This window comes from Anopheles funestus, unplaced genomic scaffold (assembly GCF_943734845.2).
Source record: "Anopheles funestus unplaced genomic scaffold, idAnoFuneDA-416_04 scaffold_8_ctg1, whole genome shotgun sequence".
Classification (NCBI taxonomy): domain Eukaryota; kingdom Metazoa; phylum Arthropoda; class Insecta; order Diptera; family Culicidae; genus Anopheles; species Anopheles funestus.
This window is the reverse complement of record NW_026045349.1, coordinates 61,272-126,883: the sequence shown is the minus strand read 5'-3', so window position 1 is coordinate 126,883 and position 65,612 is coordinate 61,272. Positions and strand designations below refer to the sequence as shown.

At 47.5% G+C, this 65,612-nt stretch overlaps 2 long non-coding RNA genes across 2 annotated transcripts; both read left to right on the top strand.

The window, feature by feature from the left end:
- The first annotated feature begins 36,405 nt into the window (after positions 1-36,405).
- On the top strand, positions 36,406-51,092 carry LOC125774452 (uncharacterized). Its single transcript, XR_007420910.1, has 3 exons — positions 36,406-36,531; positions 41,544-41,599; positions 51,062-51,092. It is a non-coding gene; the product is annotated as an uncharacterized LOC125774452 (long non-coding RNA).
- Positions 51,093-54,198: 3,106 nt separating this feature from the next.
- LOC125774451 (uncharacterized) lies at positions 54,199-65,120 on the top strand. The gene is made up of 3 exons (XR_007420909.1): positions 54,199-54,233; positions 61,501-62,228; positions 64,833-65,120. It is a non-coding gene; the product is annotated as an uncharacterized LOC125774451 (long non-coding RNA).
- Positions 65,121-65,612: the final 492 nt, after the last annotated feature.

Below are 65,612 nucleotides of genomic sequence, written 5' to 3'. Positions count from 1 at the left end.
GGCTAATGTGTCTTGGCTAATGTGTCTTGGCTAAGGTGTCTTGGCTAAGGTGTCTTGGCTAAGGTGTCTTGGCTAATGTGTCTTGGCTAAGGTGTCTTGGCTAATGTGTCTCGGCAAAGGTGTCTTGGCTAAGGTGTCTTGGCTAATGTATCTTGGCTAAGGTGTCTTGGCTAAGGTGTCTTCGCTAAGGTGTCTTGACTAAGGTGTCTTGGCTAATGTGTCTTGGCTAAGGTGTCTTGGCTAATGTGTCTTGGCTAAGGTGTCTTGGCTAAGGTGTCTTGGCTAATGTGTCTCGGCTAAGGTGTCTTGGCTAAGGTGTCTTGGCTAAGGTGTCTTGGCTAATGTGTCTTGGCTAATGTGTCTCGGCTAAGGTGTCTTGGCTAAGGTGTCTTGGCTAAGGTGTCTTGGCTAAGGTGTCTTGGCTAAGGTGTCTTGGCTAAGGTGTCTTGGCTAATGTGTCTTGGCTAATGTGTCTTGGCTAATGTGTCTTGGCTAAGGTGTCTTGGCTAAGGTGTCTTGGCTAAGGTGTCTTGGCTAATGTGTCTTGGCTAAGGTGTCTTGGCTAATGTGTCTTGGCTAATGTGTCTTGGCTAAGGTGTCTTGGCTAATGTATCTTGGCTAAGGTGTCTTGGCTAAGGTGTCTTCGCTAAGGTGTCTTGACTAAGGCGTCTTGGCTAATGTGTCTTGGCTAAGGTGTCTTGGCTAATGTGTCTTGGCTAAGGTGTCTTGGCTAAGGTGTCTTGGCTAATGTGTCTCGGCTAATGTGTCTTGGCTAAGGTGTCTTGGCTAAGGTGTCTTGGCTAATGTGTCTTGGCTAATGTGTCTCGGCTAAGGTGTCTTGGCTAAGGTGTCTTGGCTAAGGTGTCTTGGCTAAGGTGTCTTGGCTAAGGTGTCTTGGCTAAGGTGTCTTGGCTAATGTGTCTTGGCTAATGTGTCTCGGCTAAGGTGTCTTGGCTACTGTGTCTTGGCTAATGTGTCTCGGCTAAGGTGTCTTGGCTAATGTGTCTCGGCAAAGGTGTCTTGGCTAATGTGTCTTGGCTAAGGTGTCTCGGCTAAAGTGTCTTGGCTAAAGTGTCTTGGCTAAGGTGTCTTGGCTAAGGTGTCTTGGCTAATGTGTCTTGGCTAATGTGTCTTGGCTAATGTGTCTTGGCTAATGTGTCTTGGCTAAGGTGTCTTGGCTAAGGTGTCTTGGCTAAGGTGTCTTGGCTAATGTGTCTTGGCTAAGGTGTCTTGGCTAATGTGTCTTGGCTAATGTGTCTTGGCTAAGGTGTCTTGGCTAATGTATCTTGGATAAAGTGTCTTGGCTAAGGTGTCTTGGCTAAAGTGTCTTGGCTAAGGTGTCTTGGCTAATGTGTCTTGGCTAATGTGTCTCGGCTAAGGTGTCTTGGCTAAAGTGTCTTGGCTAATGTGTCTCGGCTTATGTGTCTTGGCTAAGGTGTCTTGGCTAATGTGTCTTGGCTAAGGTGTCTTGGCTAATGTGTCGCGGCAAAGGTGTCTTGGCTAATGTGTCTTGGCTAAGGTGTCTTGGCTAATGTGTCTTGGCTAAGGTGTCTTGGCTAAGGTGTCTTGGCTAATGTGTCTTGGCTAAGGTGTCTTGGCTAAGGTGTCTTGGCTAAGGTGTGTTGGCTAATGTGTCTTGGCTAAGGTGTCTTGGCTAAGGTGTCTTGGCTAATGTGTCTTGGCTAATGTGTCTTGGCTAAGGTGTCTTGGCTAAGGTGTCTCGGCTAATGTGTCTTGGCTAATGTGTCTCGGCTAAGGTGTCTTGGCTAAGGTGTCTTGGCTAATGTGTCTTGGCTAAAGTGTCTTGGCTAAGGTGTCTTGGCTAAGGTGTCTTGGCTAAGGTGTCTTGGCTAAGGTGACTTGGCTAATGTGTCTCGGCTAAGGTGTCTTGGCTAAAGTGTCTTGGCTAATGTGTCTCGGCTAAGGTGTCTTGGCTAAGGTGTCTTGGCTAATGTGTATTGGCTAAGGTGTCTTGGCTAATGTGACTTGGCTAAGGTGTCTTGGCTAATGTGTCTTGGCTAAGGTGTCTTGGCTAAGGTGTCTTGGCTAAGGTGTCTTGGCTACTGTGTCTTGGCTAATGTGTCTCGGCTAAGGTGTCTTGGCTAAGGTGTCTTGGCTAAGGTGTCTTGGCTAATGTGTCTTGGCTAAGGTGTCTCGGCTAAAGTGTCTTGGCTAAAGTGTCTTGGCTAAGGTGTCTTGGCTAAGGTGTCTTGGCTAATGTGTCTTGGCTAAGGTGTCTTGGCTAATGTGTCTTGGCTAATGTGTCTTGGCTAATGTGTCTTGGCTAATGTGTCTTGGCTAAGGTGTCTTGGCTAAGGTGTCTTGGCTAAGGTGTCTTGGCTAATGTGTCTTGGCTAAGGTGTCTTGGCTAATGTGTCTCGGCAAAGGTGTCTTGGCTAAGGTGTCTTGGCTAATGTATCTTGGCTAAGGTGTCTTGGCTAAGGTGTCTTCGCTAAGGTGTCTTGACTAAGGTGTCTTGGCTAATGTGTCTTGGCTAAGGTGTCTTGGCTAATGTGTCTTGGCTAAGGTGTCTTGGCTAAGGTGTCTTGGCTAATGTGTCTCGGCTAATGTGTCTTGGCTAAGGTGTCTTGGCTAAGGTGTCTTGGCTAATGTGTCTTGGCTAAGGTGTCTTGGCTAATGTGTCTTGGCTAATGTGTCTTGGCTAAGGTGTCTTGGCTAATGTATCTTGGCTAAGGTGTCTTGGCTAAGGTGTCTTCGCTAAGGTGTCTCGGCTAAGGTGTCTTGGCTAAGGTGTCTTGGCTAAGGTGTCTTGGCTAAGGTGTCTTGGCTAAGGTGTCTTGGCTAAGGTGTCTTGGCTAATGTGTCTCGGCTAATGTGTCTTGGCTAAGGTGTCTTGGCTAAGGTGTCTTGGCTAAGGTGTCTTGGCTAATGTGTCTTGGCTAAGGTGTCTTGGCTAAGGTGTCTTGGCTAAGGTGTCTTCGCTAAGGTGTCTTGACTAAGGTGTCTTGGCTAATGTGTCTTGGCTAAGGTGTCTTGGCTAATGTGTCTTGGCTAAGGTGTCTTGGCTAAGGTGTCTTGGCTAATGTGTCTCGGCTAATGTGTCTTGGCTAAGGTGTCTTGGCTAAGGTGTCTTGGCTAATGTGTCTTGGCTAATGTGTCTCGGCTAAGGTGTCTTGGCTAAGGTGTCTTGGCTAAGGTGTCTTGGCTAAGGTGTCTTGGCTAAGGTGTCTTGGCTAAGGTGTCTTGGCTAATGTGTCTTGGCTAAGGTGTCTTGGCTAATGTGACTTGGCTAAGGTGTCTTGGCTAATGTGTCTTGGCTAATGTGTCTTGGCTAATGTGTCTTGGCTAATGTGTCTTGGCTAATGTGTCTTGGCTAATGTGTCTTGGCTAAGGTGTCTTGGCTAAGGTGTCTTGGCTAATGTGTCTTGGCTAAGGTGTCTTGGCTAATGTGTCTTGGCTAATGTGTCTTGGCTAAGGTGTCTTGGCTAATGTATCTTGGCTAAGGTGTCTTGGCTAAGGTGTCTTCGCTAAGGTGTCTTGACTAAGGTGTCTTGGCTAATGTGTCTTGGCTAAGGTGTCTTGGCTAATGTGTCTTGGCTAAGGTGTCTTGGCTAAGGTGTCTTGGCTAATGTGTCTCGGCTAATGTGTCTTGGCTAAGGTGTCTTGGCTAAGGTGTCTTGGCTAATGTGTCTTGGCTAATGTGTCTCGGCTAAGGTGTCTTGGCTAAGGTGTCTTGGCTAAGGTGTCTTGGCTAAGGTGTCTTGGCTAAGGTGTCTTGGCTAAGGTGTCTTGGCTAATGTGTCTTGGCTAATGTGTCTCGGCTAAGGTGTCTTGGCTAAGGTGTCTTGGCTAAGGTGTCTTGGCTAAGGTGTCTTGGCTAATGTGTCTTGGCTAAGGTGTCTTAGCTAAGGTGTCTTGGCTAATGTGTTTTGGCTAAGGTGTCTTGGCTAATGTGTCTCGGCTAAGGTGTCTTGGCTAAGGTGTCTTGGCTAATGTGTCTTGGCTAAGGTGTCTTGGCTAATGTGACTTGACTAAGGTGTCTTGGCTAATGTGTCTTGGCTAAGGTGTCTTGGCTAAGGTGTCTTGGCTAAAGTGTCTTGGCTAAGGTGTCTTGGCTAATGTGTCTCGGCTAAGGTGTCTTGGCTAATGTGTCTCGGCAAAGGTGTCTTGGCTAATGTGTCTTGGCTAAGGTGTCTCGGCTAAAGTGTCTTGGCTAAAGTGTCTTGACTAAGGTGTCTTGGCTAAGGTGTCTTGGCTAATGTGTCTTGGCTAATGTGTCTTGGCTAAGGTGTCTTGGCTAAGGTGTCTTGGCTAAGGTGTCTTGGCTAATGTGTCTTGGCTAAGGTGTCTTGGCTAATGTGTCTTGGCTAATGTGTCTTGGCTAAGGTGTCTTGGCTAATGTATCTTGGCTAAGGTGTCTTGGCTAAGGTGTCTTCGCTAAGGTGTCTTGACTAAGGTGTCTTGGCTAATGTGTCTTGGCTAAGGTGTCTTGGCTAATGTGTCTTGGCTAAGGTGTCTTGGCTAAGGTGTCTTGGCTAATGTGTCTCGGCTAATGTGTCTTGGCTAAGGTGTCTTGGCTAAGGTGTCTTGGCTAATGTGTCTTGGCTAATGTGTCTCGGCTAAGGTGTCTTGGCTAAGGTGTCTTGGCTAAGGTGTCTTGGCTAAGGTGTCTTGGCTAAGGTGTCTTGGCTAATGTGTCTTGGCTAATGTGTCTCGGCTAAGGTGTCTTGGCTAAGGTGTCTTGGCTAAGGTGTCTTGGCTAAGGTGTCTTGGCTAAGGTGTCTTGGCTAAGGTGTCTTGGCTAATGTGTCTTGGCTAATGTGTCTTGGCTAATGTGTCTCGGCTAAGGTGTCTTGGCTAAGGTGTCTTGGCCAAGGTGTCTTGGCTAATGTGTCTTGGCTAAAGTGTCTTGGCTAAGGTGTCTTGGCTAAGGTGTCTTGGCTAAGGTGTCTTGGCTAATGTGTCTCGGCTAAGGTGTCTTGGCTAAGGTGTCTTGGCTAATGTGTCTCGGCTAATGTGTCTTGGCTAAGGTGTCTTGGCTAATGTGTCTTGGCTAATGTATCTTGGCTAAGGTGTCTTGGCTAAGGTGTCTTGGCTAATGTGTCTTGGCTAAAGTGTCTTGGCTAATGTGTCTCGGCTAAAGTGTCTTGGCTAAGGTGTCTTGGCTAAGGTGTCTTGGCTAAGGTGTCTTGGCTAAGGTGTCTTGGCTAAGGTGTCTTGGCTAAGGTGTCTTGGCTAATGTGTCTCGGCAAAGGTGTCTTGGCTAATGTGTCTTGGCTAAGGTGTCTCGGCTAAAGTGTCTTGGCTAAGGTGTCTTGGCTAAGGTGTCTTGGCTAAGGTGTCTTGGCTAAAGTGTCTTGGCTAATGTGTCTCGGCTAAAGTGTCTATGCTAAGGTGTCTTGGCTAAGGTGTCTTGGCTAAGGTGTCTTGGCTAAGGTGTCTTGGCTAATGTGTCTTGGCTAATGTGTCTCGGCAAAGGTGTCTTGGCTAATGTGTCTTGGCTAAGGTGTCTTGGCTAATGTGTTTCGGCAAAGGTGTCTTGGCTAATGTGTCTTGGCTAAGGTGTCTTGGCTAATGTGTCTTGGCTAAAGTGTCTTGGCTAATGTGTCTCGGCAAAGGTGTCTTGACTAAGGTGTCTTGGCTAATGTGTCTTGGCTAAGGTGTCTTGGCTAATGTGACTTGGCTAAGGTGTCTTGGCTAATGTGTCTTGGCTAAGGTGTCTTGGCTAAGGTGTCTTGGCTAAGGTGTCTTGGCTAAGGTGTCTTGGCTAAGGTGTCTTGGCTAAGGTGTCTTGGCTAAAGTGTCTTGGCTAAGGTGTCTTGACTAATGTGTCTTGGCTAATGTGTCTTGGCTAAGGTGTCTTGGCTACTGTGTCTTGGCTAATGTGTCTCGGCTAAGGTGTCTTGGCTAATGTGTCTCGGCAAAGGTGTCTTGGCTAATGTGTCTTGGCTAAGGTGTCTCGGCTAAAGTGTCTTGGCTAAAGTGTCTTGGCTAAGGTGTCTTGGCTAAGGTGTCTTGGCTAAGGTGTCTTGGCTAAGGTGTCTTGGCTAATGTGTCTCGGCAAAGGTGTCTTGGCTAATGTGTCTTGGCTAAGGTGTCTCGGCTAAAGTGTCTTGGCTAAGGTGTCTTGGCTAAGGTGTCTTGGCTAAGGTGTCTTGGCTAAAGTGTCTTGGCTAAGGTGTCTTGACTAATGTGTCTTGGCTAATGTGTCTTGGCTAAGGTGTCTTGGCTACTGTGTCTTGGCTAATGTGTCTCGGCTAAGGTGTCTTGGCTAATGTGTCTCGGCAAAGGTGTCTTGGCTAATGTGTCTTGGCTAAGGTGTCTCGGCTAAAGTGTCTTGGCTAAAGTGTCTTGGCTAAAGTGTCTTGGCTAAGGTGTCTTGGCTAAAGTGTCTTGGCTAAGGTGTCTTGGCTAATGTGTCTTGGCTAATGTGTCTCGGCTAAGGTGTCTTGGCTAAAGTGTCTTGGCTAATGTGTCTCGGCTTATGTGTCTTGGCTAAGGTGTCTTGGCTAATGTGTCTTGGCTAAGGTGTCTTGGCTAATGTGTCGCGGCTAAGGTGTCTTGGCTAATGTGTCTTGGCTAAGGTGTCTTGGCTAATGTGTCTTGGCTAAGGTGTCTTGGATAAGGTGTCTTGGCTAATGTGTCTTGGCTAAGGTGTCTTGGCTAAGGTGTCTTGGCTAAGGTGTCTTGGCTAATGTGTCTTGGCTAAGGTGTCTTGGCTAAGGTGTCTTGGCTAATGTGTCTTGGCTAATGTGTCTTGGCTAAGGTGTCTTGGCTAAGGTGTCTTGGCTAATGTGTCTTGGCTAATGTGTCTCGGCTAAGGTGTCTTGGCTAAGGTGTCTTGGCTAATGTGTCTTGGCTAAAGTGTCTTGGCTAAGGTGTCTTGGCTAAGGTGTCTTGGCTAAAGTGTCTTGGCTAAGGTGTCTTGGCTAAGGTGTCTTGGCTAAGGTGTCTTGGCTAAGGTGTCTTGGCTAAGGTGTCTTGGCTAAGGTGTCTTGGCTAATGTGTCTCGGCTAAGGTGTCTTGGCTAAGGTGTCTTGGCTAATGTGTCTTGGCTAAGGTGTCTTGGCTAATGTGACTTGGCTAAGGTGTCTTGGCTAATGTGTCTTGGCTAAGGTGTCTTGGCTAAGGTGTCTTGGCTAAGGTGTCTTGGCTACTGTGTCTTGGCTAATGTGTCTCGGCTAAGGTGTCTTGGCTAATGTGTCTCGGCAAAGGTGTCTTGGCTAATGTGTCTTGGCTAAGGTGTCTCGGCTAAAGTGTCTTGGCTAAAGTGTCTTGGCTAAGGTGTCTTGGCTAAGGTGTCTTGGCTAATGTGTCTTGGCTAATGTGTCTTGGCTAATGTGTCTTGGCTAATGTGTCTTGGCTAAGGTGTCTTGGCTAAGGTGTCTTGGCTAAGATGTCTTGGCTAATGTGTCTTGGCTAAGGTGTCTTGGCTTATGTGTCTTGGCTAATGTGTCTTGGCTAAGGTGTCTTGGCTTATGTATCTTGGCTAAGGTGTCTTGGCTAATGTGACTTGGCTAAGGTGTCTTGGCTTATGTGTCTTGGCTAAGGTGTCTTGGCTAAGGTGTCTTGGCTAAGGTGTCTTGGCTACTGTGTCTTGGCTAATGTGTCTCGGCTAAGGTGTCTTGGCTAATGTGTCTCGGCAAAGGTGTCTTGGCTAATGTGTCTTGGCTAAGGTGTCTCGGCTAAAGTGTCTTGGCTAAAGTGTCTTGGCTAAGGTGTCTTGGCTAGGGTGTCTTGGCTAAAGTGTCTTGGCTAAGGTGTCTTGGCTAATGTGTCTTGGCTAATGTGTCTCGGCTAAGGTGTCTTGGCTAAAGTGTCTTGGCTAATGTGTCTCGGCTTATGTGTCTTGGCTAAGGTGTCTTAGCTAATGTGTCTCGGCTAAGGTGTCTTGGCTAATGTGTCTTGGCTAAGGTGTCTTGGCTAATGTGTCTTGGCTAATGTGTCTTGGCTAATGTGTCTTGGCTAATGTGTCTTGGCTAAGGTGTCTTGGCTAATGTGTCGCGGCAAAGGTGTCTTGGCTAATGTGTCTTGGCTAAGGTGTCTTGGCTAAGGTGTCTTGGCTAATGTGTCTTGGCTAAGGTGTCTTGGCTAAGGTGTCTTGGCTAAGGTGTCTTGGCTAATGTGTCTTGGCTAAGGTGTCTTGGCTAATGTGTCTTGGCTAAGGTGTCTTGGCTAATGTATCTTGGCTAATGTGTCTTGGCTAATGTGTCTTGGCTAAGGTGTCTTGGCTAAGGTGTCTTGGCTAATGTGTCTTGGCTAATGTGTCTTGGCTAAGGTGTCTTGGCTAAGGTGTCTTGGCTAATGTGTCTTGGCTAATGTGTCTCGGCTAAGGTGTCTTGGCTAAGGTGTCTTGGCTAATGTGTCTCGGCTAATGTGTCTTGGCTAATGTGTCTTGGCTAAGGTGTCTTGGCTAAGGTGTCTTGGCTAATGTATCTTGGCTAAGGTGTCTTGGCTAATTTGTCTTGGCTAAAGTGTCTTGGCTAATGTGTCTCGACTAAAGTGTCTTGGCAAAGGTGTCTTGGCTAAGGTGTCTTGGCTAAGGTGTCTTGGCTAAGGTGTCTTGGCTAATGTATCTTGGCTAAGGTGTCTTGGCTAAGGTGTCTTGGCTAATGTGTCTTGGCTAAAGTGTCTTGGCTAATGTGTCTCGGCTAAAGTGTCTTGGCTAAGGTGTCTTGGCTAAGGTGTCTTGGCTAAGGTGTCTTGGCTAAGGTGTCTTGGCTAATGTGTCTTGGCTAATGTGTTTCGGCAAAGGTGTCTTGGCTAATGTGTCTTGGCTAAGGTGTCTTGGCTAATGTGTCTTGGCTAAAGTGTCTTGGCGAATGTGTCTCGGCTAAGGTGTCTTGACTAAGGTGTCTTGGCTAATGTGTCTTGGCTAAGGTGTCTTGGCTAATGTGACTTGGCTAAGGTGTCTTGGCTAATGTGTCTTGGCTAAGGTGTCTTGGCTAAGGTGTCTTGGCTAAGGTGTCTTGGCTAAGGTGTCTTGGCTAAGGTGTCTTGGCTAAGGTGTCTTGGCTAAAGTGTCTTGGCTAAGGTGTCTTGACTAATGTGTCTTGGCTAATGTGTCTTGGCTAAGGTGTCTTGGCTACTGTGTCTTGGCTAATGTGTCTCGGCTAAGGTGTCTTGGCTAATGTGTCTCGGCAAAGGTGTCTTGGCTAATGTGTCTTGGCTAAGGTGTCTCGGCTAAAGTGTCTTGGCTAAAGTGTCTTGGCTAAGGTGTCTTGGCTAAGGTGTCTTGGCTAAGGTGTCTTGGCTAAGGTGTCTTGGCTAATGTGTCTCGGCAAAGGTGTCTTGGCTAATGTGTCTTGGCTAAGGTGTCTCGGCTAAAGTGTCTTGGCTAAAGTGTCTTGGCTAAAGTGTCTTGGCTAAGGTGTCTTGGCTAAAGTGTCTTGGCTAAGGTGTCTTGGCTAATGTGTCTTGGCTAAAGTGTCTTGGCTAAGGTGTCTTGGCTAAGGTGTCTTGGCTAAGGTGTCTTGGCTAAGGTGTCTTGGCTAAGGTGTCTTGGCTAAGGTGTCTTGGCTAAGGTGTCTTGGCTAAGGTGTCTTGGCTAAAGTGTCTTGGCTAAGGTGTCTTGACTAATGTGTCTTGGCTAATGTGTCTTGGCTAAGGTGTCTTGGCTACTGTGTCTTGGCTAATGTGTCTCGGCTAAGGTGTCTTGGCTAATGTGTCTCGGCAAAGGTGTCTTGGCTAATGTGTCTTGGCTAAGGTGTCTCGGCTAAAGTGTCTTGGCTAAAGTGTCTTGGCTAAAGTGTCTTGGCTAAGGTGTCTTGGCTAAAGTGTCTTGGCTAAGGTGTCTTGGCTAATGTGTCTTGGCTAATGTGTCTCGGCTAAGGTGTCTTGGCTAAAGTGTCTTGGCTAATGTGTCTCGGCTTATGTGTCTTGGCTAAGGTGTCTTGGCTAATGTGTCTTGGCTAAGGTGTCTTGGCTAATGTGTCGCGGCAAAGGTGTCTTGGCTAATGTGTCTTGGCTAAGGTGTCTTGGCTAATGTGTCTTGGCTAAGGTGTCTTGGCTAAGGTGTCTTGGCTAATGTGTCTTGGCTAAGGTGTCTTGGCTAAGGTGTCTTGGCTAAGGTGTCTTGGCTAATGTGTCTTGGCTAAGGTGTCTTGGCTAAGGTGTCTTGGCTAATGTGTCTTGGCTAATGTGTCTTGGCTAAGGTGTCTTGGCTAAGGTGTCTTGGCTAATGTGTCTTGGCTAATGTGTCTCGGCTAAGGTGTCTTGGCTAAGGTGTCTTGGCTAATGTGTCTTGGCTAAAGTGTCTTGGCTAAGGTGTCTTGGCTAAGGTGTCTTGGCTAAGGTGTCTTGGCTAAGGTGACTTGGCTAATGTGTCTCGGCTAAGGTGTCTTGGCTAAAGTGTCTTGGCTAATGTGTCTCGGCTAAGGTGTCTTGGCTAAGGTGTCTTGGCTAATGTGTCTTGGATAAGGTGTCTTGGCTAATGTGTCTTGGCTAAGGTGTCTTGGCTAAGGTGTCTTGGCTAAGGTGTCTTGGCTAATGTGTCTTGGCTAAGGTGTCTTGGCTAAGGTGTCTTGGCTAATGTGTCTTGGCTAATGTGTCTTGGCTAAGGTGTCTTGGCTAAGGTGTCTTGGCTAATGTGTCTTGGCTAATGTGTCTCGGCTAAGGTGTCTTGGCTAAGGTGTCTTGGCTAATGTGTCTTGGCTAAAGTGTCTTGGCTAAGGTGTCTTGGCTAAGGTGTCTTGGCTAAGGTGTCTTGGCTAAGGTGACTTGGCTAATGTGTCTCGGCTAAGGTGTCTTGGCTAAAGTGTCTTGGCTAATGTGTCTCGGCTAAGGTGTCTTGGCTAAGGTGTCTTGGCTAATGTGTCTTGGCTAAGGTGTCTTGGCTAATGTGACTTGGCTAAGGTGTCTTGGCTAATGTGTCTTGGCTAAGGTGTCTTGGCTAAGGTGTCTTGGCTAAGGTGTCTTGGCTACTGTGTCTTGGCTAATGTGTCTCGGCTAAGGTGTCTTGGCTAATGTGTCTCGGCAAAGGTGTCTTGGCTAATGTGTCTTGGCTAAGGTGTCTCGGCTAAAGTGTCTTGGCTAAAGTGTCTTGGCTAAGGTGTCTTGGCTAAGGTGTCTTGGCTAATGTGTCTTGGCTAATGTGTCTTGGCTAATGTGTCTTGGCTAATGTGTCTTGGCTAAGGTGTCTTGGCTAAGGTGTCTTGGCTAAGGTGTCTTGGCTAATGTGTCTTGGCTAAGGTGTCTTGGCTTATGTGTCTTGGCTAATGTGTCTTGGCTAAGGTGTCTTGGCTTATGTATCTTGGCTAAGGTGTCTTGGCTAATGTGACTTGGCTAAGGTGTCTTGGCTTATGTGTCTTGGCTAAGGTGTCTTGGCTAAGGTGTCTTGGCTAAGGTGTCTTGGCTACTGTGTCTTGGCTAATGTGTCTCGGCTAAGGTGTCTTGGCTAATGTGTCTCGGCAAAGGTGTCTTGGCTAATGTGTCTTGGCTAAGGTGTCTCGGCTAAAGTGTCTTGGCTAAAGTGTCTTGGCTAAGGTGTCTTGGCTAGGGTGTCTTGGCTAAAGTGTCTTGGCTAAGGTGTCTTGGCTAATGTGTCTTGGCTAATGTGTCTCGGCTAAGGTGTCTTGGCTAAAGTGTCTTTGCTAATGTGTCTCGGCTTATGTGTCTTGGCTAAGGTGTCTTGGCTAATGTGTCTCGGCTAAGGTGTCTTGGCTAATGTGTCTTGGCTAAGGTGTCTTGGCTAATGTGTCTTGGCTAATGTGTCTTGGCTAATGTGTCTTGGCTAATGTGTCTTGGCTAAGGTGTCTTGGCTAATGTGTCGCGGCAAAGGTGTCCTGGCTAATGTGTCTTGGCTAAGGTGTCTTGGCTAAGGTGTCTTGGCTAATGTGTCTTGGCTAAGGTGTCTTGGCTAAGGTGTCTTGGCTAAGGTGTCTTGGCTAATGTGTCTTGGCTAAGGTGTCTTGGCTAATGTGTCTTGGCTAAGGTGTCTTGGCTAATGTATCTTGGCTAATGTGTCTTGGCTAATGTGTCTTGGCTAAGGTGTCTTGGCTAAGGTGTCTTGGCTAATGTGTCTTGGCTAATGTGTCTTGGCTAAGGTGTCTTGGCTAATGTGTCTTGGCTAATGTGTCTCGGCTAAGGCGTCTTGGCTAAGGTGTCTTGGCTAATGTGTCTCGGCTAATGTGTCTTGGCTAATGTGTCTTGGCTAAGGTGTCTTGGCTAAGGTGTCTTGGCTAAGGTGTCTTGGCTAATGTATCTTGGCTAAGGTGTCTTGGCTAATTTGTCTTGGCTAAAGTGTCTTGGCTAATGTGTCTCGACTAAAGTGTCTTGGCAAAGGTGTCTTGGCTAAGGTGTCTTGGCTAAGGTGTCTTGGCTAAGGTGTCTTGGCTAATGTATCTTGGCTAAGGTGTCTTGGCTAAGGTGTCTTGGCTAATGTGTCTTGGCTAAAGTGTCTTGGCTAATGTGTCTCGGCTAAAGTGTCTTGGCTAAGGTGTCTTGGCTAAGGTGTCTTGGCTAAGGTGTCTTGGCTAAGGTGTCTTGGCTAATGTGTCTTGGCTAATGTGTCTCGGCAAAGGTGTCTTGGCTAATGTGTCTTGGCTAAGGTGTCTTGGCTAATGTGTTTCGGCAAAGGTGTCTTGGCTAATGTGTCTTGGCTAAGGTGTCTTGGCTAATGTGTCTTGGCTAAAGTGTCTTGGCGAATGTGTCTCGGCTAAGGTGTCTTGACTAAGGTGTCTTGGCTAATGTGTCTTGGCTAAGGTGTCTTGGCTAATGTGACTTGGCTAAGGTGTCTTGGCTAATGTGTCTTGGCTAATGTGTCTTGGCTAAGGTGTCTTGGCTAAGGTGTCTTGGCTAAGGTGTCTTGGCTAAGGTGTCTTGGCTAAGGTGTCTTGGCTAAAGTGTCTTGGCTAAGGTGTCTTGACTAATGTGTCTTGGCTAATGTGTCTTGGCTAAGGTGTCTTGGCTACTGTGTCTTGGCTAATGTGTCTCGGCTAAGGTGTCTTGGCTAATGTGTCTCGGCAAAGGTGTCTTGGCTAATGTGTCTTGGCTAAGGTGTCTCGGCTAAAGTGTCTTGGCTAAAGTGTCTTGGCTAAGGTGTCTTGGCTAAGGTGTCTTGGCTAAGGTGTCTTGGCTAAGGTGTCTTGGCTAAGGTGTCTTGGCTAATGTGTCTCGGCAAAGGTGTCTTGGCTAATGTGTCTTGGCTAAGGTGTCTCGGCTAAAGTGTCTTGGCTAAAGTGTCTTGGCTAAAGTGTCTTGGCTAAGGTGTCTTGGCTAAAGTGTCTTGGCTAAGGTGTCTTGGCTAATGTGTCTTGGCTAAAGTGTCTTGGCTAAGGTGTCTTGGCTAAGGTGTCTTGGCTAAGGTGTCTTGGCTAAGGTGTCTTGGCTAAGGTGTCTTGGCTAAGGTGTCTTGGCTAAGGTGTCTTGGCTAAAGTGTCTTGGCTAAGGTGTCTTGGCTAATGTGTCTTGGCTAATGTGTCTTGGCTAAGGTGTCTTGGCTACTGTGTCTTGGCTAATGTGTCTCGGCTAAGGTGTCTTGGCTAATGTGTCTCGGCAAAGGTGTCTTGGCTAATGTGTCTTGGCTAAGGTGTCTCGGCTAAAGTGTCTTGGCTAAAGTGTCTTGGCTAAAGTGTCTTGGCTAAGGTGTCTTGGCTAAAGTGTCTTGGCTAAGGTGTCTTGGCTAATGTGTCTTGGCTAATGTGTCTCGGCTAAGGTGTCTTGGCTAAAGTGTCTTGGCTAATGTGTCTCGGCTTATGTGTCTTGGCTAAGGTGTCTTGGCTAATGTGTCTTGGCTAAGGTGTCTTGGCTAATGTGTCGCGGCAAAGGTGTCTTGGCTAATGTGTCTTGGCTAAGGTGTCTTGGCTAATGTGTCTTGGCTAAGGTGTCTTGGCTAAGGTGTCTTGGCTAATGTGTCTTGGCTAAGGTGTCTTGGCTAAGGTGTCTTGGCTAAGGTGTCTTGGCTAATGTGTCTTGGCTAAGGTGTCTTGGCTAAGGTGTCTTGGCTAATGTGTCTTGGCTAATGTGTCTTGGCTAAGGTGTCTTGGCTAAGGTGTCTTGGCTAATGTGTCTTGGCTAATGTGTCTCGGCTAAGGTGTCTTGGCTAAGGTGTCTTGGCTAATGTGTCTTGGCTAAAGTGTCTTGGCTAAGGTGTCTTGGCTAAGGTGTCTTGGCTAAGGTGTCTTGGCTAAGGTGACTTGGCTAATGTGTCTCGGCTAAGGTGTCTTGGCTAAAGTGTCTTGGCTAATGTGTCTCGGCTAAGGTGTCTTGGCTAAGGTGTCTTGGCTAATGTGTCTTGGCTAAGGTGTCTTGGCTAATGTGACTTGGCTAAGGTGTCTTGGCTAATGTGTCTTGGCTAAGGTGTCTTGGCTAAGGTGTCTTGGCTAAGGTGTCTTGGCTACTGTGTCTTGGCTAATGTGTCTCGGCTAAGGTGTCTTGGCTAATGTGTCTCGGCTAAGGTGTCTTGGCTAATGTGTCTTGGCTAAGGTGTCTCGGCTAAAGTGTCTTGGCTAAAGTGTCTTGGCTAAGGTGTCTTGGCTAAGGTGTCTTGGCTAATGTGTCTTGGCTAATGTGTCTTGGCTAATGTGTCTTGGCTAATGTGTCTTGGCTAAGGTGTCTTGGCTAAGGTGTCTTGGCTAAGGTGTCTTGGCTAATGTGTCTTGGCTAAGGTGTCTTGGCTAATGTGTCTTGGCTAATGTGTCTTGGCTAAGGTATCTTGGCTAATGTATCTTGGCTAAGGTGTCTTGGCTAAGGTGTCTTCGCTAAGGTGTCTTGACTAAGGTGTCTTGGCTAATGTGTCTTGGCTAAGGTGTCTTGGCTAATGTGTCTTGGCTAAGGTGTCTTGGCTAAGGTGTCTTGGCTAATGTGTCTCGGCTAATGTGTCTTGGCTAAGGTGTCCTGGCTAATGTGTCTTGGCTAATGTGTCTCGGCTAAGGTGTCTTGGCTAAGGTGTCTTGGCTAAGGTGTCTTGGCTAAGGTGTCTTGGCTAAGGTGTCTTGGCTAATGTGTCTTGGCTAATGTGTCTCGGCTAAGGTGTCTTGGCTAAGGTGTCTTGGCTAAGGTGTCTTGGCTAAGGTGTCTTGGCTAAGGTGTCTTGGCTAATGTGTCTTGGCTAATGTGTCTTGGCTAATGTGTCTCGGCTAAGGTGTCTTGGCTAAGGTGTCTTGGCTAAGGTGTCTTGGCTAATGTGTCTTGGCTAATGTGTCTCGGCTAAGGTGTCTTGGCTAAGGTGTCTTGGCTAAGGTGTCTTGGCTAATGTGTCTCGGCTAATGTGTCTTGGCTAAGGTGTCTTGGCTAATGTGTCTCGGCTAATGTGTCTTGGCTAATGTGTCTTGGCTAAGGTGTCTTGGCTAAGGTGTCTTGGCTAATGTATCTTGGCTAAGGTGTCTTGGCTAAGGTGTCTTGGCTAAGGTGTCTTGGCTAAGGTGTCTTGGCTAATGTGTCTTGGCTAATGTGTCTCGGCTAAGGTGTCTTGGCTAAGGTGTCTTGGCTAAGGTGTCTTGGCTAAGGTGTCTTGGCTAATGTGTCTTGGCTAAGGTGTCTTGGCTAAGGTGTCTTGGCTAAGGTGTCTTGGCTAATGTGTCTTGGCTAAGGTGTCTTGGCTAATGTGTCTTGGCTAATGTGTCTTGGCTAAGGTGTCTTGGCTAATGTATCTTGGCTAAGGTGTCTTGGCTAAGGTGTCTTCGCTAAGGTGTCTTGACTAAGGTGTCTTGGCTAATGTGTCTTGGCTAAGGTGTCTTGGCTAATGTGACTTGGCTAAGGTGTCATGGCTAATGTGTCTTGGCTAAGGTGTCTTGGCTAAGGTGTCTTGGCTAAGGTGTCTTGGCTACTGTGTCTTGGCTAATGTGTCTCGGCTAAGGTGTCTTGGCTAAAGTGTCTTGGCTAATGTGTCTCGGCTAAGGTGTCTTTGCTAATGTGTCTTGGCTAAGGTGTCTTGGCTAAGGTGTCTTGGCTAAGGTGTCTTGGCTAAGGTGTCTTGGCTAAGGTGTCTTGGCTAATGTGTCTTGGCTAAGGTGTCTTGACTAATGTGTCTTGGCTAATGTGTCTTGGCTAATGTGTCTTGGCTAAGGTGTCTTGGCTAAGGTGTCTTGGCTAATGTATCTTGGCTAAGGTGTCTTGGCTAAGGTGTCTTGGCTAAGGTGTCTTGGCTAAGGTGTCTTGGCTAAGGTGTCTTGGCTAATGTGTCTTGGCTAAGGTGTCTTGACTAATGTATCTTGGCTAATGTGTCTTGGCTAAGGTGTCTTGGCTAAGGTGTCTTGGCTAAGGTGTCTTGGCTAATGTATCTTGGCTAAGGTGTCTTGGCTAAGGTGTCTTGGCTAATGTGTCTTGGCTAAAGTGTCTTGGCTAATGTGTCTCGGCTAAAGTGTCTTGGCTAAGGTGTCTTGGCTAAGGTGTCTTGGCTAATGTGTCTTGGCTAATGTGTCTTGGCTAAGGTGTCTTGGCTAAGGTGTCTTGGCTAAGGTGTCTTGGCTAATGTGTCTTGGCTAAGGTGTCTTGGCTAATGTGTCTTGGCTAATGTATCTTGGCTAAGGTGTCTTGGCTAAGGTGTCTTGGCTAATGTGTCTTGGCTAATGTGTCTTGGCTAATGTGTCTCGGCTAAAGTGTCTTGGCTAAGGTGTCTTGGCTAAGGTGTCTTGGATAAGGTGTCTTGGCTAAGGTGTCTTGGCTAAGGTGTCTTGGCTAATGTGTCTCGGCAAAGGTGTCTTGGCTAATGTGTCTTGGCTAAGGTGTCTCGGCTAAAGTGTCTTGGCTAAGGTGTCTTGGCTAAGGTGTCTTGGCTAAGGTGTCTTGGCTAAAGTGTCTTGGCTAATGTGTCTCGGCTAAAGTGTCTTGGCTAAGGTGTCTTGGCTAAGGTGTCTTGGCTAAGGTGTCTTGGCTAAGGTGTCTTGGCTAATGTGTCTTGGCTAATGTGTCTTGGCTAAGGTGTCTTGGCTAATGTGTCTTGGCTAAGGTGTCTCGGCTAAAGTGTCTTGGCTAAAGTGTCTTGGCTAAAGTGTCTTGGCTAAGGTGTCTTGGCTAAGGTGTCTTGGCTAAGGTGTCTTGGCTAAGGTGTCTTGGCTAATGTGTCTTGGCTAATGTGTCTCGGCTAAGGTGTCTTGGCTAAAGTGTCTTGGCTAATGTGTCTCGGCTTATGTGTCTTGGCTAAGGTGTCTTGGCTAATGTGTCTCGGCTAAGGTGTCTTGGCTAATGTGTCTTGGCTAAGGTGTCTTGGCTAATGTGTCTTGGCTAATGTGTCTCGGCTAATGTGTCTTGGCTAATGTGTCTTGGCTAAGGTGTCTTGGCTAATGTGTCGCGGCAAAGGTGTCTTGGCTAAGGTGTCTTGGCTAATGTGTCTCGGCTAATGTGTCTTGGCTAAGGTGTCTTGGCTAAGGTGTCTTGGCTAAGGTGTCTTGGCTAATGTATCTTGGCTAAGGTGTCTTGGCTAATGTGTCTTGGCTAAGGTGTCTTGGCTAAGGTGTCTTGGCTAAGGTGTCTTGGCTACTGTGTCTTGGCTAATGTGTCTCGGCTAAGGTGTCTTGGCTAATGTGTCTCGGCAAAGGTGTCTTGGCTAATGTGTCTTGGCTAAGGTGTCTCGGCTAAAGTGTCTTGGCTAAAGTGTCTTGGCTAAGGTGTCTTGGCTAGGGTGTCTTGGCTAAGGTGTCTTGGCTAATGTATCTTGGCTAAGGTGTCTCGGCTAAAGTGTCTTGGCTAATGTGTCTTGGCTAAGGTGTCTTGGCTAAGGTGTCTTGGCTAATGTGTCTTGGCTAATGTGTCTTGGCTAAGGTGTCTTGGCTAATGTATCTTGGCTAAGGTGTCTTGGCTAATGTGTCTTGGCTAAGGTGTCTTGGCTAAGGTGTCTTGGCTAAGGTGTCTTGGCTACTGTGTCTTGGCTAATGTGTCTCGGCTAAGGTGTCTTGGCTAATGTGTCTCGGCAAAGGTGTCTTGGCTAATGTGTCTTGGCTAAGGTGTCTCGGCTAAAGTGTCTTGGCTAAAGTGTCTTGGCTAAGGTGTCTTGGCTAGGGTGTCTTGGCTAAGGTGTCTTGGCTAATGTATCTTGGCTAAGGTGTCTTCGCTAAGGTGTCTTGACTAAGGTGTCTTGGCTAATGTGTCTTGGCTAAGGTGTCTTGGCTAATGTGACTTGGCTAAGGTGTCTTGGCTAATGTGTCTTGGCTAAGGTGTCTTGGCTAAGGTGTCTTGGCTAAGGTGTCTTGGTTACTGTGTCTTGGCTAATGTGTCTCGGCTAAGGTGTCTTGGCTAAGGTGTCTCGGCAAAGGTGTCTTGGCTAATGTGTCTTGGCTAAGGTGTCTCGGCTAAAGTGTCTTGGCTAAAGTGTCTTGGCTAAGGTGTCTTGGCTAGGGTGTCTTGGCTAAGGTGTCTTGGCTAAGGTGTCTTGGCTAAGGTGTCTTGGCTAATGTATCTTGGCTAAGGTGTCTTGGCTAAGGTGTCTTGGCTAATGTGTCTTGGCTAAAGTGTCTTGGCTAATGTGTCTCGGCTAAAGTGTCTTGGCTAAGGTGTCTTGGCTAAGGTGTCTTGGCTAATGTGTCTTGGCTAATGTGTCTTGGCTAAGGTGTCTTGGCTAAGGTGTCTTGGCTAAGGTGTCTTGGCTAATGTGTCTTGGCTAAGGTGTCTTGGCTAATGTGTTTTGGCTAATGTATCTTGGCTAAGGTGTCTTGGCTAAGGTGTCTTGGCTAATGTGTCTTGGCTAAAGTGTCTTGGCTAATGTGTCTCGGCTAAAGTGTCTTGGCTAAGGTGTCTTGGCTAAGGTGTCTTGGCTAAGGTGTCTTGGCTTAGGTGTCTTGGCTAAGGTGTCTTGGCTAAGGTGTCTTGGCTAATGTGTCTTGGCTAAGGTGTCTTGGCTAATGTGTCTTGGCTAATGTGTCTTGGCTAAGGTGTCTTGGCTAATGTATCTTGGCTAAGGTGTCTTGGCTAAGGTGTCTTCGCTAAGGTGTCTTGACTAAGGTGTCTTGGCTAATGTGTCTTGGCTAAGGTGTCTTGGCTAATGTGACTTGGCTAAGGTGTCTTGGCTTATGTGTCTTGGCTAAGGTGTCTTGGCTAAGGTGTCTTGGCTAAGGTGTCTTGGCTACTGTGTCTTGGCTAATGTGTCTCGGCTAAGGTGTCTTGGCTAATGTGTCTCGGCAAAGGTGTCTTGGCTAATGTGTCTTGGCTAAGGTGTCTCGGCTAAAGTGTCTTGGCTTAAGTGTCTTGGCTAAGGTGTCTTGGCTAAGGTGTCTTGGCTAAAGTGTCTTGGCTAAGGTGTCTTGGCTAATGTGTCTTGGCTAATGTGTCTCGGCTAAGGTGTCTTGGCTAAAGTGTCTTGGCTAATGTGTCTCGGCTTATGTGTCTTGGCTAAGGTGTCTTGGCTAATGTGTCTCGGCTAAGGTGTCTTGGCTAATGTGTCTTCGCTAAGGTGTCTTGGCTAATGTGTCTTGGCTAATGTGTTTTGGCTAATGTGTCTTGGCTAATGTGTCTTGGCTAAGGTGTCTTGGCTAATGTGTCGCGGCAAAGGTGTCTTGGCTAATGTGTCTTGGCTAAGGTGTCTTGGCTAATGTGTCTTGGCTAAGGTGTCTTGGCTAAGGTGTCTTGGCTAATGTGTCTTGGCTAAGGTGTCTTGGCTAAGGTGTCTTGGCTAAGGTGTCTTGGCTAATGTGTCTTGGCTAAGGTGTCTTGGCTAAGGTGTCTTGGCTAATGTGTCTTGGCTAATGTGTCTTGGCTAAGGTGTCTTGGCTAAGGTGTCTTGGCTAATGTATCTTGGCTAAGGTGTCTTGGCTAAGGTGTCTTGGCTAATGTGTCTTGGCTAAAGTGTCTTGGCTAATGTGTCTCGGCTAAAGTGTCTTGGCTAAGGTGTCTTGGCTAAGGTGTCTTGGCTAAGGTGTCTTGGCTAAGGTGTCTTGGCTAAGGTGTCTTGGCTAAGGTGTCTTGGCTAATGTATCTTGGCTAAGGTGTCTTGGCTAAGGTGTCTTGGCTAATGTGTCTTGGCTAAATTGTCTTGGCTAATGTGTCTCGGCTAAAGTGTCTTGGCTAAGGTGTCTTGGCTAAGGTGTCTTGGCTAAGGTGTCTTGGCTAAGGTGTCTTGGCTAAGGTGTCTTGGCTAATGTGTCTTGGCTAATGTGTCTCGGCAAAGGTGTCTTGGCTAATGTGTCTTGGCTAAGGTGTCTTGGCTAATGTGTCTTGGCTAAGGTGTCTTGGCTAATGTGTCTTGGCTAAAGTGTCTTGGCTAATGTGTCTCGGCTAAGGTGTCTTGACTAAGGTGTCTTGGCTAATGTGTCTTGGCTAAGGTGTCTTGGCTAAGGTGTCTTGGCTAAGGTGTCTTGGCTAAGGTGTCTTGGCTAATGTGTCTCGGCTAATGTGTCTTGGCTAAGGTGTCTTGGCTAAGGTGTCTTGGCTAATGTGTCTTGGCTAATGTGTCTTGGCTAAGGTGTCTTGGCTAATGTGTCTTGGCTAATGTGTCTTGGCTAAGGTGTCTTGGCTAATGTGTCTCGGCTAATGTGTCTTGGCTAAGGTGTCTTGGCTAAGGTGTCTTGGCTAATGTGTCTTGGCTAATGTGTCTCGGCTAAGGTGTCTTGGCTAAGGTGTCTTGGCTAAGGTGTCTTGGCTAAGGTGTCTTGGCTAAGGTGTCTTGGCTAAGGTGTCTTGGCTAATGTGTCTCGGCTAAAGTGTCTTGGCTAAGGTGTCTTGGCTAAGGTGTCTTGGCTAAGGTGTCTTGGCTAAGGTGACTTGGCTAATGTGTCTCGGCTAAGGTGTCTTAGCTAAAGTGTCTTGGCTAATGTGTCTCGGCTAAGGTGTCTTGGCTAAGGTGTCTTGGCTAATGTGTCTTGGCTAAAGTGTCTTGGCTAAGGTGTCTTGGCTAATGTGTCTCGGCTAAAGTGTCTTGGCTAAGGTGTCTTGGCTAAGGTGTCTTGGCTAAGGTGTCTTGGCTAAGGTGTCTTGGCTAATGTGTCTCGGCTAAGGTGTCTTGGCTAAGGTGTCTTGGCTAATGTGTCTCGGCTAAGGTGTCTTGGCTAATGTGTCTTGGCTAAGGTGTCTTGGCTAAGGTGTCTTGGCTAAGGTGTGTTGGCTAAGGTGTCTTGGCTAAGGTGTCTTGGCTAAGGTGTCTTGGCTAAGGTGGCTTGGCTAAGGTGTCTTGGCTAAGGTGGCTTGGCTAAGGTGTCTTGGCTAATGTGTCTTGGCTAAGGTGTCTTGGCTAAGGTGTCTTGGCTAATGTGTCTTGGCTAAAGTGTCTTGGCTAAGGTGTCTTGGCTAATGTGTCTCGGCTAAGGTGTCTTGGCTAAGGTGTCTTGGCTAAGGTGTGTTGGCTAAGGTGTCTTGGCTAAGGTGTCTAAGCTAAGGTGTCTTGGCTAATGTGTCTTGGCTAAGGTGTCTTGGCTAAGGTGTCTTGGCTAAGGTGTCTTGGCTAATGTGTCTTGGCTAAGGTGTCTTGGCTAAGGTGTCTTGGCTAATGTGTCTTGGCTAAGGTGTCTCGGCTAAGGTGTCTTGGCTAAGGTGTCTTGGCTAATGTGTCTCGGCTAAGGTGTCTTGGCTAAGGTGTCTTGGCTAAGGTGTCTTGGCTAAGGTGTCTTGGCTAAGGTGTCTTGGCTAATGTGTCTTGGCTAATGTGTCTCGGCTAAGGTGTCTTGGCTAAGGTGTCTTGGCTAAGGTGTCTTGGCTAATGTGTCTTGGCTAATGTGTCTCAGCTAGAGTGTCTTGGCTAAGGTGTCTTGGCTAAGGTGTCTTGGCTAATATGTCTTGGCTAATGTGTCTCGGCTAAGGTGTCTTGGCTAAGGTGTCTTGGCTAAGGTGTCTTGGCTAAGGTGTCTTGGCTAAGGTGTCTTGGCTAAGGTGTCTTGGCTAATGTGTCTCGGCTAAGGTGTCTTGGCTAAGGTGTCTTGGCTAAGGTGTCTTGGCTAAGGTGTCTTGGCTAAGGTGTCTTGGCTAAGGTGTCTTGGCTAATGTGTCTTGGCTAATGTGTCTCGGCTAAGGTGTCTTGGCTAAGGTGTCTTGGCTAAGGTGTCTTGGCTAATGTGTCTCGGCTAATGTGTCTTGGCTAAGGTGTCTTGGCTAAGGTGTCTCGGCTAATGTGTCTTGGCTAAGGTGTCTTGGCTAAGGTGTCTTGGCTAATGTGTCTTGGCTAATGTGTCTCGGCTAAGGTGTCTTGGCTAAGGTGTCTTGGCTAAGGTGTCTTGGCTAAGGTGTCTTGGCTAATGTGTCTCGGCTAAGGTGTCTTGGCTAAGGTGTCTTGGCTAAGGTGTCTTGGCTAATGTGTCTTGGCTAATGTGTCTCGGCTAAGGTGTCTTGGCTAAGGGTTCTTGGCTAAGGTGTCTTGGCTAAGGTGTCTTGGCTAAGGTGTCTTGGCTAAGGTGTCTTGGCTAATGTGTCTTGGCTAATGTGTCTCGGCTAAGGTGTCTTGGCTAAGGTGTCTTGGCTAAGGTGTCTTGGCTAATGTGTCTTGGCTAAGGTGTCTTGGCTAAGGTGTCTTGGCTAATGTGTCTTGGCTAATGTGTCTCGGCTAAGGTGTCTTGGCTAAGGTGTCTTGGCTAAGGTGTCTTGGCTAATGTGTCTCGGCTAATGTGTCTTGGCTAAGGTGTCTTGGCTAATGTGTCTCGGCTAATGTGTCTTGGCTAAGGTGTCTTGGCTAAGGTGTCTTGGCTAATGTGTCTTGGCTAATGTGTCTCGGCTAAGGTGTCTTGGCTAAGGTGTCTTGGCTAAAGTGTCTTGGCTAAGGTGTCTTGGCTAAGGTGTCTTGGCTAATGTGTCTTGGCTAAAGTGTCTTGGCTTAGGTGTCTTGGCTAAGGTGTCTTGGCTAATGTGTCTTGGCTAAGGTGTCTTGGCTAATGTGTCTTGGCTAATGTGTCTCGGCTTATGTGTCTTGGCTAATGTGTCTTGGCTAAAGTGTCTTGGCTAATGTGTCTTGGCTAAGGTGTCTTGGCTAATGTGTCTTGGCTAAGGTGTCTTCGCTAAGGTGTCTTGGCTAATGTGTCTCGGCTAATGTGTCTTGGCTAAAGTGTCTTGGCTAAGGTGTCTTGGCTAAGGTGTCTTGGCTAATGTGTCTTGGCTAAGGTGTCTTGGCTAATGTGTCTTGGCTAAGGTGTCTTAGCTAAGGTGTCTTGGCTAATGTGTTTTGGCTAAGGTGTCTTGGCTAATAAGTCTTGGCTAAGGTGTCTTGGCTAAGGTGTCTTGGCTAAGGTGTCTTGGCTAATGTGTCTTGGCTAATGTGTCTTGGCTAAGGTGTCTTGGCTAATGTGTCTTGGCTAAGGTGTCTTGGCTAAGGTGTCTTGGCTATGGTGTCTTGGCTAATGTGTCTTGGCTAATGTGTCTTGGCTAATGTGTCTTGGCTAAGGTGTCTTGGCTAATGTGTCTTGGCTAATGTGTCTTGGCTAATGTGTCTTGGCTAAGGTGTCTTGGCTAAGGTGTCTTGGCTAATGTGTCTTGGCTAAGGTGTCTTGGCTAAGGTGTCTTGGCTAAGGTGTCTTGGCTAATGTGTCTCGGCTAATGTGTCTTGGCTAATGTGTCTTGGCTAAGGTGTCTTGGCTAAGGTGTCTTGGCTAAGGTGTGTTGGCTAAGGTGTCTTGGCTAATGTGTCTCGGCTAATGTGTCTTGGCTAAGGTGTCTTGGCTAAGGTGTCTTGGCTAAAGTGTCTTGGCTAATGTGTCTTGGCTAAGGTGTCTTGGCTAATGTGTCTCGGCTAAGGTGTCTTGGCTAATGTGTCTTGGCTAAAGTGTCTTGGCTAAGGTGTCTTGGCTAAGGTGTCTTGGCTAATGTGTCTTGGCTAAGGTGTCTTGGCTAAGGTGTCTTGGCTAATGTGTCTTGGCTGATGTGTCTTGGCTAATGTGTCTTTGCTAAGGTGTTGACTAATGTGTATTGGCTAATGTGTCTTGGCTAAGGTGTCTTGGCTAATGTGTCTTGGCTAAGGTGTCTTGGCTAATGTGTCTTGGCTAATGTGTCTTGGCTAATGTGTCTTGGCTAAGGTGTCTTGGCTAATGTGTCTTGGCTAAGGTGTCTTGGCTAATGTGTCTTGGCTAATGTGTCTTGGCTAATGTGTCTTGGCTAATGTGTCTTGGCTAATGTGTCTTGGCTAAGGTGTCTTGGCTAATGTGTCTCGGCTAAGGTGTCTTGGCTAATGTGTCTTGGCTAAAGTGTCTTGGCTAAGGTGTCTTGGCTAAGGTGTCTTGGCTAAGGTGTCTTGGCTAAGGTGTCTTGGCTAAGGTGTCTTGGCTAATGTGTCTTGGCTAAGGTGTCTTGGCTAATGTGTCTCGGCAAAGGTGTCTTGGCTAAGGTGTCTTGGCTAAGGTGTCTTGGCTAAGGTGTCTTGGCTAATGTGTCTTGGCTAATGTGTCTTGGCTAAGGTGTCTTGGCTAATGTGTCTCGGCAAAGGTGTCTTGGCTAATGTGTCTTGGCTAAGGTGTCTTGGCTAAAGTGTCTCGGCTAAGGTGTCTTGGCTAAGGTGTCTTGGCTAAGGTGTCTTGGCTAAGGTGTCTTGGCTAAGGTGTCTTGGCTAAGGTGTCTTGGCTAATGTGTCTTGGCTAAGGTGTCTTGGCTAAGGTGTCTTGGCTAATGTGTCTTGGCTAATGTGTCTTGGCTAAGGTGTCTTGGCTAAGGTGTCTTGGCTAATGTGTCTTGGCTAAAGTGTCTTGGCTAAAGTGTCTTGGCTTAGGTGTCTTGGCTTAGGTGTCTCGGCTAAGGTGACTTGGCTAAGGTGTCTTGGCTAAGGTGTCTTGGCTAATGTGTCTTGGCTAAGGTGTCTTGGCTAATGTGTCTTGGCTGATGTGTCTTGGCTAAGGTGTCTTGGCTAAGGTGTCTTGGCTAATGTGTCTTGGCTAATGTGTCTTGGCTAAGGTGTCTTGGCTAAGGTGTCTTGGCTAATGTGTCTTGGCTAAAGTGTCTTGGCTAAAGTGTCTTGGCTAATGTGTCTTGGCTAATGTGTCTTGGCTAATGTGTCTTGGCTAAGGTGTCTTGGCTAATGTGTCTTGGCTAAGGTGTCTTGGCTAATGTGTCTTGGCTAATGTGTCTTGGCTAATGTGTCTTGGCTAATGTGTCTTGGCTAATGTGTCTTGGCTAAGGTGTCTTGGCTAATGTGTCTCGGCTAAGGTGTCTTGGCTAATGTGTCTTGGCTAAAGTGTCTTGGCTAAGGTGTCTTGGCTAAGGTGTCTTGGCTAAGGTGTCTTGGCTAAGGTGTCTTGGCTAATGTGTCTTGGCTAATGTGTCTTGGCTAAGGTGTCTTGGCTAATGTGTCTCGGCAAAGGTGTCTTGGCTAATGTGTCTTGGCTAAGGTGTCTTGGCTAATGTGTCTTGGCTAAGGTGTCTTTGCTAATGTGTCTTGGCTAAGGTGTCTTGGCTAAGGTGTCTTGGCTAAGGTGTCTTGGCTAATGTGTCTTGGCTAATGTGTCTTGGCTAATGTGTCTTGGCTAATGTGTCTTGGCTAAGGTGTCTTGGCTAAGGTGTCTTGGCTAAGGCGTCTTGGCTAATGTGTCTCGGCTAATGTGTCTTGGCTAAGGTGTCTTGACTAAGTTGTCTTGGCTAATGTGTCTTGGCTAAGGTGTCTTGGCTAAGGTGTCTTGGCTAATGTGTCTTGGCTAAAGTGTCTTGACTAATGTGTCTTGGCTAAAGTGTCTTGGCTAAGGTGTCTTGGCTAAGGTGTCTTGGCTAAGGTGTCTTGGCTAAGGTGTCTTGGCTAATGTGTCTCGGCAAAGGTGTCTTGGCTAATGTGTCTTGGCTAAGGTGTCTTGGCTAATGTGTCTCGGCTAAAGTGTCTTGGCTAATGTGTCTCGGCTAAGGTGTCTTGGCTAAAGTGTCTTGGCTAATGTGTCTTGGCTAAGGTGTCTTGGCTAATGTGTCTCGGCTAAGGTGTCTTGGCTAATGTGTCTTGGCTAAGGTGTCTTGGCTTAGGTGTCTTGGCTAAGGTGTCTTGGCTAATGTGTCTCGGCTAAAGTGTATTGGCTAATGTGTCTCGGCTAAAGTGTCTTGGCTAAGGTGTCTTGGCTAATGTGTCTCGGCTAATGTGTCTTGGCTAAGGTGTCTTGGCTAAGGTGTCTTGGCTAATGTGTCTTGGCTAATGTGTCTTGGCTAATGTGTCTCGGCTAAGGTGTCTTGGCTAAGGTGTCTTGGCTAAGGTGTCTTGGCTAAGGTGTCTTGGCTAAGGTGTCTTGGCTAAGGTGTCTTGGCTAAGGTGTCTTGGCTAAGGTGTCTTGGCTAATGTCTCTCGGCTAAAGTGTCTTGGCTAAGGTGTCTTGGCTAAAGTGTCTTGGCTAAGGTGTCTTGGCTAATGTGTCTCGGCTAAGGTGTCTCGGCTAAAGTGTCTTGGCTAATGTGTCTCGGCTAAGGTGTCTTGGCTAAGGTGTCTTGGCTAAGGTGTCTTGGCTAAAGTGTCTTGGCTAATGTGTCTCGGCTAAGGTGTCTTGGCTAAGGTGTCTTGGCTAATGTGTCTTGGCTAAGGTATCTTGGCTAATGTGTCTTGGCTAATGTGTCTTGGCTAATGTGTCTTGGCTAAGGTGTCTTGGCGAAGGTGTCTTGGCTAAGGTGTCTTGGCTAAGGTGTCTTGGCTAATGTGTCTTGGCTAAGGTGTCTTGGCTAAAGTGTCTCGCCTAAGGTGTCTTGGCTAAGGTGTCTTGGCTAATGTGTCTTGGCTAAGGTGTCTTGGCTAAGATGTCTTGGCTAATGTGTCTTGGCTAAAGTTTCTTGGCTTAGGTGTCTTGGCTAATGTGTCTCGGCTAAGGTGTCTTGGCTAAGGTGTCTTGGCTACTGTGTCTTGGCTAAAGTGTATTGGCTAATGTGTCTTGGCTAATGTGTCTTGGCTAAGGTGTCTTGGCTAAGGTGTCTTGGCTAAGGTGTCTTGGCTAATGTGTCTTGGCTAAGGTGTCTTGGCTAATGTGTCTTGGCTAAGGTGTCTTGGCTAAGGTGTCTTGGCTAAGGTGTCTTGGCTAAGGTGTCTCGGCTAAGGTGTCTTGGCTAATGTGTCTTGGCTAAGGTGTCTTGGCTAAGGTGTCTTGGCTAAGGTGTCTTGGCTAAGGTGTCTTGGCTAAGGTGTCTTGGCTAATGTGTCTTGGCTAAGGTGTCTTGGCTAAGGTGTCTTGGCTAAGGTGTCTTGGCTAATGTGTCTCGGCTAAGGTGTCTTGGCTAAGGTGTCTTGGCTAAGGTGTCTTGGCTAATGTGTCTCGGCTAATGTGTCTTGGCTAAGGTGTCTTGGCTAAGGTGTCTTGGCTAAGGTGTCTTGGCTAATGTGTCTTGGCTAATGTGTCTTGGCTAAGGTGTCTTGGCTAAGGTGTCTTGGCTAATGTGTCTTGGCTAATGTGTCTTGGCTAAGGTGTCTTGGCTAAGGTGTCTTGGCTAATGTGTCTTGGCTAAAGTGTCTTGGCTAAAGTGTCTTGGCTTAGGTGTCTTGGCTTAGGTGTCTCGGCTAAGGTGTCTTGGCTAAGGTGTCTTGGCTAAGGTGTCTTGGCTAATGTGTCTTGGCTAAGGTGTCTTGGCTAATGTGTCTTGGCTGATGTGTCTTGGCTAAGGTGTCTTGGCTAAGGTGTCTTGGCTAATGTGTCTTGGCTAATGTGTCTTGGCTAAGGTGTCTTGGCTAAGGTGTCTTGGCTAATGTGTCTTGGCTAAAGTGTCTTGGCTAAAGTGTCTTGGCTAATGTGTCTTGGCTAATGTGTCTTGGCTAAGGTGTCTTGGCTAAGGTGTCTTGGCTAAGGTGTCTTGGCTAAGGTGTCTTGGCTAAGGTGTCTTGGCTAATGTGTCTTGGCTAAAGTGTCTTGGCTTAGGTGTCTTGGCTAAGGTGTCTTGGCTAAAGTGTCTTAGCTAAGGTGTCTTGGCTAAGGTGTCTTGGCTAAGGTGTCTTGGCTAATGTGTCTTGGCTAATGTGTCTTGGCTAAGGTGTCTTGGCTAAGGTGTCTTGGCTAAGGTGTCTTGGCTAATGTGTCTCGGCTAATGTGTCTCGGCTAAGGTGTCTTGGCTAATGTGTCTTGGCTAAGGTGTCTTGGCTAAGGTGTCTTGGCTAATGTGTCTTGGCTAAAGTGTCTTGGCTTAGGTGTCTTGGCTAATGTGTCTCGGCTAAGGTGTCTTGGCTAAGGTGTCTTGGCTAATGTGTCTTTGCTAAAGTGTCTTGGCTAATGTGTCTTGGCTAAGGTGTCTTGGCTAAGGTGTCTTGGCTAATGTGTCTCGGCTAAGGTGTCTTGGCTAAGGTGTCTTGGCTAAGGTGTCTTGGCTAAGGTGTCTTGGCTAAGGTGTCTTGGCTTAGGTGTCTTGGCTAAGGTGTCTTGACTAAGGTGTCTTGGCTAAGGTGTCTTGGCTAATGTGTCTCGGCTAAGGTGTCTTGGCTAATGTGGCTTGGCTAAGGTGTCTTGGCTAATGTGTCTCGGCTAAGGTGTCTTGGCTAAGGTGTCTTGGCTAAGGTGTCTTGGCTAAGGTGTCTTGGCTAAGGTGTCTTGGCTAAGGTGTCTTGGCTAAGGTGTCTTGGCTAAGGTGTCTTGGCTAAGGTGTCTTGGCTAAGGTGTCTTGGCTAATGTGTCTTGGCTAAGGTGTCTTGGCTAAGGTATCTTGGCTAATGTGTCTCGGCTAAGGTGTCTTGGCTAATGTGTCTTGGCTAAGGTGTCTTGGCTAAGGTGTCTTGGCTAAGGTGTCTTGGCTAATGTGTCTTGGCTAAGGTGTCTTGGCTAAGGTGTCTTGGCTAAGGTGTCTTGGCTAATGTGTCTCGGCTAAAGTGTATTGGCTAATGTGTCTCGGCTAAAGTGTCTTGGCTAAGGTGTCTTGGCTAATGTGTCTCGGCTAATGTGTCTTGGCTAAGGTGTCTTGGCTAAGGTGTCTTGGCTAATGTGTCTTGGCTAATGTGTCTCGGCTAAGGTGTCTTGGCTAAGGTGTCTTGGCTAAGGTGTCTTGGCTAAGGTGTCTTGGCTAAGGTGTCTTGGCTAATGTGTCTTGGCTAAGGTGTCTTGGCTAAGGTGTCTTGGCTTAGGTGTCTTGGCTAATGTGTCTCGGCTAAGGTGTCTTGGCTAAGGTGTCTTGGCTAATGTGTCTTGGCTAAAGTGTCTTGGCTTAGGTGTCTTGGCTAATGTGTCTCGGCTAAGGTGTCTTGGCTAAGGTGTCTTGGCTAATGTGTCTTTGCTAAAGTGTCTTGGCTAATGTGTCTTGGCTAAGGTGTCTTGGCTAAGGTGTCTTGACTAAGGTGTCTTGGCTAAGGTGTCTTGGCTAATGTGTCTCGGCTAAGGTGTCTTGGCTAATGTGTCTTGGCTAAGGTGTCTTGGCTAATGTGTCTCGGCTAAGGTGTCTTGGCTAAGGTGTCTTGGCTAAGGTGTCTTGGCTAAGGTGTCTTAGCTAAGGTGTCTTGGCTAATGTGTCTTGGCTAAAGTGTCTTGGCTTAGGTGTCTTGGCTAAGGTGTCTTGGCTAAAGTGTCTTAGCTAAGGTGTCTTGGCTAAGGTGTCTTGGCTAAGGTGTCTTGGCTAATGTGTCTTGGCTAATGTGTCTTGGCTAAGGTGTCTTGGCTAATGTGTCTCGGCTAAGGTGTCTTGGCTAATGTGTCTTGGCTAATGTGTCTTGGCTAAGGTGTCTTGGCTAAGGTGTCTTGGCTAAGGTGTCTTGGCTAAGGTGTCTTGGCTAAGGTGTCTTGGCTAAGGTGTCTTGGCTATGGTGTCTTGGCTAAGGTGTCTTGGCTAATGTGTCTTGGCTAAGGTGTCTTGGCTATGGTAACTTGGCTAATGTGTCTCGGCTAAGGTGTCTTGGCTAATGTGTCTTGGCTAATGTGTCTCGGCTAAAGTGTCTTGGCTAAGGTGTCTTGGCTAATGTGTCTCGGCTAATGTGTCTTGGCTAAGGTGTCTTGGCTAAGGTGTCTTGGCTAATGTGTCTTGGCTAATGTGTCTTGGCTAATGTGTCTCGGCTAAGGTGTCTTGGCTAAGGTGTCTTGGCTAAGGTGTCTTGGCTAAGGTGTCTTGGCTAAGGTGTCTTGGCTAATGTGTCTTGGCTAAGGTGTCTTGGCTAAGGTGTCTTGGCTAAGGTGTCTTGGCTAAGGTGTCTTGGCTAAGGTGTCTTGGCTTAGGTGTCTTGGCTAATGTGTCTTGGCTAAAGTGTCTTGGCTTAGGTGTCTTGGCTAATGTGTCTCGGCTAAGGTGTCTTGGCTAAGGTGTCTTGGCTAATGTGTCTTTGCTAAAGTGTCTTGGCTAATGTGTCTTGGCTAAGGTGTCTTGGCTAAGGTGTCTTGACTAAGGTGTCTTGGCTAAGGTGTCTTGGCTAATGTGTCTCGGCTAAGGTGTCTTGGCTAATGTGTGTTGGCTAAGGTGTCTTGGCTAATGTGTCTCGGCTAAGGTGTCTTGGCTAAGGTGTCTTGGCTAAGGTGTCTTGGCTAAGGTGTCTTGGCTAATGTGTCTTGGCTAAAGTGTCTTGGCTTAGGTGTCTTGGCTAAGGTGTCTTGGCTAAAGTGTCTTAGCTAAGGTGTCTTGGCTAAGGTGTCTTGGCTAAGGTGTCTTGGCTAATGTGTCTTGGCTAATGTGTCTTGGCTAAGGTGTCTTGGCTAAGGTGTCTTGGCTAATGTGTCTCGGCTAAGGTGTCTTGGCTAATGTGTCTTGGCTAATGTGTCTTGGCTAAGGTGTCTTGGCTAAGGTGTCTTGGCTAAGGTGTCTTGGCTAAGGTGTCTTGGCTAAGGTGTCTTGGCTAAGGTGTCTTGGCTAAGGTGTCTTGGCTAAGGTGTCTTGGCTAATGTGTCTTGGCTAAGGTGTCTTGGCTCATGTGTCTTGGCTCATGTGTCTTGGCTAAGGTGTCTTGGCTAAGGTGTCTTGGCTAAGGTGTCTTGGCTAATGTGTCTTGGCTAAGGTGTCTTGGCTAAGGTGTCTTGGCTAAGGTGTCTTGGCTAAGGTGTCTTGGCTAAGGTGTCTTGGCTAATGTGTCTCGGCTAAGGTGTCTTGGCTAAGGTGTCTTGGCTAAGGTGTCTTGGCTAATGTGTCTCGGCTAAGGTGTCTTGGCTAATGTGTCTTGGCTAAGGTGTCTTGGCTAAGGTGTCTTGGCTAAGGTGTCTTGGCTAAGGTGTCTTGGCTAAGGTGTCTTGGCTAAGGTGTCTTGGCTAATGTGTCTTGGCTAAGGTGTCTTGGCTAAGGTGTCTTGGCTAAGGTGTCTTGGCTAATGTGTCTTGGCTAAGGTGTCTTGGCTAAGGTGTCTTGGCTAATGTGTCTCGGCTAAGGTGTCTTGGCTAATGTGTCTTGGCTAAGGTGTCTTGGCTAAGGTGTCTTGGCTAAGGTGTCTTGGCTAAGGTGTCTTGGCTAATGTGTCTTGGCTAAGGTGTCTTGGCTAAGGTGTCTTGGCTAAGGTGTCTTGGCTAAGGTGTCTTGGCTAAGGTGTCTTGGCTAAGGTGTCTTGGCTAAGGTGTCTTGGCTAAGGTGTCTTGGCTAAGGTGTCTTGGCTAAGGTGTCTTGGCTAAGGTGTCTTGGCTAATGTGTCTCGGCTAAGGTGTCTTGGCTCATGTGTCTTGGCTAAGGTGTCTTGGCTAAGGTGTCTTGGCTAAGGTGTCTTGGCTAAGGTGTCTTGGCTAATGTGTCTTGGCTAAGGTGTCTTGGCTAAGGTGTCTTGGCTAAGGTGTCTTGGCTAAGGTGTCTTGGCTAAGGTGTCTTGGCTAAGGTGTCTTGGCTAAGGTGTCTTGGCTAAGGTGTCTTGGCTAAGGTGTCTTGGCTAATGTGTCTTGGCTAAGGTGTCTTGGCTAAGGTGTCTTGGCTAAGGTGTCTTGGCTAATGTGTCTTGGCTAAGGTGTCTTGGCTAAGGTGTCTTGGCTAAGGTGTCTTGGCTAATGTGTCTTGGCTAAGGTGTCTTGGCTAAGGTGTCTTGGCTAAGGTGTCTTGGCTAAGGTGTCTTGGCTAATGTGTCTTGGCTAAGGTGTCTTGGCTAAGGTGTCTTGGCTAAGGTGTCTTGGCTAATGTGTCTCGGCTAAGGTGTCTTGGCTCATGTGTCTTGGCTAAGGTGTCTTGGCTAAGGTGTCTTGGCTAAGGTGTCTTGGCTAATGTGTCTTGGCTAAGGTGTCTTGGCTAAGGTGTCTTGGCTAATGTGTCTTGGCTAAGGTGTCTTGGCTAAGGTGTCTTGGCTAAGGTGTCTTGGCTAAGGTGTCTTGGCTAATGTGTCTTGGCTAAGGTGTCTTGGCTAAGGTGTCTTGGCTAAGGTGTCTTGGCTAATGTGTCTTTGCTAAGGTGTCTTGGCTAATGTGTCTTGGCTAATGTGTCTTGGCTAAGGTGTCTTGGCTAATGTGTCTTGGCTAAGGTGTCTTGGCTAAGGTGTCTTGGCTAATGTGTCTTGGCTAAGGTGTCTTGGCTAAGGTGTCTTGGCTAAGGTGTCTTGGCTAATGTGTCTTGGCTAAGGTGTCTTGGCTAAGGTGTCTTGGCTAATGTGTCTCGGCTAAGGTGTCTTGGCTAATGTGTCTTGGCTAAGGTGTCTTGGCTAAGGTGTCTTGGCTAATGTGTCTCGGCTAAGGTGTCTTGGCTAATGTGTCTTGGCTAAGGTGTCTTGGCTAAGGTGTCTTGGCTAATGTGTCTTGGCTAAGGTGTCTTGGCTAAGGTGTCTTGGCTAAGGTGTCTTGGCTAATGTGTCTTGGCTAAGGTGTCTTGGCTAAGGTGTCTTGGCTAAGGTGTCTTGGCTAAGGTGTCTTGGCTAAGGTGTCTTGGCTCATGTGTCTTGGCTCATGTGTCTTGGCTAAGGTGTCTTGGCTAAGGTGTCTTGGCTAAGGTGTCTTGGCTAATGTGTCTTGGCTAAGGTGTCTTGGCTAAGGTGTCTTGGCTAATGTGTCTCGGCTAAGGTGTCTTGGCTAATGTGTCTTGGCTAAGGTGTCTTGGCTAAGGTGTCTTGGCTAAGGTGTCTTGGCTAAGGTGCCTTGGCTAAGGTGTCTTGGCTAAGGTGTCTTGGCTAATGTGTCTTGGCTAAGGTGTCTTGGCTAAGGTGTCTTGGCTAAGGTGTCTTGGCTAATGTGTCTTGGCTAAGGTGTCTTGGCTAAGGTGTCTTGGCTAATGTGTCTCGGCTAAGGTGTCTTGGCTAAGGTGTCTTGGCTAAGGTGTCTTGGCTAAGGTGTCTTGGCTAATGTGTCTTGGCTAAGGTGTCTTGGCTAAGGTGTCTTGGCTAATGTGTCTCGGCTAAGGTGTCTTGGCTAATGTGTCTTGGCTAAGGTGTCTTGGCTAAGGTGTCTTGGCTAAGGTGTCTTGGCTCATGTGTCTTGGCTAAGGTGTCTTGGCTAATGTGTCTTGGCTAAGGTGTCTTGGCTAAGGTGTCTTGGCTAAGGTGTCTTGGCTAATGTGTCTTGGCTAAGGTGTCTTGGCTAAGGTGTCTTGGCTAATGTGTCTTGGCTAAGGTGTCTTGGCTAAGGTGTCTTGGCTAATGTGTCTTGGCTAATGTGTCTCGGCTAAGGTGTCTTGGCTAAGGTGTCTTGGCGAAGGTGTCTTGGCTAAGGTGTCTTGGCTAAGGTGTCTTGGCTAAGGTGTCTTGGCTAAGGTGTCTTGGCTAAGGTGTCTTGGCTAAGGTGTCTTGGCTAATGTGTCTCGGCTAAGGTGTCTTGGCTAAGGTGTCTTGGCTAATGTGTCTTGGCTAATGTGTCTCGGCTAATGTGTCTTGGCTAATGTGTCTTGGCTAATGTGTCTTGGCTAAGGTGTCTTGGCTTATGTGTCTTGGCTAAGGTGTCTTGGCTAAGGTGTCTTGGCTAAGGTGTCTTGGCTAATGTGTCTTGGCTAATGTGTCTTGGCTAAGGTGTCTTGGCTAAGGTGTCTTGGCTAATGTGTCTTGGCTAAGGTGTCTTGGCTAATGTGTCTTGGCTAAGGTGTCTTGGCTAAGGTGTCTTGGCTAAGGTGTCTTGGCTAAGGTGTCTTGGCTAAGGTGTCTCGGCTAAAGTGTCTTGGCTAAGGTGTCTTGGCTAAGGTGTCTTGGCTAAGGTGTCTTGGCTAAGGTGTCTTGGCTAAGGTGTCTTGGCTAATGTGTCTTGGCTAAGGTGTCTTGGCTTAGGTGTCTTGGCTAATGTGTCTTGGCTAAGGTGTCTTGGCTAAGGTGTCTTGGCTAAGGTGTCTTGGCTAAGGTGTCTTGGCTAAGGCGTCTTGGCTAATGTGTCTCGGCTAAAGTGTCTTGGCTAAGGTGTTTTGGCTAAGGTGTCTTGGCTAATGTGTCTTGGCTAATGTGTCTTGGCTAAGGTGTCTTGGCTAATGTGTCTTGGCTAATGTGCCTCGGCTAAAGTGTCTTGGCTAAGGTGTCTTGGCTAAGGTGTCTTGGCTAAGGTGTCTTGGCTAATGTGTCTTGGCTAATGTGTCTCGGCTAAAGTGTCTTGGATAAGGTGTCTTGGCTAATGTGTCTCGGCTAAAGTGTCTTGGCTAAAGTGTCTTGGCTAAGGTGTCTTGGCTAAGGTGTCTTGGCTAAGGTGTCTTGGCTAAGGTGTCTTGGCTAATGTGTCTTGGCTAAGGTGTCTTGGCTAATGTGTCTTGGCTAATGTGTCTCGGCTAAGGTGTCTTGGCTAATGTGTCTTGGCTAATGTGTCTTGGCTAATGTGTCTTGGCTAAGGTGTCTTGGCTAAGGTGTCTTGGCTAAGGTGTCTTGGCTAAGGTGTCTTGGCTAATGTGTCTCGGCTAAGGTGTCTTGGCTAAGGTGTCTTGGCTAAGGTGTCTTGGCTAAAGTGTCTTGGCTAAGGTGTCTTGGCTAATGTGTCTTGGCTAAGGTGTCTTGGCTAAGGTGTCTTGGCTAAGGTGTCTTGGCTAATGTGTCTTGGCTAATGTGTCTTGGCTAAGGTGTCTTGGCTAAGGTGTCTTGGCTAAGGTGTCTTGGCTAAGGTGTCTTGGCTAAGGTGTCTTGGCTAAGGTGTCTTGGCTAATGTGTCTTGGCTAATGTGTCTTGGCTAAGGTGTCTTGGCTAATGTGTCTTGGCTAAGGTGTCTTGGCTAAGGTGTCTTGGCTAAGGTGTCTTGGCTTATGTGTCTCGGCTAAGGTGTTTTGGCTAATGTGTCTTGGCTAAGGTGTCTTGGCTAATGTGTCTTGGCTAAGGTGTCTTGGCTAAGGTGTCTTGGCTAAAGTGTCTTGGCTAATGTGTCTTGGCTAAGGTGCCTTGGCTAAGGTGTCTTGGCTAAGGTGTCTTGGCTAATGTGTCTCGGCTAAGGTGTCTTGGCTAATGTGTCTTGGCTAAGGTGTCTTGGCTAAGGTGTCTTGGCTAAGGTGTCTTGGCTAAGGTGTCTTGGCGAAGGTGTCTTGGCTAAGGTGTCTTGGCTAAGGTGTCTTGGCTAAGGTGTCTTGGCTAAGGTGTCTTGGCTAAGGTGTATTGGCTAAGGTGTCTTGGCTAATGTGTCTTGGCTAAGGTGTCTTGGCTAAGGTGTCTTGGCTAAGGTGTCTTGGCTAAGGTGTCTTGGCTAATGTGTCTTGGCTAAGGTGTCTTGGCTAAGGTGTCTTGGCTAAGGTGTCTTGGCTAAGGTGTCTTGGCTAAGGTGTCTTGGCTAAGGTGTCTCGGCTAAAGTGTCTTGGCTAAGGTGTCTTGGCTAAGGTGTCTTGGCTAATGTGTCTTGGCTAATGTGTCTCGGCTAATGTGTCTTGGCTAAGGTGTCTTGGCTAAGGTGTCTTGGCTAATGTGTCTTGGCTAAGGTGTCTTGGCTAAGGTGTCTTGGCTAAGGTGTCTTGGCTAAGGTGTCTTGGCTAAGGTGTCTTGGCTAAGGTGTCTTGGCTAATGTGTCTTGGCTAAGGTGTTTTGGCTAATGTGTCTTGGCTAAGGTGTCTTGGCTAAGGTGTCTTGGCTAAGGTGTCTTGGCTAATGTGTCTCGGCTAAAGTGTCTTGGCTTAGGTGTCTTGGCTAAGGTGTCTTGGCTAAGGTGTCTTGGCTAATGTGTCTTGGCTAAGGTGTCTTGGCTAATGTGTCTTGGCTAAGGTGTCTTGGCTAAGGTGTCTTGGCTAAGGTGTCTTGGCTAAGGTGTCTTGGCTAAGGCGTCTTTGCTAATGTGTCTCGGCTAAAGTGTCTTGGCTAAGGTGTCTTGGCTAAGGTGTCTTGGCTAATGTGTCTTGGCTAATGTGTCTTGGCTAAGGTGTCTTGGCTAAGGTGTCTTGGCTAATGTGTCTCGGCTAAAGTGTCTTGGCTAAGGTGTCTTGGCTAAGGTGTCTTGGCTAAGGTGTCTTGGCTAAGGTGTCTTGGCTAAGGTGTCTTGGCTAAGGTGTCTTGGCTAATGTGTCTTGGCTAATGTGTCTCGGCTAAGGTGTCTTGGCTAAGGTGTCTTGGCTAATGTGTCTTGGCTAATGTGTCTTGGCTAAGGTGTCTTGGCTAATGTGTCTTGGCTAATGTGTCTCGGCTAAGGTGTCTTGGCTAATGCGTCTTGGCTAAGGTGTCTTGGCTAAGGTGTCTTGGCTAAGGTGTCTTGGCTAATGTGTCTTGGCTAAGGTGTCTTGGCTAAGGTGTCTTGGCTAATGTGTCTTGGCTAAGGTGTCTTGGCTAAGGTGTCTTGGCTAAGGTGTCTTGGCTAAGGTGTCTTGGCTAAGGTGTCTTGGCTAAGGTGTCTTGGCTAAGGTGCCTTGGCTAAGGTGTCTTGGCTAAGGTGTCTTGGCTAATGTGTCTCGGCTAAGGTGTCTTGGCTAAGGTGTCTTGGCTAAGGTGTCTTGGCTAAGGTGTCTTGGCTAAGGTGTCTTGGCTAATGTGTCTCGGCTAAAGTGTCTTGGCTAATGTGTCTTGGCTAAGGTGTCTTGGCTAAGGTGTCTCGGCTTATGTGTCTTGGCTAATGTGTCTTGGCTAAGGTGTCTTGGCTAAGGTGTCTTAGCTAATGTGTCTCGGCTTAAGTGTCTTGGCTAAGGTGTCTTGGCTAAGGTGTCTTGGCTAAGGTGTCTTGGCTAAGGTGTCTTGGCTAAGGTGTCTTGGCTAAGGTGTCTTGGCTAATGTGTCTCGGCTAAGGTGCCTTGGCTATTGTGTCTTGGCTAAGGTGTCTTGGCTAAGGTGTCTTGGCTAAGGTGTCTTGGCTAAGGTGTCTTGGCTAAGGTGTCTTGGCTAATGTGTCTCGGCTAAAGTGTCTTGGCTAAGGTGTCTTGGCTAATGTGTCTCGGCTAAAGTGTCTTGGCTAAGGTGTCTTGGCTAAGGTGTCTTGGCTAATGTGTCTCGGTTAATGTGTCTTGGCTAAGGTGTCTTGGCTAAGGTGTCTTGGCTAATGTGTCTTGGCTAATGTGTCTTGGCTAAGGTGTCTTGGCTAAGGTGTCTTGGCTAATGTGTCTTGGCTAAAGTGTCTTGGCTAAGGTGTCTTGGCTAATGTGTCTCGGCTAAGGTGTCTTGGCTAAAGTGTCTTGGCTAATGTGTCTTGGCTAAGGTGTCTTGGCTAAGGTGTCTTGGCTAAGGTGTCTTGGCTAAGGTGTCTTGGCTAATGTGTCTTGGCTAAGGTGTCTCGGCTAAGGTGTCTTGGCTAAGGTGTCTTGGCTAAGGTGTCTTGGCTAAGGTGTCTTGGCCAATGTGTCTTGGCTAAAGTGTCTTGGCTAATGTGTCTCGGCTAAAGTGTCTTGGCTAAGGTGTCTTGGCTAAGGTGTCTTGGCTAAGGTGTCTTGGCTAAGGTGTCTTGGCTAAGGTGTCTTGGCTAAGGTGTCTTGGCTAATGTGTCTCGGCTAATGTGTCTTGGCTAAGGTGTCTTGGCTAAGGTGTCTTGGCTAATGTGTCTTGGCTAATGTGTCTTGGCTAAGGTGTCTTGGCTAATGTGTCTTGGCTAATGTGTGTTGGCTAAGGTGTCTTGGCTAATGTGTCTCGGCTAATGTGTCTTGGCTAAGGTGTCTTGGCTAATGTGTCTTGGCTAAGGTGTCTTGGCTAAAGTGTCTTGGCTAAGGTGTCTTGGCTAAGGTGTCTTGGCTAAAGTGTCTTGGCTAAGGTGTCTTGGCTAAGGTGTCTTGGCTAAAGTGTCTTGGCTAAATTGTCTTGGCTAAGGTGTCTTGGCTAATGTGTCTTGGCTACGGTGTCTTGGCTAAGGTGTCTTGGCTAAAGTGTCTTGGCTAAAGTGTCTTGGCTAAGGTGTCTTGGCTAATGTGTCTTGGCTAAGGTGTCTTGGCTAATGTGTCTTGGCTTAGGTGTCTTGGCTAAGGTGTCTTGGCTAATGTGTCTTGGCTAAGGTGTCTTGGCTAATGTGTCTCGGCTAAGGTGTCTTGGCTAATGTGTCTTGGCTACGGTGTCTTGGCTAATGTGTCTTGGCTAAGGTGTCTTGGCTAATGTGTCTTGGCTAAGGTGTCTTGGCTAAGGTGTCTTGGCTAATGTGTCTTGGCTAAGGTGTCTTGGCTAAGGTGTCTTGGCTAAAGTGTCTTGGCTAAGGTGTCTTGGCTAATGTGTCTCGGCTAAGGTGTCTTGGCTAAAGTGTCTTGGCTAAGGTGTCTTGGCTAATGTGTCTTGGCTAAGGTGTCTTGGCTAATGTGTCTTGGCTAAGGTGTCTTGGCTAAAGTGTCTTGGCTAAGGTGTCTTGGCTAATGTGTCTTGGCTAAGGTGTCTTGGCTAATGTGTCTTGGCTAAGGTGTCTTGGCTAAAGTGTCTCGGAAAATGTGTCTTGGCTAAGGTGTCTTGGCTAAGGTGTCTTGGCTAATGTGTCTCGGCTAATGTGTCTTGGCTAAGGTGTCTTGGCTAATGTGTCTTGGCTTAAGTGTCTTGGCTTAGGTGTCTTGGATAATGTGTCTCGGCTAAGGTGTCTTGGCTAAGGTGTCTTGGCTAAGGTGTCTCGGCTAATGTGTCTTGGCTAAGGTGTCTTGGCTAAGGTGTCTTGGCTTATTTGTTTTGGCTAAGGTGTCTTGGCTAAGGTGTCTTGGCTAAGGTGTCTTGGCTAAGGTGTCTTGGCTAATGTGTCTTGGCTAAGGTGTCTTGGCTAATGTGTCTTGGCTAAGGTGTCTTGGCTAAAGTGTCTTGGCTAAAGTGTCTTGGCTAAGGTGTCTTGGCTAATGTGTCTTGGCTAAGGTGTCTTGGCTAATGTGTCTTGGCTAAGGTGTCTTGGCTAAAGTGTCTTGGCTAAGGTGTCTTGGCTAATGTGTCTTGGCTAAGGTGTCTTGGCTAATGTGTCTTGGCTAAGGTGTCTTGGCTAAAGTGTCTTGGCTAAGGTGTCTTGGCTAATGTGTCTTGGCTAAGGTGTCTTGGCTAATGTGTCTTGGCTAAGGTGTCTTGGCTAAAGTGTCTTGGCTAAAGTGTCTTGGCTAAGGTGTCTTGGCTAAGGTGTCTTGGCTAAAGTGTCTTGGCTAAATTGTCTTGGCTAAGGTGTCTTGGCTAATGTGTCTTGGCTACGGTGTCTTGGCTAAGGTGTCTTGGCTAAAGTGTCTTGGCTAAAGTGTCTTGGCTAAGGTGTCTTGGCTAATGTGTCTTGGCTAAGGTGTCTTGGCTAATGTGTCTTGGCTAAGGTGTCTTGGCTAAGGTGTCTTGGCTAATGTGTCTTGGCTAAGGTGTCTTGGCTAAGGTGTCTTGGCTAAAGTGTCTTGGCTAAGGTGTCTTGGCTAATGTGTCTCGGCTAAGGTGTCTTGGCTAAAGTGTCTTGGCTAAGGTGTCTTGGCTAATGTGTCTCGGCTAAAGTGTCTTGGCTAAGGTGTCTTGGCTAAGGTGTCTTGGCTAATGTGTCTCGGTTAATGTGTCTTGGCTAAGGTGTCTTGGCTAAGGTGTCTTGGCTAATGTGTCTTGGCTAATGTGTCTTGGCTAAGGTGTCTTGGCTAAGGTGTCTTGGCTAATGTGTCTTGGCTAAAGTGTCTTGGCTAAGGTGTCTTGGCTAATGTGTCTCGGCTAAGGTGTCTTGGCTAAAGTGTCTTGGCTAATGTGTCTTGGCTAAGGTGTCTTGGCTAAGGTGTCTTGGCTAAGGTGTCTTGGCTAAGGTGTCTTGGCTAATGTGTCTTGGCTAAGGTGTCTCGGCTAAGGTGTCTTGGCTAAGGTGTCTTGGCTAAGGTGTCTTGGCTAAGGTGTCTTGGCCAATGTGTCTTGGCTAAAGTGTCTTGGCTAATGTGTCTCGGCTAAAGTGTCTTGGCTAAGGTGTCTTGGCTAAGGTGTCTTGGCTAAGGTGTCTTGGCTAAGGTGTCTTGGCTAAGGTGTCTTGGCTAAGGTGTCTTGGCTAATGTGTCTCGGCTAATGTGTCTTGGCTAAGGTGTCTTGGCTAAGGTGTCTTGGCTAATGTGTCTTGGCTAATGTGTCTTGGCTAAGGTGTCTTGGCTAATGTGTCTTGGCTAATGTGTGTTGGCTAAGGTGTCTTGGCTAATGTGTCTCGGCTAATGTGTCTTGGCTAAGGTGTCTTGGCTAATGTGTCTTGGCTAAGGTGTCTTGGCTAAAGTGTCTTGGCTAAGGTGTCTTGGCTAAGGTGTCTTGGCTAAAGTGTCTTGGCTAAGGTGTCTTGGCTAAGGTGTCTTGGCTAAAGTGTCTTGGCTAAATTGTCTTGGCTAAGGTGTCTTGGCTAATGTGTCTTGGCTACGGTGTCTTGGCTAAGGTGTCTTGGCTAAAGTGTCTTGGCTAAAGTGTCTTGGCTAAGGTGTCTTGGCTAATGTGTCTTGGCTAAGGTGTCTTGGCTAATGTGTCTTGGCTTAGGTGTCTTGGCTAAGGTGTCTTGGCTAATGTGTCTTGGCTAAGGTGTCTTGGCTAATGTGTCTCGGCTAAGGTGTCTTGGCTAATGTGTCTTGGCTACGGTGTCTTGGCTAATGTGTCTTGGCTAAGGTGTCTTGGCTAATGTGTCTTGGCTAAGGTGTCTTGGCTAAGGTGTCTTGGCTAATGTGTCTTGGCTAAGGTGTCTTGGCTAAGGTGTCTTGGCTAAAGTGTCTTGGCTAAGGTGTCTTGGCTAATGTGTCTCGGCTAAGGTGTCTTGGCTAAAGTGTCTTGGCTAAGGTGTCTTGGCTAATGTGTCTTGGCTAAGGTGTCTTGGCTAATGTGTCTTGGCTAAGGTGTCTTGGCTAATGTGTCTTGGCTAATGTGTCTTGGCTAAGGTGTCTTGGCTAAGGTGTCTTGGCTAATGTGTCTTGGCTAAAGTGTCTTGGCTAAGGTGTCTTGGCTAAGGTGTCTTGGCTAAGGTGTCTTGGCTAAGGTGTCTTGGCTAAGGTGTCTTGGCTAACGTGTCTTGGCTAATGTGTCTCGGCTAAGGTGTCTTGGCTAAGGTGTCTTGGCTAAGGTGTCTTGGCTAAGGTGTCTTGGCTAATGTGTCTCGGCTAAAGTGTCTTGGCTAAGGTGTCTTGGCTAATGTGTCTCGGCTAAGGTGTCTTGGCTAAAGTGTCTTGGCTAATGTGTCTTGGCTTAGGTGTCTTGGCTAAGGTGTCTTGGCTAATGTGTCTTGGCTAAGGTGTCTTGGCTAATGTGTCTCGGCTAAGGTGTCTTGGCTAATGTGTCTTGGCTACGGTGTCTTGGCTAATGTGTCTTGGCTAAGGTGTCTTGGCTAATGTGTCTTGGCTAAGGTGTCTTGGCTAAGGTGTCTTGGCTAATGTGTCTTGGCTAAGGTGTCTTGGCTAAGGTGTCTTGGCTAAAGTGTCTTGGCTAAGGTGTCTTGGCTAATGTGTCTCGGCTAAGGTGTCTTGGCTAAAGTGTCTTGGCTAAGGTGTCTTGGCTAATGTGTCTTGGCTAAGGTGTCTTGGCTAATGTGTCTTGGCTAAGGTGTCTTGGCTAAAGTGTCTTGGCTAAGGTGTCTTGGCTAATGTGTCTTGGCTAAGGTGTCTTGGCTAATGTGTCTTGGCTAAGGTGTCTTGGCTAAAGTGTCTCGGAAAATGTGTCTTGGCTAAGGTGTCTTGGCTAAGGTGTCTTGGCTAATGTGTCTCGGCTAATGTGTCTTGGCTAATGTGTCTTGGCTAAGGTGTCTCGGCTAAGGTGTCTTGGCTAAGGTGTCTTGGCTAAGGTGTCTTGGCTAAGGTGTCTTGGCCAATGTGTCTTGGCTAAAGTGTCTTGGCTAATGTGTCTCGGCTAAAGTGTCTTGGCTAAGGTGTCTTGGCTAAGGTGTCTTGGCTAAGGTGTCTTGGCTAAGGTGTCTTGGCTAAGGTGTCTTGGCTAAGGTGTCTTGGCTAATGTGTCTCGGCTAATGTGTCTTGGCTAAGGTGTCTTGGCTAAGGTGTCTTGGCTAATGTGTCTTGGCTAATGTGTCTTGGCTAAGGTGTCTTGGCTAATGTGTCTTGGCTAATGTGTGTTGGCTAAGGTGTCTTGGCTAATGTGTCTCGGCTAATGTGTCTTGGCTAAGGTGTCTTGGCTAATGTGTCTTGGCTAAGGTGTCTTGGCTAAAGTGTCTTGGCTAAGGTGTCTTGGCTAAGGTGTCTTGGCTAAAGTGTCTTGGCTAAGGTGTCTTGGCTAAGGTGTCTTGGCTAAAGTGTCTTGGCTAAATTGTCTTGGCTAAGGTGTCTTGGCTAATGTGTCTTGGCTACGGTGTCTTGGCTAAGGTGTCTTGGCTAAAGTGTCTTGGCTAAAGTGTCTTGGCTAAGGTGTCTTGGCTAATGTGTCTTGGCTAAGGTGTCTTGGCTAATGTGTCTTGGCTTAGGTGTCTTGGCTAAGGTGTCTTGGCTAATGTGTCTTGGCTAAGGTGTCTTGGCTAATGTGTCTCGGCTAAGGTGTCTTGGCTAATGTGTCTTGGCTACGGTGTCTTGGCTAATGTGTCTTGGCTAAGGTGTCTTGGCTAATGTGTCTTGGCTAAGGTGTCTTGGCTAAGGTGTCTTGGCTAATGTGTCTTGGCTAAGGTGTCTTGGCTAAGGTGTCTTGGCTAAAGTGTCTTGGCTAAGGTGTCTTGGCTAATGTGTCTCGGCTAAGGTGTCTTGGCTAAAGTGTCTTGGCTAAGGTGTCTTGGCTAATGTGTCTTGGCTAAGGTGTCTTGGCTAATGTGTCTTGGCTAAGGTGTCTTGGCTAAAGTGTCTTGGCTAAGGTGTCTTGGCTAATGTGTCTTGGCTAAGGTGTCTTGGCTAATGTGTCTTGGCTAAGGTGTCTTGGCTAAAGTGTCTTGGCTAAAGTGTCTTGGCTAAGGTGTCTTGGCTAAGGTGTCTTGGCTAAAGTGTCTTGGCTAAATTGTCTTGGCTAAGGTGTCTTGGCTAATGTGTCTTGGCTACGGTGTCTTGGCTAAGGTGTCTTGGCTAAAGTGTCTTGGCTAAAGTGTCTTGGCTAAGGTGTCTTGGCTAATGTGTCTTGGCTAAGGTGTCTTGGCTAATGTGTCTTGGCTAAGGTGTCTTGGCTAAGGTGTCTTGGCTAATGTGTCTTGGCTAAGGTGTCTTGGCTAAGGTGTCTTGGCTAAAGTGTCTTGGCTAAGGTGTCTTGGCTAATGTGTCTCGGCTAAGGTGTCTTGGCTAAAGTGTCTTGGCTAAGGTGTCTTGGCTAATGTGTCTCGGCTAAAGTGTCTTGGCTAAGGTGTCTTGGCTAAGGTGTCTTGGCTAATGTGTCTCGGTTAATGTGTCTTGGCTAAGGTGTCTTGGCTAAGGTGTCTTGGCTAATGTGTCTTGGCTAATGTGTCTTGGCTAAGGTGTCTTGGCTAAGGTGTCTTGGCTAATGTGTCTTGGCTAAAGTGTCTTGGCTAAGGTGTCTTGGCTAATGTGTCTCGGCTAAGGTGTCTTGGCTAAAGTGTCTTGGCTAATGTGTCTTGGCTAAGGTGTCTTGGCTAAGGTGTCTTGGCTAAGGTGTCTTGGCTAAGGTGTCTTGGCTAATGTGTCTTGGCTAAGGTGTCTCGGCTAAGGTGTCTTGGCTAAGGTGTCTTGGCTAAGGTGTCTTGGCTAAGGTGTCTTGGCCAATGTGTCTTGGCTAAAGTGTCTTGGCTAATGTGTCTCGGCTAAAGTGTCTTGGCTAAGGTGTCTTGGCTAAGGTGTCTTGGCTAAGGTGTCTTGGCTAAGGTGTCTTGGCTAAGGTGTCTTGGCTAAGGTGTCTTGGCTAATGTGTCTCGGCTAATGTGTCTTGGCTAAGGTGTCTTGGCTAAGGTGTCTTGGCTAATGTGTCTTGGCTAATGTGTCTTGGCTAAGGTGTCTTGGCTAATGTGTCTTGGCTAATGTGTGTTGGCTAAGGTGTCTTGGCTAATGTGTCTCGGCTAATGTGTCTTGGCTAAGGTGTCTTGGCTAATGTGTCTTGGCTAAGGTGTCTTGGCTAAAGTGTCTTGGCTAAGGTGTCTTGGCTAAGGTGTCTTGGCTAAAGTGTCTTGGCTAAGGTGTCTTGGCTAAGGTGTCTTGGCTAAAGTGTCTTGGCTAAATTGTCTTGGCTAAGGTGTCTTGGCTAATGTGTCTTGGCTACGGTGTCTTGGCTAAGGTGTCTTGGCTAAAGTGTCTTGGCTAATGTGTCTTGGCTAAGGTGTCTTGGCTAATGTGTCTTGGCTAAGGTGTCTTGGCTAATGTGTCTTGGCTTAGGTGTCTTGGCTAAGGTGTCTTGGCTAATGTGTCTTGGCTAAGGTGTCTTGGCTAATGTGTCTCGGCTAAGGTGTCTTGGCTAATGTGTCTTGGCTACGGTGTCTTGGCTAATGTGTCTTGGCTAAGGTGTCTTGGCTAATGTGTCTTGGCTAAGGTGTCTTGGCTAAGGTGTCTTGGCTAATGTGTCTTGGCTAAGGTGTCTTGGCTAAGGTGTCTTGGCTAAAGTGTCTTGGCTAAGGTGTCTTGGCTAATGTGTCTCGGCTAAGGTGTCTTGGCTAAAGTGTCTTGGCTAAGGTGTCTTGGCTAATGTGTCTTGGCTAAGGTGTCTTGGCTAATGTGTCTTGGCTAAGGTGTCTTGGCTAATGTGTCTTGGCTAATGTGTCTTGGCTAAGGTGTCTTGGCTAAGGTGTCTTGGCTAATGTGTCTTGGCTAAAGTGTCTTGGCTAAGGTGTCTTGGCTAAGGTGTCTTGGCTAAGGTGTCTTGGCTAAGGTGTCTTGGCTAAGGTGTCTTGGCTAACGTGTCTTGGCTAATGTGTCTCGGCTAAGGTGTCTTGGCTAAGGTGTCTTGGCTAAGGTGTCTTGGCTAAGGTGTCTTGGCTAATGTGTCTCGGCTAAAGTGTCTTGGCTAAGGTGTCTTGGCTAATGTGTCTCGGCTAAAGTGTCTTGGCTAAGGTGTCTTGGCTAAGGTGTCTTGGCTAATGTGTCTCGGTTAATGTGTCTTGGCTAAGGTGTCTTGGCTAAGGTGTCTTGGCTAATGTGTCTTGGCTAATGTGTGTTGGCTAAGGTGTCTTGGCTAATGTGTCTCGGCTAATGTGTCTTGGCTAAGGTGTCTTGGCTAATGTGTCTTGGCTAAGGTGTCTTGGCTAAAGTGTCTTGGCTAAGGTGTCTTGGCTAAGGTGTCTTGGCTAAAGTGTCTTGGCTAAGGTGTCTTGGCTAAGGTGTCTTGGCTAAAGTGTCTTGGCTAAATTGTCTTGGCTAAGGTGTCTTGGCTAATGTGTCTTGGCTACGGTGTCTTGGCTAAGGTGTCTTGGCTAAAGTGTCTTGGCTAAAGTGTCTTGGCTAAGGTGTCTTGGCTAATGTGTCTTGGCTAAGGTGTCTTGGCTAATGTGTCTTGGCTTAGGTGTCTTGGCTAAGGTGTCTTGGCTAATGTGTCTTGGCTAAGGTGTCTTGGCTAATGTGTCTCGGCTAAGGTGTCTTGGCTAATGTGTCTTGGCTACGGTGTCTTGGCTAATGTGTCTTGGCTAAGGTGTCTTGGCTAATGTGTCTTGGCTAAGGTGTCTTGGCTAAGGTGTCTTGGCTAATGTGTCTTGGCTAAGGTGTCTTGGCTAAGGTGTCTTGGCTAAAGTGTCTTGGCTAAGGTGTCTTGGCTAATGTGTCTCGGCTAAGGTGTCTTGGCTAAAGTGTCTTGGCTAAGGTGTCTTGGCTAATGTGTCTTGGCTAAGGTGTCTTGGCTAATGTGTCTTGGCTAAGGTGTCTTGGCTAATGTGTCTTGGCTAATGTGTCTTGGCTAAGGTGTCTTGGCTAAGGTGTCTTGGCTAATGTGTCTTGGCTAAAGTGTCTTGGCTAAGGTGTCTTGGCTAATGTGTCTCGGCTAAGGTGTCTTGGCTAAAGTGTCTTGGCTAATGTGTCTTGGCTAAGGTGTCTTGGCTAAGGTGTCTTGGCTAAGGTGTCTTGGCTAAGGTGTCTTGGCTAATGTGTCTTGGCTAAGGTGTCTCGGCTAAGGTGTCTTGGCTAAGGTGTCTTGGCTAAGGTGTCTTGGCTAAGGTGTCTTGGCCAATGTGTCTTGGCTAAAGTGTCTTGGCTAATGTGTCTCGGCTAAAGTGTCTTGGCTAAGGTGTCTTGGCTAAGGTGTCTTGGCTAAGGTGTCTTGGCTAAGGTGTCTTGGCTAAGGTGTCTTGGCTAAGGTGTCTTGGCTAATGTGTCTCGGCTAATGTGTCTTGGCTAAGGTGTCTTGGCTAAGGTGTCTTGGCTAATGTGTCTTGGCTAATGTGTCTTGGCTAAGGTGTCTTGGCTAATGTGTCTTGGCTAATGTGTGTTGGCTAAGGTGTCTTGGCTAATGTGTCTCGGCTAATGTGTCTTGGCTAAGGTGTCTTGGCTAATGTGTCTTGGCTAAGGTGTCTTGGCTAAAGTGTCTTGGCTAAGGTGTCTTGGCTAAGGTGTCTTGGCTAAAGTGTCTTGGCTAAGGTGTCTTGGCTAAGGTGTCTTGGCTAAAGTGTCTTGGCTAAATTGTCTTGGCTAAGGTGTCTTGGCTAATGTGTCTTGGCTACGGTGTCTTGGCTAAGGTGTCTTGGCTAAAGTGTCTTGGCTAAAGTGTCTTGGCTAAGGTGTCTTGGCTAATGTGTCTTGGCTAAGGTGTCTTGGCTAATGTGTCTTGGCTTAGGTGTCTTGGCTAAGGTGTCTTGGCTAATGTGTCTTGGCTAAGGTGTCTTGGCTAATGTGTCTCGGCTAAGGTGTCTTGGCTAATGTGTCTTGGCTACGGTGTCTTGGCTAATGTGTCTTGGCTAAGGTGTCTTGGCTAATGTGTCTTGGCTAAGGTGTCTTGGCTAAGGTGTCTTGGCTAATGTGTCTTGGCTAAGGTGTCTTGGCTAAGGTGTCTTGGCTAAAGTGTCTTGGCTAAGGTGTCTTGGCTAATGTGTCTCGGCTAAGGTGTCTTGGCTAAAGTGTCTTGGCTAAGGTGTCTTGGCTAATGTGTCTTGGCTAAGGTGTCTTGGCTAATGTGTCTTGGCTAAGGTGTCTTGGCTAAAGTGTCTTGGCTAAGGTGTCTTGGCTAATGTGTCTTGGCTAAGGTGTCTTGGCTAATGTGTCTTGGCTAAGGTGTCTTGGCTAAAGTGTCTCGGAAAATGTGTCTTGGCTAAGGTGTCTTGGCTAAGGTGTCTTGGCTAATGTGTCTCGGCTAATGTGTCTTGGCTAAGGTGTCTTGGCTAATGTGTCTTGGCTTAAGTGTCTTGGCTTAGGTGTCTTGGATAATGTGTCTCGGCTAAGGTGTCTTGGCTAAGGTGTCTTGGCTAAGGTGTCTCGGCTAATGTGTCTTGGCTAAGGTGTCTTGGCTAAGGTGTCTTGGCTTATTTGTTTTGGCTAAGGTGTCTTGGCTAATGTGTCTTGGCTAAGGTGTCTTGGCTAAGGTGTCTTGGCTAAGGTGTCTTGGCTAAGGTGTCTTGGCTAATGTGTCTTGGCTAATGTGTCTTGGCTAATGTGTCTTGGCTAAGGTGTCTTGGCTAAGGTGTCTTGGCTAAGGTGTCTTGGCTAATGTGTCTCGGCTAAGGTGTCTTGGCTAAGGTGTCTTGGCTAATGTGTCCTGGCTAAAGTGTCTTGGCTAAGGTGTCTTGGCTAATGTGTCTCGGCTAAGGTGTCTTGGCTAAGGTGTCTTGGCTAATGTGTCTCGGCTAAAGTGTCTTGGCTAAGGTGTCTTGGCTAAGGTGTCTTGGCTAAGGTGTCTTGGCTAAGGTGTCTTGGCTAAGGTGTCTCGGCTAATGTGTCTCGGCTAATGTGTCTTGGCTAATGTGTCTTGGCTAATGTGTCTTGGCTAAAGTGTCTTGGCTAAGGTGTCTTGGTCAATGTCTCTCGGCTAAGGTGTCTTGGCTAAGGTGTCTTGGCTAAGGTGTCTCGGCTAATGTGTCTTGGCTAAGGTGTCTTGGTCAAGGTGTCTTGGCTTATTTGTTTTGGCTAAGGTGTCTTGGCTAATGTGTCTTGGCTAAGGTGTCTTGGCTAAGGTGTCTTGGCTAAGGTGTCTTGGCTAAGGTGTCTTGGCTAATGTGTCTTGGCTAAGGTGTCTTGGCTAATGTGTCTTGGCTAAGGTGTCTTGGCTAAGGTGTCTTGGCTAAGGTGTCTTGGCTAAGGTGTCTTGGCTAAGGTGTCTTGGCTAATGTGTCTTGGCTAAGGTGTCTTGGCTAATGTGTCTTGGCTAAAGTGTCTTGGCTAAGGTGTCTTGGCTAAGGTGTCTTGGCTAAGGTGTCTTGGCTAATGTGTCTTGGCTAAGGTGTCTTGGCTAATGTGTCTTGGCTAATGTGTCTTGGCTAATGTGTCTTGGCTAAGGTGTCTTGGCTAAGGTGTCTTGGCTAATGTGTCTCGGCTAAAGTGTCTTGGCTAAGGTGTCTTTGCTAAGGTGTCTTGGCTAAGGTGTCTTGGCTAAGGTGTCTTGGCTAAGGTGTCTTGGCTAAGGTGTCTTGGCTTATTTGTTTTGGCTAAGGTGTCTTGGCTTATGTGTCTTGGCTAAGGTGTCTTGGCTAAGGTGTCTTGGCTAATGTGTTTTGACTAAGGTGTCTTAGCTAAGGTGTCTCCGCGAAGGTGTCTTGGCTAATGTGTCTTGGCTAAGGTGTCTTGGCTAAGGTGTCTTGGCTAAGGTGTCTTGGCTAAGGTGTCTTGGCTAAGGTGTCTTGGCTAATGTGTCTTGGCTAAGGTGTCTTGGCTAATGTGTCTTGGCTAAGGTGTCTTGGCTAATGTGTCTTGGCTAATGTGTCTTGGCTAATGTGTCTTGGCTAAGGTGTCTTGGCTAAGGTGTCTTGGCTAATGTGTCTCGGCTAAAGTGTCTTGGCTAAGGTGTCTTTGCTAAGGTGTCTTGGCTAAGGTGTCTTGGCTAAGGTGTCTTGGCTAAGGTGTCTTGGCTAATGTGTCTTGGCTAATGTGTCTTGGTTAATGTGTCTTGGCTAATGTGTCTTGGTTAAGGTGTCTTGGCTAATGTGTCTCGGCTAAAGTGTCTTGGCTAAGGTGTCTTGGCTAAGGTGTCTTGGCTAAGGTGTCTTGGCTAAGGTGTCTTGGCTAAGGTGTCTTGGCTAAGGTGTCTTGGATTATGTGTCTCGGCTAAGGTGTCTTGGCTAAGGTGTCTTGGCTAAGGTGTCTTAGCTAAGGTGTCTTGGCTAATGTGTCTTGGCTAATGTGTCTCGGCTAAGGTGTCTTGGCTAAGGTGTCTTGGCTAAGGTGTCTTGGCTAAGGAGTCTTGGCTAATGTGTCTTGGCTAAGGTGTCTTGGCTAAGGTGTCTTGGCTAAGGTGTCTTGGCTAATGTGTCTCGGCTAAGGTGTCTTGGCTAAGGTGTCTTGGCTAATGTGTCTTGGCTAATGTGTCTCGGCTAAAGTGTCTTGGCTAAGGTGTCTTGGCTAAAGTATCTTGGCTAAGGTGTCTTCGCTAAGGTGTCTTGGCTAAGGTGTCTTGGCTAAGGTGTCTTGGCTAAGGTGTCTTGGCTAAGGTGTCTTGGCTAAGGTGTCTTGGCTAAGGTGTCTTGGCTAAGGTGTCTTGGCTAATGTGTCTTGGCTAAGGTGTCTCGGCTAAGGTGTCTTGGCTAAGGTGTCTTGGCTAAGGTGTCTTGGCTAAGGTGTCTTGGCTAAGGTGTCTTGGCTAAGGTGTCTTGGCTAAGGTGTCTTGGCTAACGTGTCTTGGCTAAGGTGTCTTGGCTAAGGTGTCTTGGCTAAGGTGTCTTGGCTAATGTGTCTCGGCTAAGGTGTCTTGGCTAATGTGTCTTGGCTAATGTGTCTTGGCTAAGGTGTCTTGGCTAAGGTGTCTTGGCTAAGGTGTCTTGGCTAATGTGTCTTGGCTAAGGTGTCTTGGCTAAGGTGTCTTGGCTAATGTGTCTTGGCTAATATGTCTTGGCTAAGGTGTCTTGGCTAATGTGTCTTGGCTAATGTCTCTTGGTTAATGTGTCTTGGCTAATGTGTCTTGGTTAAGGTGTCTTGGCTAATGTGTCTCGGCTAAAGTGTCTTGGCTAAGGTGTCTTGGCTAAGGTGTCTTGGCTAAGGTGTCTTGGCTAAGGTGTCTTGGCTAAGGTGTCTTGGCTAAGGTGTCTTGGCTAAGGTGTCTTGGCTCATGTGTCTCGGCTAAGGTGTCTTGGCTAATGTGTCTTGGCTAAGGTGTCTTGGCTAAGGTGTCTTGGCTAAGGTGTCTTGGCTAAGGTGTCTTGGCTAAGGTGTCTTGGCTAATGTGTCTCGGCTAATGTGTCTTGGCTAATGTGTCTCGGCTAAGGTGTCTTGGCTAAGGTGTCTTGGCTAAGGTGTCTTGGCTAAGGTGTCTTGGCTAATGTGTCTCGGCTAAAGTGTCTTGGCTAAGGTGTCTTGGCTAAGGTGTCTTGGGTAAGGTGTCTTGGCTAATGTGTCTCGGCCGAGGTGTCTTGGCTAAAGTGTCTTGGCTAATGTGTCTCGGCTAAGGTGTCTTGGCTAAGGTGTCTTGGCTAAGGTGTCTTGGCTAAGCGGTCTTGGCTAAGGTGTCTTGGCTAATGTGTCTCGGCTAAAGTGTCTTGGCTAAGGTGTCTTGGCTAAGGTGTCTTGGCTAAGGTGTCTTGGCTAAGGTGTCTTGGCTAATGTGTCTTGGCTAAGGTGTCTTGGCTAATGTGTCTCGGCTAATGTGTCTTGGCTAAGGTGTCTTGGCTAATGTGTCTTGGCTAAGGTGTCTTGGCTAAGGTGTCTTGGCTAAGGTGTCTTGGCTAAGGTGTCTTGGCTAAGGTGTCTTGGCTAAGGTGTCTGGGCTAAGGTGTCTTGGCTAAGGTGTCTTGGCTAAGGTGTCTTGGCTAAGGTGTCTTGGCTAATGTGTCGCGGCTAAGGTGTCTTGGCTAAGGTGTCTTGGCTAATGTGTCTTGGCTAATGTGTCTCGGCTAAAGTGTCTTGGCTAAGGTGTCTTGGCTAAGGTGTCTTGGCTAAGGTGTCTTGGCTAATGTGTCTTGGCTAAGGTGTCTTGGCTAATGTGTTGGCTAAGGTGTCTTGGCTATTGTGTCTTGGCTAAGGTGTCTTGGCTAAGGTGTCTTGGCTAATGTGTCTTGGCTAAAGTGTCTTGGCTTAGGTGTCTTGGCTAATGTGTTTCGGCTAAAGTGTCTTGGCTAAGGTGTCTTGGCTAATGTGTCTTGGCTAATTTGTCTTGGCTAAGGTGTCTTGGCTAAGGTGTCTTGGCTAAAGAGTCTTGGCTACGGTGTCTTGGCTAATGTGTCTCGGCTAAGGTGTCTTGGCTATTGTGTCTTGGCTAAGGTGTCTTGGCTGAGGTGTCTTGGCTAAGGTGTCTTGGCTAAGGTGTCTTGGCTAATGTGTCTTGGCTAAGGTGTCTTGGCTAATGTGTCTCGGCTTATGTGTCTTGGCTAAGGTGTCTTGGCTAAGGTGTCTTTGCTAATGTGTCTTTGCTAAGGTGTCTTGGCTAAGGTGTCTTGGCTTAATGTCTTGGCTAATGTGTCTTGGCTAAGGTGTCTTGGCTAAGGTGTCTTGGCTAATGTGTCTTGGCTAAGGTGTCTTGGCTAAGGTGTCTTGGCTAATGTGTCTTGGCTAAGGTGTTTTGGCTAAGGTGTTTTGGCTAAGGTGTCTTGGCTAATGTGTCTCGGCTAAGGTGTCTTGGCTAATGTGTCTTGGCTAAGGTGTCTTGGCTAATGTGTCTTGGCTAAGGTGTCTTGGCTAAAGTGTCTTGGCTAAGGTGTCTTGGCTAATGTGTCTCGGCTAAGGTGTCTTGGCAAAGGTGTCTCGGCTAAGGTGTTTTGGCTAAGGTGTCTTGGCTAATGTGTCTTGGCTAAGGTGTCTTGGCTAAAGTGTCTTGGCTAAGGTGTCTTGGCTAAGGTGTCTCGGCTAAGGTGTTTTGGCTAAGGTGTCTTGGCTTATGTGTCTTGGCTAAGGTGTCTTGGCTAATGTGTCTCGGCTAAGGTGTCTTGGCTAAAGTGTCTTGGCTAAGGTGTCTTGGCTAATGTGTCTCGGCTAAGGTGTCTTGGCTAATGTGTCTTGGCTAATGTGTCTTGGCTAAGGTGTCTTTGCTAAAGTGTCTTGGCTAAGGTGTCTTGGCTAATGTGTCTCGGCTAAGGTGTTTTGGCTAAGGTGTCTTGGCTAATGTGTCTCGGCTAAGGTGTCTTGGCTAATGTGTCTTGGCTAAGGTGTCTTGGCTAATGTGTCTTGGCTAAGGTGTCTTGGCTAAAGTGTCTTGGCTAAGGTGTCTTGGCTAATGTGTCTCGGCTAAGGTGTCTTGGCTAATGTGTCTTGGCTAAGGTGTCTTGGCTAAGGTGTCTTGGCTACGGTGTATTGGCTTAGATGTCTTGGCTAAGGTGTCTTGGCTAATGTGTCTTGGCTTATGTGTCTTGGCTTATGTGTCTCGGCTAATGTGTCTTGGCTAAGGTGTCTTGGCTAAGGTGTTTTGGCTAAGGTGTCTTGGCTAATGTGTCTCGGCTAAGGTGTCTTGGCTAATGTGTCTTGGCTAAGGTGTCTTGGCTAATGTGTCTTGGCTAAGGTGTCTTGGCTAAAGTGTCTTGGCTAAGGTGTCTTGGCTAAGGTGTCTTGGCTAAGGTGTCTCGGCTAAGGTGTCTTGGCTAATGTGTCTTGGCTAAGGTGTCTTGGCTAAGGTGTCTTGGCTAATGTGTCTTGGCTAAGGTGTCTTGGCTAATGTGTCTTGGCTAAGGTGTTTTGGCTAAGGTGTTTTGGCTAAGGTGTCTTGGCTAATGTGTCTCGGCTAAGGTGTCTTGGCTAATGTGTCTTGGCTAAGGTGTCTTGGCTAATGTGTCTTGGCTAAGGTGTCTTGGCTAAAGTGTCTTGGCTAAGGTGTCTTGGCTAAGGTGTCTTGGCTAATGTGTCTCGGCTAAAGTGTCTTGGCTAAGGTGTCTTGGCTAAGGTGTCTTGGCTAATGTGTCTTGGCTAAGGTGTCTTGGCTAATGTGTCTCGGCTGAGGTGTCTTGGCTAAGGTGTCTTGGCTATGGTGTCTTGGCTAATGTGTCTTGGCTAATGTGTCTTGGCTAATGTGTCTTGGCTAAGGTGTCTTGGCTAAGGTGTCTTGGCTAAGGTGTCTTGGCTAAGGTGTCTTGGCTAAGGTGTCTTGGCTAATGTGTCTCGGCTAAGGTGTCTTGGCTAATGTGTCTTGGCTAATGTGTCTTGGCTAAGGTGTCTTGGCTAATGTGTCTTGGCTAATGTGTCTTGGCTAAGGTGTCTTGGCTAATGTGTCTTGGCTAAGGTGTTTGGCTAAGGTGTCTTGGCTAATGTGTCTTGGCTAATATGTCTTGGCTAAGGTGTCTTGGTAAAGGTGTCTTGGCTAATGTGTCTCGGCTAAAGTGTCTTGGCTAAGGTGTCTTGGCTAAGGTGTCTTGGCTAAGGTGTCTTGGCTAAGGTGTCTTGGCTAAGGTGTCTTGGCTAAGGTGTCTTGGCTCATGTGTCTCGGCTATGGTGTCTTGGCTAAGGTGTCTTGGCTAAGGTGTCTTGGCTAAGGTGTCTTGGCTAAGGTGTCTTGGCTAAGGTGTCTTGGCTAATGTGTCTCGGCTAATGTGTCTTGGCTAATGTGTCTTGCCTAAGGTGTCTTGGCTAAGGTGTCTTGGCTAAGGTTGGCTAATGTGTCTTGGCTAAGGTGTCTTGGATAATGTGTCTTGGCTAAGGTGTCTTGGCTTATGTGTCTTGGCTAATGTTTCTTGGCTAATGTGTCTTGGCTAAGGTGTCTTGGCTAAGGTGTCTTGGCTAAGGTGTCTTGGCTAAGGTGTCTTGGCTAAGGTGTCTTGGCTAATGTGTCTTGGCTAAGGTGTCTTGGCTTAGGTGTCTTGGCTAATGTGTCTTGGCTAAGGTGTCTTGGCTAATGTGTCTCGGCTAATGTGTCTTGGCTAATGTGTCTTGGCTAAGGTGTCTTGGCTAATGTGTCTTGGCTAATGTGTCTTGGCTTATTTGTCTTGGCTAAGGTGTCTTGGCTTATGTGTCTTGGCTAATGTGTCTTGGCTAATGTGTCTTGGCTAATGTGTCTTGGCTAAGGTGTCTTGGCTAATTTGTCTTGGCTAATGTGTCTTGGCTAAGGTGTCTTGGCTAAGGTGTCTTGGCTAAGGTGTCTTGGCTAAGGTGTCTTGGCTAATGTGTCTTGGCTAAGGTGTCTTGGCTAAGGTGTCTTGGCTAAGGTGTCTCGGCTAATGTGTCTCGGCTAATGTGTCTTGGCTAATGTGTATTGGCTAATGTGTCTTGGCTAATTTGTCTTGGCTAATGTGTCTTGGCTAATGTGTCTTGGCTAAGGTGTCTTGGCTAAGGTGTCTTGGCTAATTTGTCTTGGCTAATGTGTCTTGGCTAAGGTGTCTTGGCTAAGGTGTCTTGGCTAAGGTGTCTTGGCTAAGGTGTCTTGGCTAATGTGTCTCGGCTAAAGTGTCTTGGCTAAGGTGTCTTGGCTAAGGTGTCTTGGGTAAGGTGTCTTGGCTAATGTGTCTCGGCTGAGGTGTCTTGGCTAAGGTGTCTTGGCTAAGGTGTCTTGGCTAATGTGTCTTGGCTAATGTGCCTTGGCTAATGTGTCTTGGCTAATGTGTCTTGGCTAATGTGTCTTGGCTTATTTGTCTTGGCTAAAGTGTCTTGGCTAATGTGTCTTGGCTAAGGTGTCTTGGCTAATGTGTCTCGGCTAATGTGTCTTGGCTAATGTGTCTTGGCTAAGGTGTCTTGGCTAATGTGTCTTGGCTAATGTGTCTTGGCTGATTTGTCTTGGCTAAAGTGTCTTGGCTAAGGTGTCTTGGCTAAGGTGTCTTGGGTAAGGTGTCTTGGCTAATGTGTCTCGGCTGAGGTGTCTTGGCTAAGGTGTCTTGGCTAAGGTGTCTTGGCTAATGTGTCTTGGCTAATGTGTCTTGGCTAATGTGTCTTGGCTAAGGTGTCTTGGCTAAGGTGTTTTGGCTAAGGTGTCTTGGCTAAGGTGTCTTGGCTAAGGTGTCTTGGCTAAGGTGTCTCGGCTAATGTGTCTCGGCTAATGTGTCTTGGCTAATGTGTATTGGCTAATGTGTCTTGGCTAATTTGTCTTGGCTAATGTGTCTTGGCTAATGTGTCTTGGCTAAGGTGTCTTGGCTAAGGTGTCTTGGCTAATTTGTCTTGGCTAAGGTGTCTTGGCTAAGGTGTCTTGGCTAAGGTGTCTTGGCTAAGGTGTCTTGGCTAAGGTGTCTTGGCTAATGTGTCTCGGCTAAAGTGTCTTGGCTAAGGTGTCTTGGCTAAGGTGTCTTGGGTAAGGTGTCTTGGCTAATGTGTCTCGGCTGAGGTGTCTTGGCTAAGGTGTCTTGGCTAAGGTGTCTTGGCTAATGTGTCTTGGCTAATGTGTCTTGGCTAATGTGTCTTGGCTAAGGTGTTTTGGCTAAGGTGTTTTGGCTAAGGTGTCTTGGCTAAGGTGTCTTGGCTAAGGTGTCTTGGCTAAGGTGTCTCGGCTAAGGTTTCTTGGCTAAGGTGTCTTGGCTAAGGTGTCTTGGCTAAGGTGTCTTGGCTAAGGTGTCTTGGCTAATGTGTCTTGGCTAAGGTGTCTTGACTAAGGTGTCTTGGCTAATGTGTCTTGGCTAAGGTGTCTTGGCTAAGGTGTCTTGGCTAAGGTGTCTTGGCTAAGGTGTCTTGGCTAATGTGTCTTGGCTAAAGTGTCTTGGCTTAGGTGTCTTGGCTAAGGTGTCTTGGCTAATGTGTCTTGGCTAATGTGTCTTGGCTAATGTGTCTTGGCTAAGGTGTCTTGGCTAATGTGTCTTGGCTAATGTGTCTTGGCTAAGGTGTCTTGGCTAAGGTGTCTTGGCTAATGTGTCTTGGCTGATGTGTCTTTTGTCTAAGGTGTCTTGGCTAAGGTGTCTTGGCTAAGGTGTCTTGGCTAATGTGTCTTGGCTAAGGTGTCTTGGCTAAGGTGTCGTGGCTAAAGTGTCTTGGCTAATGTGTCTTGGCTAATGTGTCTTGGCTAATGTGTCTTGGCTAATGTGTCTTGGCTAATGTGTCTTGGCTAATGTGTCTCGGCTAAGGTGTCTTGGCTAATGTGTCTTGGCTAATGTGTCTTGGCTAAGGTGTCTTGGCTAAGGTGTCTTGGCTAAGGTGTCTTGGCTAAGGTGTCTTGGCTAATGTGTCTTGGCTAATGTGTCTTGGCTAAGGTGTCTTGGCTAATGTGTCTCGGCTAATGTGTCTTGGCTAAGGTGTCTTGGCTAAGGTGTCTTGGCTAATGTGTCTTGGCTAATGTGTCTTGGCTAAGGTGTCTTGGCTAAGGTGTCTTGGCTAAGGTGTCTTGGCTAAAGTGTCTTGGCTTAGGTGTCTTGGCTAATGTGTCTCGGCTAAGGTGTCTCGGCTAAGGTGTCTTGGCTAATGTGTCTTGGCTAAAGTGTCTTGGCTAAGGTGTCTTGGCTAAGGTGTCTTGGCTAAGGTGTCTTGGCTAATGTGTCTTGGCTAATGTGTCTTGGCTAAGGTGTCTTGGCTAAGGTGTCTTGGCTAATGTGTCTTGGCTAATGTGTCTTGGCTAAGGTGTCTTGGCTAAGGTGTCTTGGCTAAGGTGTCTTGGCTAATGTGTCTCGGCTAATGTGTCTTGGCTAAGGTGTCTTGACTAAGGTGTCTTGGCTAATGTGTCTTGGCTAAGGTGTCTTGGCTAAGGTGTCTTGGCTAATGTGTCTTGGCTAATGTGTCTTGGCTAAGGTGTCTCGGCGAAGGTGTCTTGGCTAATGTGTCTTGGCTAATATGTCTTGGCTAAGGTGTCTTGGCTAATGTGTCTTGGCTAATGTGTCTTGGCTAATGTGTCTTGGCTAATGTGTCTTGGCTAATGTGTTTTGGCTAAAGTGTCTTGGCTAAGGTGTCTTGGCTAAGGTGTCTTGGCTAAGGTGTCTTTTCTAATGTGTCTTGGCTAAGGTGTCTTGGCTAAGGTGTCTTAGCTAATGTGTCTTGGCTAATGTGTCTTGGCTAAGGTGTCTTGGCTAAGGTGTCTTGGCTAAGGTGTCTTGGCTTATGTGTCTCGGCTAATGTGTCTTGGCTAAGGTGTCTTGGCTAAGGTGTCTTGGCTAATGTGTCTTGGCTAAGGTGTCTTGGCTAATGTGTCTTGGCTAAGGTGTCTTGGCTAAGGTGTCTTGGCTTATGTGTCTCGGCTAATGTGTCTTGGCTGATGTGCCTTGGCTAAGGTGTCTTGGCTAATGTGTCTTGGCTAAGGTGTCTTGGCTAATGTGTCTCGGCTAAGGTGTCTTGGCTAATGTGTCTTGGCTAATGTGTCTTGGCTAAGGTGTCTTGGCTAATGTGTCTTGGCTAATGTGTCTTGGCTAATGTGTCTTGGCTAATGTGTCTTGGCTAATGTGTCTCGGCTAAGGTGTCTTGGCTAATGTGTCTTGGCTAATGTGTCTTGGCTAATGTGTCTTGGCTAAAGTGTCTTGGCTAATGTGTCTTGGCTAATGTGTATTGGCTAATGTGTCTTGGCTAAGGTGTCTTGGCTAAGGTGTCTTGGCTAATGTGTCTTGGCTAAGGTGTCTTGGCTAATGTGTCTTGGCTAAGGTGTCTTGGCTAATGTGTCTTGGCTAATGTGTCTTGGCTAAGGTGTCTTGGCTAAGGTGTCTTGGCTAATGTGTCTCGGCTAAGGTGTCTTGGCTAATGTGTCTTGGCTAAAGTGTCTTGGCTAAGGTGTCTTGGCTAAGGTGTCTAGACTAAGGTGTCTTGGCTAATGTGTCTTGGCTAATGTGTCTTGGCTAAGGTGTCTTGGCTAATGTGTCTTGGCTAATGTGTCTTGGCTAAGGTGTCTTGGCTAAGGTGTCTTGGCTAATTTGTCTTGGCTAATGTGTCTTGGCTAAGGTGTCTTGGCTAAGGTGTCTTGGCTAATGTGTCTCGGCTAAGGTGTCTTGGCTAAGGTGTCTTGGCTAAGGTCTCTTTGCTAATGTGTCTTGGCTAAGGTGTCTTGGCTAAGGTGTCTTGGCTAAGGTGTCTTGGCTAATGTGTCTCGGCTAAGGTGTCTTGGCTAAGGTGTCTTGGCTAATTTGTCTTGGCTAATGTGTCTTGGCTAAGGTGTCTTGGCTAAGGTGTCTTGGCTAAGGTGTCTTGGCTAATGTGTCTTGGCTAATGTGTCTTGGCTAAGGTGTCTTGGCTAAGGTGTCTCGGCTAATGTGTCTCGGCTAATGTGTCTTGGCTAATGTGTCTTGGCTAAGGTGTCTTGGCTAAGGTGTCTTGGCTAAGGTGTCTTGGCTAAGGTGTCTTGGCTAAGGTGTCTTGGCTAATGTGTCTTGGCTAATGTGTCTTGGCTAAGGTGTCTTGGCTAAGGTGTCTCGGCTAATGTGTCTTGGCTAATGTGTATTGGCTAATGTGTCTTGGCTAAGGTGTCTTGGCTAAGGTGTCTTGGCTAATGTGTCTTGGCTAAGGTGTCTTGGCTAATGTGTCTTGGCTAAGGTGTCTTGGCTAATGTGTCTTGGCTAATGTGTCTTGGCTAAGGTGTCTTGGCTAAGGTGTCTTGGCTAATGTGTCTCGGCTAAGGTGTCTTGGCTAATGTGTCTTGGCTAAAGTGTCTTGGCTAAGGTGTCTTGGCTAAGGTGTCTAGACTAAGGTGTCTTGGCTAATGTGTCTTGGCTAATTTGTCTTGGCTAATGTGTCTTGGCTAATGTGTCTTGGCTAAGGTGTCTTGGCTAAGGTGTCTTGGCTAATTTGTCTTGGCTAATGTGTCTTGGCTAAGGTGTCTTGGCTAAGGTGTCTTGGCTAAGGTGTCTTGGCTAAGGTGTCTTGGCTAATGTGTCTCGGCTAAAGTGTCTTGGCTAAGGTGTCTTGGCTAAGGTGTCTTGGGTAAGGTGTCTTGGCTAATGTGTCTCGGCTGAGGTGTCTTGGCTAAGGTGTCTTGGCTAAGGTGTCTTGGCTAATGTGTCTTGGCTAATGTGCCTTGGCTAATGTGTCTTGGCTAATGTATCTTGGCTAATGTGTCTTGGCTTATTTGTCTTGGCTAAAGTGTCTTGGCTAAGGTGTCTTGGCTAATGTGTCTCGGCTAATGTGTCTTGGCTAATGTGTCTTGGCTAAGGTGTCTTGGCTAATGTGTCTTGGCTAATGTGTCTTGGCTTATTTGTCTTGGCTAAAGTGTCTTGGCTAAGGTGTCTTGGCTAAGGTGTCTTGGGTAAGGTGTCTTGGCTAATGTGTCTCGGCTGAGGTGTCTTGGCTAAGGTGTCTTGGCTAAGGTGTCTTGGCTAATGTGTCTTGGCTAATGTGTCTTGGCTAATGTGTCTTGGCTAAGGTGTCTTGGCTAAGGTGTTTTGGCTAAGGTGTCTTGGCTAAGGTGTCTTGGCTAAGGTGTCTTGGCTAAGGTGTCTCGGCTAATGTGTCTCGGCTAATGTGTCTTGGCTAATGTGTATTGGCTAAAGTGTCTTGGCTAATTTGTCTTGGCTAATGTGTCTTGGCTAATGTGTCTTGGCTAAGGTGTCTTGGCTAAGGTGTCTTGGCTAATTTGTCTTGGCTAATGTGTCTTGGCTAAGGTGTCTTGGCTAAGGTGTCTTGGCTAAGGTGTCTTGGCTAATGTGTCTCGGCTAAAGTGTCTTGGCTAAGGTGTCTTGGCTAAGGTGTCTTGGGTAAGGTGTCTTGGCTAATGTGTCTCGGCTGAGGTGTCTTGGCTAAGGTGTCTTGGCTAAGGTGTCTTGGCTAATGTGTCTGGGCTAATGTGTCTTGGCTAATGTGTCTTGGCTAAGGTGTCTTGGCTAAGGTGTTTTGGCTAAGGTGTCTTGGCTAAGGTGTCTTGGCTAAGGTGTCTTGGCTAAGGTGTCTCGGCTAAGGTTTCTTGGCTAAGGTGTCTTGGCTAAGGTGTCTTGGCTAAGGTGTCTTGGCTAAGGTGTCTTGGCTAATGTGTCTTGGCTAAGGTGTCTTGACTAAGGTGTCTTGGCTAATGTGTCTTGGCTAAGGTGTCTTGGCTAAGGTGTCTTGGCTAAGGTGTCTTGGCTAAGGTGTCTTGGCTAATGTGTCTTGGCTAAAGTGTCTTGGCTTAGGTGTCTTGGCTAAGGTGTCTTGGCTAATGTGTCTTGGCTAATGTGTCTTGGCTAATGTGTCTTGGCTAAGGTGTCTTGGCTAATGTGTCTTGGCTAATGTGTCTTGGCTAAGGTGTCTTGGCTAATGTGTCTTGGCTAATGTGTCTTGGCTGATGTGTCTTGGCTAAGGTGTCTTGGCTAAGGTGTCTTGGCTAAGGTGTCTTGGCTAATGTGTCTTGGCTAAGGTGTCTTGGCTAAGGTGTCGTGGCTAAAGTGTCTTGGCTAATGTGTCTTGGCTAATGTGTCTTGGCTAATGTGTCTTGGCTAATGTGTCTTGGCTAATGCGTCTCGGCTAAGGTGTCTTGGCTAATGTGTCTTGGCTAATGTGTCTTGGCTAAGGTGTCTTGGCTAAGGTGTCTTGGCTAAGGTGTCTTGGCTAAGGTGTCTTGGCTAATGTGTCTTGGCTAATGTGTCTTGGCTAAGGTGTCTTGGCTAATGTGTCTCGGCTAATGTGTCTTGGCTAAGGTGTCTTGGCTAAGGTGTCTTGGCTAATGTGTCTTGGCTAATGTGTCTTGGCTAAGGTGTCTTGGCTAAGGTGTCTTGGCTAAGGTGTCTTGGCTAAAGTGTCTTGGCTTAGGTGTCTTGGCCAATGTGTCTCGGCTAAGGTGTCTCGGCTAAGGTGTCTTGGCTAATGTGTCTTGGCTAAAGTGTCTTGGCTAAGGTGTCTTGGCTAAGGTGTCTTGGCTAAGGTGTCTTGGCTAATGTGTCTTGGCTAATGTGTCTTGGCTAAGGTGTCTTGGCTAAGGTGTCTTGGCTAATGTGTCTTGGCTAATGTGTCTTGGCTAAGGTGTCTTGGCTAAGGTGTCTTGGCTAAGGTGTCTTGGCTAATGTGTCTCGGCTAATGTGTCTTGGCTAAGGTGTCTTGACTAAGGTGTCTTGGCTAATGTGTCTTGGCTAAGGTGTCTTGGCTAAGGTGTCTTGGCTAATGTGTCTTGGCTAATGTGTCTTGGCTAAGGTGTCTCGGCGAAGGTGTCTTGGCTAATGTGTCTTGGCTAATATGTCTTGGCTAATGTGTCTTGGCTAATGTGTCTTGGCTAATGTGTCTTGACTAATGTGTCTTGGCTAATGTGTCTTGGCTAATGTGTCTTGGCTAAAGTGTCTTGGCTAAGGTGTCTTGGCTAAGGTGTCTTGGCTAAGGTGTCTTGGCTAATGTGTCTTGGCTAATGTGTCTTGGCTAAGGTGTCTTGGCTAAGGTGTCTTAGCTAATGTGTCTTGGCTAATGTGTCTTGGCTAAGGTGTCTTGGCTAAGGTGTCTTGGCTAAGGTGTCTTGGCTAATGTGTCTCGGCTAATGTGTCTTGGCTAAGGTGTCTTGGCTAAGGTGTCTTGGCTTATGTGTCTTGGCTGATGTGCCTTGGCTAAGGTGTCTTGGCTAATGTGTCTTGGCTAAGGTGTCTTGGCTAATGTGTCTCGGCTAAGGTGTCTTGGCTAATGTGTCTGGCTAATGTGTCTTGGCTAAGGTGTCTTGGCTAATGTGTCTTGGCTAATGTGTCTTGGCTAATGTGTCTTGGCTAATGTGTCTTGGCTAATGTGTCTCGGCTAAGGTGTCTTGGCTAATGTGTCTTGGCTAATGTGTCTTGGCTAAGGTGTCTTGGCTAAGGTGTCTTGGCTAATGTGTCTTGGCTAAGGTGTCTTGGCTAATGTGTCTTGGCTAAGGTGTCTTGGCTAAGGTGTCGTGGCTAATGTGTCTCGGCTAAGGTGTCTTGGCTAAGGTGTCTTGGCTAATGTGTCTTGGCTAAGGTGTCTTGGCTAAGGTGTCTTGGCTAAGGTGTCTTGGCTAAGGTGTCTTGGCTAATGTGTCTTGGCTAATGTGTCTTGGCTAAGGTGTCTTGGCTAATGTGTCTTGGCTAAGGTGTCTTGGCTAAGGTGTCTTGGCTAATGTGTCTTGGCTAATGTGTCTTGGCTAAAGTGTCTTGGCTAAGGTGTCTTGGCTAAGGTGTCTTGGCTAATGTGTCTTGGCTAAGGTGTCTTGGCTAAGGTGTCTTGGCTAATGTGTCTTGGCTAATGTGTCTTGGCTAAGGTGTCTTGGCTAAGGTGTCTTGGCTAAGGTGTCTTGGCTAATGTGTCTTGGCTAATGTGTCTTGGCTAAGGTGTCTTGGCTAAGGTGTCTTAGCTAATGTGTCTTGGCTAATGTGTCTTGGCTAATGTGTCTTGGCTAATGTGTCTTGGCTAATGTGTCTTGGATAATGTGTCTTGGCTAATGTGTCTTGGCTAATGTGTCTTGGCTTATGTGTCTCGGCTAATGTGTCTTGGCTAATGTGTCTTGGCTAAGGTGTCTTGGCTAAGGTGTCTTGGCTAATGTGTCTCGGCTAAGGTGTCTTGGCTATGGTGTCTTGGCTAAGGTGTCTTGGCTAATGTGTCTTGGCTGATGTGCCTTGGCTAAGGTGTCTTGGCTAATGTGTCTTGGCTAAGGTGTCTTGGCTAATGTGTCTTGGCTAATGTGTCTTGGCTACTGTGTCTTGGCTAAGGTGTCTTGGCTAATGTGTCTTGGCTAATGTGTCTTGGCTAATGTGCCTTGGCTAATGTGTCTTGGCTAAGGTGTCTTGGCTAATGTGTCTTGGCTTATTTGTCTTGGCTAAAGTGTCTTGGCTAATGTGTCTTGGCTTAGGTGTCTTGGCCAATGTGTCTCGGCTAAGGTGTCTCGGCTAAGGTGTCTTGGCTAAGGTGTCTTGGCTAATGTGTCTCGGCTGAGGTGTCTTGGCTAAGGTGTCTTGGCTAAGGTGTCTTGGCTAATGTGTCTTGGCTAATGTGTCTTGGCTAATGTGTCTTGGCTAAGGTGTCTTGGCTAAGGTGTTTTGGCTAATGTGTCTCGGCTAATGTGTCTTGGCTAAGGTGTCTTGGCTAAGGTGTCTTGGCTAATGTGTCTCGGCTAAGGTGTCTTGGCTAATGTGTCTTGGCTAAGGTGTCTTGGCTAAGTTGTCTTGGCTAAGGTGTCTTGGCTAAGGTGTCTTGGCTAAAGTGTCTTGGCTAAGGTGTCTTGGCTAATGTGTCTTGGCTAATGTGTCTTGGCTAAGGTGTCTTGGCTAAGGTGTCTTGGATAATGTGTCTTGGCTAATGTGTCTTGGCTAATGTGTCTTGGCTTATGTGTCTCGGCTAAGGTGTCTTGGCTAATGTGTCTTGGCTAAGGTGTCTTGGCTAAGGTGTCTTGGCTAAGGTGTCTTGGCTAATGTGTCTTCGCTAAGGTGTCTTGGCTAAGGTGTCTTGGCTAATGTGTCTTGGCTAATGTGTCTTGGCTAATGTGTCTTGGCTAAGGTGTCTTGGCTAAGGTGTCTCGGCTAATGTGTCTTGGCTAAGGTGTCTTGGCTAAGGTGTCTTGGCTAAGGTGTCTTGGCTAATGTGTCTTGACTAATGTGTCTCGGCTAAGGTGTCTTGGCTAAGGTGTCTTGGCTAATGTGTCTCGGCTAATGTGTCTTGGCTAATGTGTCTTGGCTAATGTGTCTTGGCTAATGTGTCTTGGCTAATGTGTCTCGGCTAAGGTGTCTTGGCTAATGTGTCTTGGCTAATGTGTCTTGGCTAAGGTGTCTTGGCTAAGGTGTCTTGGCTAAGGTGTCTTGGCTAATGTGTCTCGGCTAATGTGTCTTGGCTAAGGTGTCTTGACTAAGGTGTCTTGGCTAATGTGTCTTGGCTAAGGTGTCTTGGCTAAGGTGTCGTGGCTAATGTGTCTCGGCTAAGGTGTCTTGGCTAAGGTGTCTTGGCTAATGTGTCTTGGCTAAGGTGTCTTGGCTAAGGTGTCTTGGCTAAGGTGTCTTGGCTAATGTGTCTTGGCTAATGTGTCTTGGCTAATGTGTCTTGGCTAATGTGTCTTGGCTAAAGTGTCTTGGCTAATGTGTCTTGGCTAAGGTGTCTCGGCTAATGTGTCTTGGCTAAGGTGTCTTGGCTAAGGTGTCTTGGCTAATGTGTCTTGGCTAAAGTGTCTTGGCTTAGGTGTCTTGGCTAATGTGTCTCGGCTAAGGTGTCTTGGCTAAGGTGTCTTGGCTTATGTGTCTTGGCTAAAGTGTCTTGGCTAAGGTGTCTTGGCTAATGTGTCTCGGCTAAAGTGTCTTGGCTAAGGTGTCTTGGCTAAGGTGTCTTGGCTAAGGTGTCTTGGCTAAGGTGTCTTGGCTAATGTGTCTCGGCTAAGGTGTCTTGGCTAAAGTGTCTTGGCTAATGTGTCTCGGCTAAGGCGTCTTGGCTTATGTGTCTTGGCTAAGGTGTCTTGGCTAATGTGTCTCGGCTAAGGTGTCTTGGCTAAGGTGTCTTGGCTAATGTGTCTTGGCTAATGTGTCTTGGCTAATGTGTCTTGGCTAATGTGTCTTGGCTAAGGTGTCTTGGCTAATGTGTCTTGGCTAATGTGTCTTGGCTAAGGTGTCTTGGCTAAGGTGTCTTGGCTAAGGTGTCTTGGCTAATGTGTCTTGGCTAAGGTGTCTCGGCTAATGTGTCTTGGCTAAGGTGTCTTGGCTAATGTGTCTTGGCTAAGGTGTCTTGGCTAAGGTGTCTTGGCTAAGGTGTCTCGGCTAAGGTGTCTTGGCTAAGGTGTCTTGGCTAATGTGTCTCGGCTATTGTGTCTTGGCTAAGGTATCTTGACTAAGGTGTCTTGGCTAATGTGTCTTGGCTAAGGTGTCTTGGCTAAGGTGTCTTGGCTAATGTGTCTTGGCTAAAGTGTCTTGGCTAATGTGTCTCGGCTAAAGTGTCTTGGCTAAGGTGTCTTGGCTAAGGTGTCTTGGCTAAGGTGTCTTGGCTAAGGTGTCTTGGCTAAGGTGTCTTGGCTAAGGTGTCTTGGCTAAGGTGTCTTGGCTAAGGTGTCTTGGCTAAGGTGTCTTGGCTAAGGTGTCTTGGCTAATGTGTCTTGGCTAAGGTGTCTTGGCTAAGGTGTCTTGGCTAAGGTGTCTTGGCTAAGGTGTCTTGGCTAAGGTGTCTTGGCTAATGTGTCTTGGCTAAGGTGTCTTGGCTTATTTGTCTTGGCTAAGGTGTCTTGGCTAATGTGTCTCGGCTAAGGTGTCATGGCTAATGTGTCTTGGCTAAGGTGTCTTGGCTAAGGTGTCTTGGCTGATGTGTCTTGGCTAAGGTGTCTTGGCTAAGGTGTCTTGGCTAAGGTGTCTTGGCTAATGTGTCTTGGCTAAGGTGTCTTGGCTAAGGTGTCTTGGCTAAGGTGTCTTGGCTAATGTGTCTCGGCTAAGGTGTCTTGGCTAATGTGTCTTGGCTAAGGTGTCTTGGCTAATGTGTCTTATCTAATCCCAATGTGCAATTCAACCACGCCTGCTTATTAATACTATTGCCGCTATGTTCTGGCCTACAGGCGAAGTGAGATAAAAAACGTGCACATACGCATATACACGGTACGCTGTCGATCCCAATTAGCCCTTTCTCCCTCTACCTAACTGACGATCATCCTGCTAAAGCGAGAATGCGTGTTGAGATCGCGCGTCGATACACACTAACACATTCAAAGACACCATGTGTATACACAGCGTACGAGCGCCTGCACGATCCTAGGGGCGTGACGCGGGTCGATGTGGAATCCATGTGGAACGCATCGGGATTGCTCGCAGCGTACGGGCGCATGCACGATCCTGGCGGATGAATATGGAAGCTTTCGAGTCCATGTGGAATCCTGTCGGAATCCATGTGGGATCCTCACAGCGTCCATGTGGAAAGCAACGCTAGCCCTCGCAGTGTACGGGCGCTTGCACGATCCTTGCGGGTGAATGTTTAATGCCGGTGAATGAGTCCATGTGGAAAGCAACGCGTCCGCAGCGTACGCGGTGGTCGTAGCGTGCAAAAGCGCATTCACTTTTCTTCATTTATTTGTATTAAAATCATTATTTATTTACAAACCACCGATTACAATATGTTGACCTCACTTTGGGCTAATAGTTGCAAGATTTTCCCGTGAGATATTTAAATAAAATAGTATTATATTTCAATTACAAAACTGAGGTATTTTTCGCTACAATTCT